This window comes from Agelaius phoeniceus, chromosome 35, assembly GCF_051311805.1.
Source record: "Agelaius phoeniceus isolate bAgePho1 chromosome 35, bAgePho1.hap1, whole genome shotgun sequence".
Lineage (NCBI taxonomy): Eukaryota > Metazoa > Chordata > Aves > Passeriformes > Icteridae > Agelaius > Agelaius phoeniceus.
Genome location: NC_135299.1, coordinates 2136104 through 2197051, shown reverse-complemented (window position 1 = coordinate 2197051; position 60948 = coordinate 2136104). Strand labels below are relative to the sequence as shown.

The following is a 60948-nucleotide window of genomic DNA, read 5'->3' as shown; positions in this document are numbered from 1 at the left end:
ACACACAAACCCTTGCACACACGGTTTCCATGCTGCACACAGATATTGCACATACACACCCTCCTTGCACACTTACACGCCCTTGCACACTCAGGCAGCCCCGTTATGCACTCACACATAAAACCCTCGATATGTGTGTGCAAACACGCGAATCCCCGTGCTCACACACCTGTGCAGCCCCTTAGGTACAGCAGGCGTGCATGCAGGTGTGGGTGCACACACGCAGCTTGCACACGCAGCCCTTGCACACGCAGCCCTTGCACACGCACCCTTTGCACACACACAGACGCTCACGGGGCACGCACTCCCCTCACCCACACCCCACACACTTCACACACACTGCCTTGCACACACACGTACACCCACCCCTTGCACATTCACCTTTACACATACACAGCCTTTACACACACTGCCCCCACCTTCACACACAGCCCTTGCACACCCCCGTTACACCCTCCTTACACACTCACAGCCCCTCTTACACGCACCCTCACCCTGACTCGTCCCTTACATTCTCACAGCCCCCCCTGTTTGCACACACACCCTGACACACCCCTTACACACTCACAGCCCTCCTTGCACACGTCCCTTACACACTCACAGCCCCCTTGTTTGCACACACACCCTGACACCCTCCTTACACACTCACAGCCCCCCTGTTTGCACACACACCCTGACACGCCCCTTACACACTCACAGCCCCCCCTATTTGCACACCCACACCCCCTTTGCAGACCCCCCCCATTTCCACGCACCCTCACGCCCACCCTGGCACAGGGGTCCCCCCTCACTGCGCTCCCCATCCCCGGTACCCCCACGCGTGTCCGTGGCACCGGCCCTGCCCTCCCCCCGTGGCAGAACCTCCGTGCCCCCCCTTCCCTTCCCTTCCCTTCCCTCCCCCGCCGCGGCGGCGGCGCCGGGCCCCGGGGAGCGCTGATTAATCATTAATTAGGAGCCGCCGGCGGGGCCGTGTCCCTGCGGCCCCACGCGGAAGTCCCGCCGCGCGGGGGGTGGGGGGGGCCCTGCTGGGGCTCCGTGGGGCTCCCGGTGCACCCCCGGTCCCGTTCTGCTCCTCCGGTCCGGTGATGCCGCAGCACCGGCACCGGCCAACACCGTGGGCACGGCGGGGACACGGGGCGTGGGGTGGGGGGGCTGCGAGCCCCCCACGGCCCCGCCCGCCCCACGCGGGAGTCTCTGGGGGCGTAACCCCGTGGGAGGGGTGGGGGGGAGATGCCCCGGTGTGGGGGTGGCAAAAGGCACCGTGGAAGGGGCACGGTGACAGCGGGAGCCGTCCCGGTGCGATGCGGGCGGAGGGGCTCCCGCATCCCCGCACACGCGTGGGCAGGGCTGCGGCGGCCCCGGGGGGGGCTCCCGTTGCCCGGTACGGCGGGGCCGGTCCCCGCAGCACTGCGGGTTGTGGGCAGGCTCCGCTACCGGTGCCTCCCGGTGACTGCCCAGCTGCGGGGGCGCGGAGCGGCCGCCGCGGGGATGGGCGCGGGGGCGGGCGGGCGGGGGCGGGGACGGCCGGGACGCCCCGGCGGCCCCGTGTGATGCGGAGCGCGGCGGTGGCGGCGGCGCGGCCCTTCCCCGCGGAGCGCCGCGGTCCGGTGTGGGGCTGCCCCGCCGGGATCCCCGCGGCTCCTCCGGTGGGCGCCGCCGGGGATGTCCGCCCCGGCGCAGCCTGACGCTTCCGGCTCCTTCCAGGTGAGCACACCGGAGCCTTCCCGGCCGTCGCGGGCCCCGTGCGGCCCGGTTCGGTTCTGCCCGCTGAGCCGGGAGCCGCCGGTGGTGGCTCCGCGGCGGGGCCGAGCCGCCCGGAGCCGCCCGGTGCTCACCGCCCGCTCTCGCCGCAGAGCCCCCGGAGGCTCCCGAAGCGCAAGAGCCGCTTCAAGCGCTCGGACGGCAGCACCTCGTCCGACACCACCTCCAGCATCCTCCGCAGGCAGGTGAGCGGCCGGCACCGGTACCTACACCGGCACCGAGACCGGCACCGGGGCGGGGCAGCCTCGGCAGCCCCGGGTCCGCCGCTGCTGCGGCTCCGCATTAAAGCGCGGAGCTACGGTGGGGAGCGAGCGTCTCCCACCCCAACCTCCGCACTGGAGGGAGCTCGGGGGCCGCCTCCGCCCCGCCGCTCCCCCGGGACCGAGGCTGGGCGCCGGCACCGGGCGCCGGTAGCATCGCAACAGCCGCTCCCCGCGGCTAAAAATAGCGAGTGCTGCGTCAGGGCCGGGCCGGCGGCGGGCACCGGCACTGCGGCGCGGGGGGCGGCCCCGGGAAACTGAGGCAGCGGAAGGGGAACGGGCCAGGCGGGGCCGTAGAAGGGGCCGCGGGGCTCCCCTGCCGCTCCCTCAACCGGCACCGGGCCGGCTCCTCGCGCTGCCCGGGAGAGGCACGGATCTCCCCGCCGCCCCTCCACCGGTGCTTCGGTTTCCTCCGGCCCCGAGCTGCGCCCCCTCCCCGGCCGCCGGCGGTGAGCGGGTACCGGGGAGGCTCCGCGGAGGGCGGGGGGTTCCTGTCGGGGCGGCCGCGGGAGGCGCAGGACGGCCGGAGCATCCCGTGTCCCTCGTGGGGTAGCACCTCCTGTTCCGGTACTCCCCGGTACCCCCGGGGACCCCGCGACCCGGCCCAGCACCCGGCGCGGCCCCTTCAGCACCTCGGAGAGGGCCCGGCTGGGCCCCGCCATGTGCCCGGTACCGGGGCCCGTTCTCCACGCCTGGTGCCCGGTGCCGGTGTCGGCGGGCGGTGCCGCCGCTGTCCGAAGCGCCCACCCCGCCGAGCGCTGCCCCGATGGCCCCGGGCCGGCCGTGAGCTGTCCCGGGCCGGTCCCGCCGGGGCCGGTAACGGGGCGGGCCGGGCCGGTCCCCCGGGGCCCGTGGCTGCCCCCCTCCTCGGGGGCGGGAGGGGGGGGGGCGCGGCGGGGGGGCGGGAGCGGCTCCGGCCCCGCCGCAGGGCTCGCCCTGCAGACGGGGCTGCTGCCGGCTCGGGGCAGGACCGGAGCCGCTGCACCGGAGCATGGAGGTACCCACCGGGACCCCCCCGCCGCCGCCCCGGAACCCGGAGCAGGCTGCACAGCCCCTCCGCCGCTGCCCCGGGACTCTCCTCTCACCCGGAGCTCTCTTAGCAAACTATCCCCCCCCACCGGGGCACCGGGAGCTGCTCCGGTGACCCGTCCGGGTGCTCCTCACCGGGACCGCTCCGGTCTCCCGGCTGCCAGCGCAGCCCCCCTCTCTGTGCCCACCGGAGAGGGGCCGGAACCCCCCGCCAGCACCGTGAACGGGGAACGGCGACCCCCAACCCGCACCCACCCACTCCCCCCCCGGGCTGAGCGGCGGGGGCGGCTCCGTGAGCCCCGGGGGGGGCGGTGGGAGGCGGGGGCGGGGAGGGGCGGGAAGGGGCGGTGGCGGCGGAGCGGGCAGGGCCAGCCGGAGCCCGAGCCGCAGCCGGAACCGGAGCCGGTGCCGGTGGAGCGGGGCGGGGGGGGGGCGCGGGCGGCTCGGCTCGGCTCGCCCCGTCTATGTCGTTTTCTGACTCCAGCGCTACCTTCCTGCTCAACGAGGTACCGGCTCCGGTACCGGCCGCGGTATCGGGGGGACCGTGCGCGGGGGGTCGCGGTGGGTTCGGGGGGGAGCTCTGCGCCCCCCGGGGTGGTGATGGCGCACGAGGGGGCTGCGCCTCGGGGGTGGGGGGGCCGTGCCCGGTGCGGGGCTCATGCCCGGTGCGGGGGGTGCTGCTGTGCCAGCCCCCGGCCCTTTGTTCCTCGCCGCCGCCACCGCTCTCGTCCCCCCCCTCGCCACCGCCAGGACCGGGACCGGGAGCAGGCGGGGAGAGAACCCCGATCCCCGCGGCCGGGGGCCCCCGGGGGGCGATGCTCCAGGCCGGGGGGGCTGCATGGGGAGGGGTCGCTGGAGATGCTGTACCGGGGGACTCCCTGGGGATAATGGGGGGCTCGTGCCGGGGGGGCAGCACCGGAACGCTGCGGAGCCATCCTGGCGATGCTGGGGGGTGGGGGATGCTCGGGGCGCGGTGACGATGCTGGGGGGGCCGTGCTGGGGAGGCCATGTTGGGGGGGGCTGTGCTGGGAATCCATTTTGCCCGGGGGGGGGCTGGAGGGGGTGTCCGGGCTCTCCCCGGTGTGAGCGGGGTGGGATGTGCAGGTTAACGGGGGGGGGGCGGCGCTGAGCTCAGCCCGGCAGGGCCCGGGGGGCCTCGGGGGGGGGGCTCAGCCACATTCAGGGACCTATAAATATTTCACCGCAGCTTCTGCGCCTGTTCCAGGCGCAGCGGGCGGTGGGTAAATACCGGCGCGGCGGGGAGGGGGAGCCGGGGGTGCTGGGCTGAGCACCCCAGGGTGGGTTGGGGGGGACAGGGGTAAGATCCACATCCCAGCGTGGGACGGGTCATCTCCCCATCCCTGAGCCTGTGGGGGCCTCACCCGCGACCCCCCCAGCACGTGGGGGCTGCACCCCAGGGCAGCTGTGCTGGGTGATGCCACCGGACACACCCGGCTCGATGCCAGCGTGGATCCCCAGAGCTGGACAGGGTCAGCAGGGTCCCCTCCCGAGGTTGGCACCGCCTCGGCACGAGGTCCCTCCTTGTGGGGGTTCCCCTCGCAGCCCCCCGGCACTGAGCCCCGCTCCCGCAGGGCTCGGCGGACTCCTACACCAGCCGCCCTTCCCTGGACTCCGACGTGTCCCTGGAAGAGGACCGTGAGGGCGCCCGGCGCGAGGTGGAGAGCCAGGCTCAGCAGCAGCTCGAGAGGGCCAAGGTATGGATGGGGAGACACCCAGGGCACGGCTCGGGGGTGCTGCCGGGGCCCAGGGGCGCTGATCGCCCCCAAAATCCCCAGCACAAGCCGGTCGCCTTCGCTGTGCGCACCAATGTCAGCTACTGCGGGGCGCTGGACGAGGAGTGCCCGGTGCAGGGAGCCGCCATCAACTTCGAAGCCAAAGATTTCCTGCACATCAAGGAGGTCAGCTGGGGTTTCTGGGGGGGTCTACTCAGGGCCAGGCACCTCCCCTGCTCTCACCTCTGCCCTGTCCTCGCTCAGAAATACAGCAATGATTGGTGGATCGGGCGCCTAGTGAAGGAGGGGGGGGACATCGCCTTCATCCCCAGCCCCCAGCGCCTGGAAGCCATGAGGCTGAAGCAGGAGCAGAAAGCCAGGTAGGGATGGGACCCCCGACCCCACTCTGGGACCCCCAACAGCCGCTCACCCCCGTGTTCCCCAGGAGAGCTGGCAATGCCTCGGGCCTCGGCGACAGCGGGAGCCGGCGATCGCCTCCCCCCTCCTTAGGTAAGGGCAGATCTCGGCCCAGGGGAATCGTGGGTGTCCTGAGGGAGTCCCCACTTGACTGTCACCAACCTCTGTCTCTTCTCTCCCCAAGCCAAGCAGAAGCAGAAGCAGGTGAGTCCCAGGTGCAGGGGGTGCTGGGGTGGGGGCTGCAGGCAGTGGCTGTTTCTGGGGTGGGCTGTGAGCAGAGACCCCCCCCTTTTTCCCCTGGTTATGGGGCTGGGAGGGCTCTGGGATTCTGTGCCTCTCTGGAATAGGCTCGTTGACCTCTCCCTGGCTGGGGGTGGGAGCACAGGGCACTGACACCCCCCGTGTACCCCTGCAGACGCAACACATCCCACCCTACGACGTGGTGCCCTCCATGCGGCCCGTGGTGCTGGTGGGGCCCTCGCTGAAGGGATACGAGGTATGGATGGATGGGGGGATGCAGGGTGGCCTCGTTGTGCCCTCAGGGTGGTGGCCCGTGCTCCTTGTCCCTTCCCTGCCCATGGCGTGCCGGCAGAGGGCAGATGGCACGGCCGAGGGCGGTGGCACGGTGCTGAGCGGCTGCCACCTCCCCGCCGGTGCCATCTGCCGTGGCTCACCGGGCTGGCGGCCCCACGGCAGGTCACCGACATGATGCAGAAAGCTCTCTTCGACTTCCTCAAGCACAGATTCGATGGCAGGTGAGAGCATCACCCCACCCAGAACCCCCCTCCTGCCACGGCCTGCGGGTCCCCAGGTGCCCACGGCGTCCCTGTGTCCCCTCAGGATCTCCATCACCCACATCACAGCCGACCTGTCCCTGGCCAAGCGCTCCATCCTCAACAACCTGGGCAAGCAGGCGATCCTGGAGCGCTCCACCACCCGCTCCAGCATTGGTGAGGGGCCAGGCTCCCCCCTTTGGGTGCAGGGACCCCCTCCCAGGGCCAGCCCAGCCTCACACGGCCCCCCCCGTGTCCCCCCAGCCGAGGTACAGAGTGAGATCGAGCGAATCTTCGAGCTGGCCAAGTCCCTGCAGCTGGTGGTGCTGGATGCTGACACCATCAACCACCCTGCCCAGCTGGCCAAGACCTCCCTGGCACCCATCATCGTCTACGTCAAGGTGTCCTCCCCCAAGGTGAGGGGTCACCACGGCTCTGGGGAGGGGTCCTGGCTGCCCCCCGCGGTGCTGTCACCCCCCTGTCCCCTCCCCAGGTCCTGCAGCGCCTCATCAAGTCCAGGGGAAAGTCCCAGGTGAAGCACCTGAACGTGCAGATGATGGCAGCTGACAAGCTGGTGCAGTGTCCCCCGGTGAGCCACCCGTCCCCCCACCCTGGGCATGCCTGGGGGGACCCCCGAGCCCTCCCTGAGCCCTCTCACCCACCCCTACAGGAGCTCTTTGATGTGATCCTGGATGAGAACCAGCTGGAGGACGCCTGCGAGCACCTGGCTGAGTACCTGGAGGTTTATTGGCGAGCCACGCACCACCCGCCACACGCCCCCCACGCCGTGCCCTCGCCCACCGGCCTGCCAGGCCTGCAGGTAACCCATGGCCCCCCCCCCCGGCAACTGGGGGGACACAGAGCCCCCCCACACTGTCCCCACGGCCCCCTCCCTGCTCCCCAGGGGCAACTGGGGGGACACACAGCCCCCACACTGTCCCCATGAGAACTCAACATAGGGGTGATGGGGCCACACAGCCCCCCCTCACTGTCCCCATGGCCCCCTCCCTGCTCCCCACTGGCAACTGGGGGGACACAGAGTCCCCCACACTGTCCCCACAGCCCCCCACACTGTCCCCATGGCCCTCCACACTGTCCCCATGCCCCCTCCCCTGCTCCCCACTGGCCACTGCCACACGGGGGGCACACACAGCCCCCCAACTGTCCCCACGGCCCCCTCCCTGCTCCCCAGGGGCAGCTGGTACAGGGGTCCACAGGTCAGAATTGGGGTCCCACTCTGTGCACAGGTCAGAATTGGGGTCCCACTCCGTGCTCCTTATGGGGGTGCCCAGGTTGGGGGGGCATGCAGCTCCCCAGCCCCGCCTCCCTGCTCCCTATGGACAGTTGGCACAGGGCTCCAAAGATGGGGATGGAGGGCACAGAGCCCCCTCCCTGCTTCCCATGGACACCCAGCCCAGGGTGCCAGGGCTGGAGGAGCACACAGAACCCCCTCCCTGCTTCCCATGGACACCCAGCCCAGGGTGCCAGGGCTGGAGGGAGCACACAGAGCCCCCTCCCTGCTTCCCATGGACACCCAGCCCAGGGTGCCAGGGCCGGGGGGCACACAGAGCTCCCTCCCTGTTTCCCATGGACACCCAGCCCAGGGTACCAGGGCTGGAGGGAGCACACAGAGCCCCCTCCCTGCTTCCCATGGACACCCAGCCCAGGGTGCCAGGGCTGGAGGGGGCACACAGAGCCCCCTCCCTCCTTCCCATGGACACCCAGCCCAGGGTGCCAGGGCCGGGGGGGCACACAGAGCCCCCTCCCTGCTTCCCATGGACACCCAGCCCAGGGTGCCAGGGTTGGAGGGGGCACACAGAGCCCCCTCCCTGCTTCCTTCCCATGGACACCCAGCCCAGGGTGCCAGGGCCGGGGGGGCACACAGAGCCCCCTCCCTGCTTCCCATGGACACCCAGCCCAGGGTGCCAGGGCCGGGGGGGCACACGCAGCCCCCACCTCTCCATGCCCTGCCCGCAGAGCCAGCAGCTGCTGGGGGAGCGGGGCGAGCACTCTCCGCTGGAGCACGACAGCCTGATGCCATCGGATGAGGCGGGGGACACCTCGCCCCAGCCTTGGGGGGCCACGTCCCAGCGCAGCTCGAGGCACCTGGAGGAGGAAGAGGAGTACGGGGACCCCTACCCCGACCTGTACCAGCCCCACCGGCACCACCACGGCAGCGGCCCCGGCACGCCCGAGCGCCCGAGCGAGCGCAACCACGACAGGAACTGGCAGCGCAGCCGGCCCTGGGCCAAGGACAGCTATTAGGGCTGGCAGAGGGGAGGGCACGGCTGGGAACCGGCCCCTCCCCAAACCCCGGGCGCTCCCCGCCTCGCCCCAGCCCCGCGCTGGGGGTGCTCAGACAATCGAACTCAGCACCGGCAGCTTCCTCTGGCCCGGCCCCACCCCGGGCACGATTTCAGCCATAAGCACAGCGAGGTTGAGGGGAGAGCCCGGCGGTCAGGATGCCCTGGGACTCCCCGGTGAAGTTTTGGGGAGCCTGGGGACAGACACACGCCTTGGCCCTGCCTCAGTGTCCTCCCCACCCATCACAGGTCGGCTCATTGTCCGCAGGGCAGCTGCCATGGGTGCCCCCCCCGATAAAAAGGGGAGGTAAGGAGGGGGGGGGGGGCGGTTGTGTAGCAGCATCCCCCAGCCCACACGGAGCCGAGGAAGGAAGGGAAGGTGCCTGCTCACCCCCCCCGGGACCTGGCCCGCCCCCTCCCCACCCCTGCATGGGACCCCCGGGAGGAGTGGCTCACACCACTCGCTTCGCTCTGCACCGATCCCCCCGCCCCCGGTCACCGCGGCCACCCCGGCCCTGCCCCCGCCATGGGGAGGGTCCCTCGGGGGCCGCCCGGGCTGCGGGGGCTGCTCCACCACGCTTGCACCACCCACTGCCCTGTCCCCAGCGTCCCCATGCTGTCACCGCACGTCACCACAGTCCTGTAAATACGGCGCCCACCGCCCTCGAATGGGGGTCCTGGCGTGGGCTGAGCCCCCCCCCGCGGCCATTATTGGTGGGAAGGGGGGGGAAATGGGGTGGGGGCCACAGATTTGTTATAATTTCTTTTGTAGAAAGCACTGATTTCCCTGTAATTGGTTTCAGAAACACACACGAGTGCTCAGAGGTGCTTGGTGTCCGTGTCTGTGGAGGGGACGTGGGGGAAGCTCGTTTGGGGAGGGGGTGCTGAGTACCTCAAAATGCCCCTTTAGGGCACTGCTGGCTTCTGTCCCCATGGGAGGTGGCACCCAGGGGCTGGGCAATGGCACCCGGGGAAGGGAGAGGACGAGGAGGTGACACCGGTAACGCCGCTGCCGGTTTATTCCTGCAGCCTGGAGCTTCAGCTACAAAAAATAAACCCCAAAAACCCAAAGGATGAGGTGCAGACAGTCCCCAGGACAGCCAAAAAAAAACCCCAAAAAACCCAGCCCCACCCTGGCAGCAGGGAGGGACCGGCCCCCAAACAGCCTCCAGCAGCTCCTCCGCTCCATGGGGAAACTGGGAAGGGAATGGGAGAACAGGGGGGATATTTTGGGATAATCCCAGCTCCAATCTCTGCTTGTGGGCAGTCCTGGGGTTGCACAAGGAGCTGGGAAAAAGAGCAGCCAGAGCAGTCCTGGCAGCCTTGCTGGTCCTGCTGTCCCCAGAGGGGTGACAAAGGGGGGGCCTCAGGCGAAGATGGTCTCCTCCCGCCGCTTCTTGGTGAGGATGGTGCCCGGCTTGTGCTGGGCATCGGGGTGGTTTGCCAGCTCGGGGGGGCACGAGGACACGGGGCTCTCCAGGATGGCCTGTTTGAGGTCGTAGAACACCGTGGAGTCCTCCTTGGTGAGGAAGGTGATGGCCACGCCGCTCTTCCCTGCTCGGCCCGTGCGCCCAATGCGGTGGATGTAATCTGGGAGGGGGGAAATGAAGGGTTCGGTGTGGGCAGTGCCAGGGCTGGGCACTCCCTGCAGCATCCCCTGCACTCCAGTGGCAGAGTTGGGCACCCCACAGACCCCTCAGTGTGGCAGCACTGGGGCTGGGCACCCCACACAGCACCAGAACCCAGGCTGGGCACCTACAGTGCCCCCAGTACCAGGCCCAGACACCCCCTGCCCTCCCAGCACCAGGGCTGGGCACTCCACAGACCCCTCAGTGTGGCAGCACCAGGGCTGGGCACCCCCCTACCCCCAAGAACCAATGCCAGGAATCCCCCCCAGCCCCCTGACAGAGGCAGCACCGGGGCTGGGCACACCCACACCGGGACTGGGCATCCCCCACAACCACAGCACTGGGGCTGGGCACACCTCACACCCTCAACAATGGGTGTGGGCATCCCCCACAACCACAGCACTGAGGCTGGGGATCCCCACACCCTCAGCACCAGGGCTGGGCACCCCCACACCCTCAGCACCAGGGCTGGGCATCCCCCCACACCCTCAGTACTGGGGCTGGGCACCCCCTATAACCTCAGCACCAGGGCTGGGCATCCCCCATAACCTCAGCACTGGGGCTGGGCACCCTCCACACCCTCAGCACCAGGGCTGGGCACCCCCACACCGGGGCTGGGCACCCCCCATACCCCAGCACTGGGGCTGGGCACACCTCACACCCTCAACAACAGGTGTGGGCATCCCCCACACCCTCAGCACCAGGGCTGGGCATCCCCCCACACCCTCAGTACTGGGGTTGGGCACCCTCATAACCTCAGCATTGGGGCTGGGCACCCTCCACACCTTCAGCACCAGGGCTGGGCACCCTCCACACCCTCAGCACCAGGGCTGGGCACCTCTGCTCCCCCCTTGGTGAGGGCAGGGGGTACCAGGGCCAGGCACCCCCTGCACAGCCAGTACCAAAGCTGGGCAACATCACAGCCTCTTCAGTGTAGCAGCACCAGGGCTGAGCAACCCCCCAAAGCCCCTCCAGTGCAGGGAACACCAGGATGAACCCCCCAGCATGGGCACACACCCCCCCAGTGCCCCCCTGATGCCCCCCAAGCCTCACCCTCGATGTTCTTGGCCATGTCGTAGTTGACCACCATGGAGACGTCGTGGATGTCGATGCCACGTCCAGCCACGTCCGTGGCCACCAGGATGTCCTTGGCTCCAGCCTTGAGGTTGGAGAGGGCGAATTCTCTCTGCTCCTGGCCCTTGCCACCGTGCAGGGTGCAGGCATTGTACTGTGGGAACAGGGGGGGCAATGGGGGCACATCTCTGTTACGGATATGTTTTATGGGAAATCCTTTTCATTAGGATTTTTTTCTCCTGAGAAGCTGAGAGGCCTCAGAGGAAAAGAAAACCAATAATTGTCTGCTGCTGTGGAATGCAACAGGTGCATCTGTGATTGGTCTCATGTGGTTGTTTTTAATTAATGGCCAATCACAGCCCAGCTGTCTTGGACTCTGGTCAGTCACAAGATTTTATTATCATTATTTTCTATTCCTTTCAAGCCTTCTGATGAAATCCTTTCTTCTATTCTTTTAGTGTAGTTTTAACATATCATTTTCTTTTAATATAAAAAAAAATCTTTAATTTAATATAAAATATACAATCTATTTAATAGAAAATATACAATCTATTTAATATAAAATATAAAATCTATTCTATAGATCTATATATAAATATATAAATATATATAATATATAAATGTATGTATTTTATATCTATATATAAATATATATTTATATATATAAATAAATTATAAAAATATATTAAAAATTATAAATATTTAAAATAAAATATTAATAAAATAAAATTTAAAATAAAATAAAATATAAATTTTAAAAATATATTAAAAATATATTAAAAATATATTATAAAATATATATAAATATAAAATAGATTAAAAATATATTTTATATTGTATATAAATGTATATATAATATAAAATCTATGTTTAATCTATTTTTTATATAAAATCTTTATTATCATAAAATAATAAATCAGCCTTATAAAACATGGAGTCAAGATTCTCTTCTCTTCCCTCGTCCTGGGACCCCTCTGAACACCACCACATTTGGTGACCCCAAGTGACAAAAAATTCCACACATCCCCATGGTGGGGACGAGGGGGCCAGGGCTCAGGGTGACCCCCTGTCACAGAAATCTTTTATGAAAAATCCTTTCCTTAGGATTTTTCCTCCTGAGGAGCTGAGAAGCCTCAGAAATGAAATGTAAATAATAATTATCTGCTGCTGTGGAATGCAACAGGTGGATCCATGATTGGGCTCATGTGGTTGTTTCTAATTAATGGCCAATCACAGCCCAGCTGGCTCGGACTTTCTGTCTGAGCCACAAGCCTTTGTTATCATTCCTTCTTTTTCTATTCTTAGCCAGCCTTCTGATGAAATCCTTTCTTCTGTTCTTTTAGTATAGTTTTAATATAATATATATGATAAAATAATAAATCAAGCCTTCTGAAACACAGAGTCAGATTTCATCTCTTCCCTCATCCTCAGACCCCTCTGAACATGGTCACAACCCCCTCCCAGCCCAGCCTCACCCCCATCTTCTCCAGGGACTTGGCCAGCACATCGCAGCCCTTCTTCTGGTTGACGAAGATGATGATGGGCGGGTCGAAGCCCTGCTCCAGGATGGCCAACAGCTTCTTCCTGTAAGAGCAGAAAGAGGAGGAGGAGGAGGAAGAGGAGACAGATGAGTAAAGAGATGCTGAAGGTCCAAGGCCAGCCCCAAATCCGTGCTCCTCACCTCTTCTCGGACTCGGACATGAGGAACACCTTCTGCTCCACCCTCTCGTGGGGTTTGCCCGCAGAGCCGATGTAAACCACGGCCGGGCGCCGCAGGTAACTGCGGGCCAGGCGCTCCACGGCGGGGGGCATGGTGGCTGTGAACATGACAGTCTGCAGGGCAAGGGGACAGGGACGTCCTGTCAGCTGGCAGTGCCCCCCCAGAGAGGCAGGAACATCACCCAGAGGGGCAGGAACATCACCCAGTGGGGCAGGAATGATCCCAGAGGGGCAGGAACATCACCCAGAGGGGCAGAAACATCACCCAGAGGGGCAGGAATGACCCCAGAGGGGCAGGAACATCACCCAGTGGGGCAGGAATGATCCCAGTGGGGCAGGAACATCACCCAGAGGGGCAGGAATGACCCCAGAGGGGCAGGAATGACCCAGAGGGGCAGGAATGATCCCAGTGGGGCAGGAACATCACCCAGAGGGGCAGGAATGATCCCAGTGGGGCAGGAACATCACCCAGAGGGGCAGGAACACCACCCAGAGGGGCAGGAATGACTCCCATGGAGCAGGAATGATCCAGAGGGGCAGAAACATCACCCAGTGGGGCAGGAATGACCCAGAGGGGCAGGAACATCCCCCATGGAGCAGGAATGATCCCAGTGGGGCAGGAACATCACCCAGAGGGGCAGGAATGATCCCCATGGAGCAGGAATGTTCCCAGTGGGGCAGGAACATCACCCAGTGGGGCAGGAATGATCCCAGTGGGGCAGGAATGATCCCAGAGGGGCAGGAACATCACCAAGTGGGGCAGGAACATCACCCAGAGGGGCAGGAATGACTCCCATGGAGCAGGAATGACCCAGAGGGGCAGAAACATCACCCAGTGGGGCAGGAATGACCCAGAGGGGCAGGAATGTTCCCCATGGAGCAGGAATGACCCCAGTGGGGCAGGAACATCACCCAGTGGGGCAGGAATGTTCCCCATGGAACAGGAATGATCCCAGAGGGACAGGAACATCACCCAGAGGGGCAGGAATGACCCCCATGGAGCAGGAATGACCCAGAGGGGCAGGAATGTCCCCCATGGAGCAGAAATGCCCCCACAGGGCAAAAATGTCCCCTTGTGGGGCAGGAATGACCCCTCATAGGGCAGGAAGCTCCACTGTGAGGCAGGAACATTCCTCCACCACAGAGCAGAAACGTGACTCCCACCCCCTCAACCCCTTCCCCAAAAACCCCAATTCTCCCTCCCCACCCCACAGGAACCCTCCTGGGCACCCCTTACCCACACCCACCTGTCTGTACTTGTGCTTCCCGGACTCAAAGTTGGCCAACATCTTCTCGGGGTCCTCAGCTTCATCAGTGTCAGGTTTCTGGTTGGTGACAGGCATGTGCTCCAGGATCTTCTGCACGTCAGGCTCGAAGCCCATGTCGATCATGCGGTCGGCCTCGTCCAGCACCACGTAGGTGCAGCGGCTCAGCACCAGGTACCGGTTCTCCAGCACGTCAATGAGCCGGCCCGGGGTGGCAATGACAATCTGGGGGGACAGGGGGGTTGGTGGGAGCAGCCCAAGGCTGAGCTGACCCTCCAAGATCCCCCCCACTTGTCAGGAAATTCCTCAGACTGCCCTAGAAGCAGAGACCTTCAGAGACATTGAAGGTCTCAGAAGAGCTTGGCTCAGAGTCAGACACCTCTGTGTGTGTTTGACAACCCCAGTAGGGCAGGAACTGATCTCATGGAGCAGGAACATCCCTCAATGAAAGCAGGAATGATCCCACAAAGACCCCTCTGTGTGTTTGACAACCCCAGTGGGGCAGGAACGTGATCCCATGGAACAGGAACATCCCTCAATGGAGCAGGAACATCCCTCAATGAAGCAGGAATGATCCCACAAAGACCCCTCTGTGTGTCTTTGAGAACCCCAGTAGGGCAGGAACCTGATCCCATGGAGCAGGAACATCCCTCAATGAAGCAGGAATGATCCCACAAAGACCCCTCTGGGTGTTTGACAACCCCAGTGGGGCAGGAACGTGATCCCATGGAGCAGGAACATCCCTCAGTGAAGCAGGAATGATCCCACAAAGACCCCTCTGTGTGTCTTTGAGAACCCCAGTGGGGCAGGAACGTGATCCCATGGAGCAGGAACATCCCTCAGTGAAGCAGGAATGATCCCACAAAAACACCTCTGTGTGTTTGACAACCCCAGTGGGGCAGGAACGTGATCCCATGGAACAGGAACATCCCTCAATGGAGCAGGAACATCCCTCAATGAAGCAGGAATGATCCCACAAAGACCCCTCTGGGTGTTTGACAACCCCAGTGGGGCAGGAACGTGATCCCATGGAGCAGGAACATCCCTCAGTGAAGCAGGAATGATCCCACAAAGACCCCTCTGTGTGTTTGACAACCCCAGTGGGGCAGGGGTTCATCCCTCAATGAAGCAGGAATGATCCCACATAGACCCCTCTGGGTGTTTGACAACCCCAGTAGGGCAGGGGTTCATCCCTCAATGAAGCAGGAATGATCCCACGAAAACCCCTCAGTGTGTTTGACAACCCCAGTAGGGCAGGAACTATTCCCATGGAGCAGGAACATCCCTCAATAAAGCAGGAATGATCCCACAAAGACCCCTCTGTGTGTTTGACAACCCCAGTGGGGCAGGGGTTCATCCCTCAATGAAGCAGGAATGATCCCACGAAAACCCCTCAGTGTGTTTGACAACCCCAGTGGGGCAGGAACTGATCCCATGGAGCAGGAACATCCCTCAGTGAAGCAGGAATGATCCCACAAAGACCCCTCTGTGTGTGTTTGACAACCCCAGTGGGGCAGGGGTTCATCCCTCAATGAAGCAGGAATGATCCCACAAAAACACCTCTGTGTGTTTGACAACCCCAGTGGGTCAGGAACGTGATCCCATGGAGCAGGAACATCCCTCAATGAAGCAGGAATGATCCCACAAAGACCCCTCTGTGTGTCTTGGACTCCATGTTTTCCATGGGTTAAAAATTTGTTTGTAACAATTTTTGTTTTTTTTTTTAACAATTTTGAAAAGTAAATTGGGAGTGGGAGATGGGATTAGGATTATTTTCCTGTCATTTTAGCTCCATTAATCATCCCATCATAAAGGCAGATGAGCACCCATGGAAACAATTATCAACTTTGTGGGAGGAGTTACAAGCCACAAGAGTTTGAGTAGAATGATTGTGAATTTATCACTGGGTGAAAATGTAGAATTTTGGGGTTTTTAGAATGGGGGTTCAAGAGGCAAGATGAAGGAATCTGGGTGTGTCCAGTCTCTCCTTCTTTTTCTTCTTGGCCTCCATTTTCTGCTGTGATGGTGGCACTTTGGGATTGGTTTAGAGTGGAGACAAACTGTCTAATATAGGTGATAGGGACTGGAAAACTACTGTAAATAAAGTACATGTAGTCCATAGTATAAAAAACTAACAGCACCCCCAGGGCTGGAAACAATTCCCAGCTCTGTGTGAGGAGTTACAAACTACAAGGGTTTGAATAGAATGGTAGTGAATTTATCACTGGGTGAAAATGTAGAATTTTGGGGTTTTTAGAATGGGGGTTCAGGAGGCAAGACAGGCTGGATATGCCCAGATTCCTCTTTCTCCTTCTTCTTCTTGGCCTCCATCTTCTGCTGTGATGGTGGCACTTTGGGATTGGTTTGGAGTAGAGACAAACTGTCTAACACAGGTGATAGGTGTTGGAAAATTATTGTAAATATTGTACATGTAGTTTTTAGTATAAAAAGATAACTCCAGCCTAAGGTGGTCAGTGTGCCATTGTTCCTGATTGCAAGGCAAGATGTATTCTCTTATCACCTGTATGGCAGCTGTCTTTTGTCAACTGGGCAGTTTTGCAGTTTGCCTTATCTCTTCCACAATCACTCCTCCCTCTGTGGGGACATCAGCTGATAACAGCTATGGAATGTCCCTGCATGGCTGATAAGAACTGCAGCATCCCATTGGGAGATGAGAGCCCAGAGGGAGGAGCCAAGCATTCCTACCTGGATAGAATCTGAGATTTCAAACATTCCTACCTGGATATAATCTGAGATTTCAAACATTCCTACCTGGATACAATCTGAGATTTCAAACATTCCTACCTGGATATAATCTGAGATTTCAAACATTCCTACCTGGATATAATCTGAGATTTCAAACATTCCTACCCAGATAGAATCTGAGATTTCAAACATTCCTACCTGGATATAATCTGAGATTTCAAACATTCCTACCTCGATGGAATCTGAGATTTCAAACATTCCTACCTGGATACAATCAGATATTCTGGAACACCAGCACAGCTTCTCCACTGGATTTCCCAGAGGAACAGCAGCTGCCTCTTCCACTGGATCTTCAGAGGAAGATTCCACCCTTTCCTACAGGATCCCTGCTCCAGCAGAACCACCCCTGACACTGCAGGAGGGCTGAGCCACAATTCCAATGGGACTGACACCAACACCCTGACCCACAGGGTGTCAGGTTGGGTTCTGACTCTGGCAGTGTTATTTTAGTTTACTGCATTGTTTATTTTACCCTTTTATTTTCTTCCCTAGTAAAGAACTGTTATTTCCTGCTCCCTTATTTTTTTGCCTGAGAGCCCCTAAATTTCAAATTTATAACAATTGGGAGGGGTGGGGAGTTTCACATTCTCCATTTCAGGGGAGGCTCCTGCCTTCCTTAGCACACTCCTTTCTTTCCAAACCAAAACAGCCATGAACCAATGTGCTGGACAGATCTCAGCAGGTCAGAGAAAGAATATTAAAAAAATAAACAACCTTGAGAAGGAGAGCCAAGGAACCCTGGCTGCTTCTTCAGTCTCAGGGCTGGGAAAAAGAGATTTTCCAACACCTGGGGGTGATCTCAACACCAGAGACCCTTTGAGCACTCACCTCGCAGCCCATGCGCAGCCGGAAGCCCTGGTCCTCGCGGGAGATGCCGCCGATCACGGCCACGGTGCGGATGCCCAGGGGTTTCCCAAATTTGATGGTTTCCTCCTCAATCTGCTGGGCCAGCTCACGGGTGGGGGCCAGGATGATGGCGTAGGGCCCCTGGTCTGACTCCTCGATGCTGCAGCATGGCAGGAGATGGGTGTGTCACTCACAGTGCCACATGTGTGCCCTCCAGTGTCACCCCATCCCCTCCAGCATGTCACCCTGGAACCCTGCCTCAATCCCCTGACAGTGTCACCCTGTCACCCCATCCTGTCACCCTGGAACCCTGCCTCAATCCCCTGACAGTGTCACCCTGTCACCCCATCCTGTCACCCTGTAACCCTGCCTTAATACCCTGACAGTGTCACCCTGTCACCCCATCCTGTCACCCCATAACCCTGCCTTAATACCCTGACAGTGTCACCCTGTCACCCCATCCTGTCACCCTGGAACCCTGCCTTAATACCCTGACAGTGTCACCCTGTCACACCATCCTGTCACTCTAACTTTGCCTCAATCCCCTGACAGTGTCACCCTGTCACCCCATTTGTCACCTGCACAGTGCCACTCTGTCCTACCCCTCTGCAGCATCACCCTGTCACACCATCCTGTCACTCTGTAACTCTGCCTCAATCCCCTGACAGTGTCACCCTGTCACCTCCACAGTGCCACCATATTTCAACCCCTCTGCAGTGTCACCATGTCACCCCATCCTGTCACCTCCACAGTGCCACCCTGTCCTGACCCCTGTGCAGCCTCACCCTGCCACTCCCCCTGTCCCACGGGCAGTGTCCCCCTGCCACTCCCCCCATCCCACAGGCAGTGTCCCCCTGCCACTCCCCCTGTTCCACAGACAGTGTCTCCCTGCCACTCCCCCTGTTCCACAGACAGTGTCCCCCTGCCACTCCCCCTGTCCCACAGGCAGTGTCCCCCTGCCACTCCCCCATCCCACAGGCAGTTTCCCTCTGCCACTCCCCCCATCCCACAGGCAGTGTCCCCCTGCCACTCCCCCTGTCCCACGGGCAGTGTCCCCCTGCCACTCCCCCATCCCACAGGCAGTGTCCCTGTCCCCACCGGTCGATTTTGGGCAGGGTGGTGATCCACACGAGCAGCGGGATCAGGAACGCCGCCGTTTTGCCGCTGCCGGTCTCGGCCACGCCGATGATGTCGCGGTTCTGCAGCCCGATGGGGATGGCCTGGCGCTGGATCGGGGTCGGCTCCTGCCGAGGGGAGCAGGTTGGGAGCAGAACTTCCCCTGTTCCCCCTCTCTGAACCCCTGACCACCCCTTTTTCCCCCTCCCCAGCTCCCCCCTCTCCATGCCCACCTTGTATCCACACTTGTCAATGACCTCCAGGATGTGGGGGGGCAGGGAGGAGTCCTTCCAGGAGCGGATGGGATTTGGGATCTTGCCCCCCTTGGTGGTGATGCTGTAATCCTCACGGAAGATGCGCCAGTCCCTGTCTGTCATCTCATCCAGCTTCTTCTGGGACCAGTGCCGGTCATCCCAGCGCTGCTTGGCCTCCTTCTTCCGCAGCTTCCGCAGCCGCGCCCTGGGGAGGGAGGGAGGGATGGGGAAAAGGGGAGAGGGATGGGGAAAAGGGGATAGGGAAAGGGGGAAAGGGAGAGGGAAAAGGGAATGGGGGAAAGGGGAGAGGGACAGGGAAAGAGGGATGGGGAAAAGGGAGAGGGAAGGGGAAAAGGGGATAGGAAAAGGGGGATGAGGGGAAAAGGAATAGGGGAAAGGGAGAGGGAAAAGGGAATGGGGAAAGGGAGAGGGATGGGGAAAATGGAATGGAGGAAAGGGGAGAGGGACAGGGAAAGAGGGATGGGGAAAAGGGAGAGGGAAGGGGAAAAGGGGATAGGAAAAGGGGGATGAGGGAAAAAGGAATAGGGGAAAGGGAGAGGGAAAAGGGAATGGGGAAAGGGAAAAGGAAATGGGGGAAAGGGAAAGGGAGAGGGGGAAGGGAGAGGGGGAAAGGGGAGAGGGGGAAAGGGGGATGAGGGAAAAGGGGAGAAGGACAGAAAGCAGGATGGGGAAAAGACAATGAGGGAAAAGGGAGAGGGAAAGGGGAATGGGGAAGGGGAAAGGAGAATAAAGGAAAAGGGAATGGGGAAATGGGAGAGGGAAAAGGGATGGGAGAAACGGGGATGAAGACAGGCAGACAAAGGAAGGGAATGAGGGCAGGGCGAGGAAAGGAATAACAAAAGGGAGTGAGGAAGGGGAAGGAGAAAGTGGATAAGGCTCACCCTGTGCCTCTAGGACACTTCTGCCAATTTCCTGCAGGATCTGCTGCAGCCCAGCTCCACATCCCAACCAAGCTAAGCCAGCCATGACCCCACACACCCCTCAGCATCCTCCCAGCTTCCCCAAAACCTCACTCCTCTTGCTCCTTCTCCTCCAGTGTCCTCCTCTTCTCCATCAGGTCCCCGTAGAACCGCGACTGCTCCCGTTTCTGCTGCTTCAGGTCGATGCCGGCGATGAAGCCACGGCCCAGCAGCTGCACCTGGTGCCTCTCCTTGTACCTGGAGCAGGGTATGAGCATCAGGAGCAGGCCCTGCACCCTGCAGGGCCACTCCCAGCCCTAGGGGCACCCAGCACTCACAGGGGGTTGTAGTCGATGGAGGTGTCCTCTGATGCGTCCCACTCGAACACGAACTTGCGGTCGTTGAGGTGCCGCGTGCGCCGCCGCTTCTTCACCCCCCCCAGGTACCGCTCCTGCAGGACCCCAGGCTCAGTGGGACCCCCCATATCTTCCCCCCAGCCCCCCTGGACCAGTCCCCAGCCCCACCTTGATGGCGTGGAGCTCTTTGCTTTTGTCCTTCTCCTCCCGGATCTTCTGCCTGCCCTCCTCATCCTCGGTGCCGTTGGTCTCCCGCTCCATGCGCTCGCGGCGCTCCCGGCGCTCGCGCTCCTGGGGGTCTTCTGGGGAGCAGGGGAAGGGGCTCAGAGCCAGCACCCACCCCCAGGGCTGGCTAGGGGGCTACAGGGATGAGTCCTTACCCAGCATCTTCCTGCCCATCTCCTGGAATTGTTTCCTCTTCTTCCTCTCCTCCTCCAGCAGCCGCTGTCGCTCCTCCACCTCCTGCTGCCGCCGCCGCAGGGCCTCGGCCTCCCGCTCCGCCTTGGACAGGAACTTGGGCTGGGATGGCAGAGAGGAAAGGTCACACTGGGCCTGCCTGCCACCCCCTGTGCTGCTTGGGGTCCCCTCAGCCTTCTCTGCTCCCTCCTGAGCCCCGCCAGGCCTCCCATTTCCCTCCTGTCTCTCTCTGGATCCTTCAGACATCTCCACTCCCTGCCAGGGCTCTCCCTGTGTCCCCCAAACCTCCTTTCCGTCCTAGGGCCCTTCTGTGCCCCTCACCCTTCCCTGTTCCCTCCCAAGGTCTTTCTGCTCCCTCCTGGGGGTCCACCAGGCCTCCCCTGTCTCCAGAGCCCCCCATGTGCCCTCCCTGCTCCATCCCATGATCCCTCCTGGGGTCCCTCTGCATCCCCAAGTTTCTCAGCCCTCCCTGTTCCCTCCTGGGGTCCCCACAAACATCCACACCCCCAGCAGAGGGAAAAGGCTCCTGTTCCTTCTCCCACCTTGGCTTCTGCCTCCTCTTCTGCCTTCTTCTTTGCCAGGAGCTCCTCCAAGGACAGCGGCTGTGCCTGCAAGTGAGGTCAGATGTCAGCACCACATCTGGGGACCTGAATCCCCTGGAACCACTCCTGGGGACCTGGATCCCTTGGAACCACTCCTGGGGACCTGGATCCCTTGGAATCACTCCCCAGGGACCTGGATCCCCTGGAGCCACTCCTGGGTATCTGAATCCCCTGGAGCCACTCCCCAGGGATCTGGAGCCCCTTCCATCCAAGCCCCATCTGCCCCCTCCTCACCTTCTCCTTCTTCAGGGCATTTTCCTCCTCTTCCTCTGCTTTCCGTGCCTCCCGATCCTTCCGAGACTTGGAGTCTTTCCCCCTGCCCGGGGACAAACTTCCAAAGAAAACAGCACCAGGAATAAGACACCAAGCACAGCCCTGGGGGATCCCCAGCCTCCAGGGGATTCAGGGGAGAGCAGGAACCCCACAAAAAAGGGACAGGACCCACCTGGACCGCTTACGGTCCTTGTCCCTCCGGTGCCCATCCTTGTCCCTGTCCCGCTCCTTCTTGCTGCGCTCCCGGTCCCGCTCCTTGTGCCGCCGATCCCTGGGGGACAGGGGGGTCACAGCTCCACAGGGGGGTCCCAGCACGGCCCCACAGCCCTCACCCACCCTCTGCACTGGTTTTGGTTTGTCAGCTCGAGATTTGGATAGTTTTGATATTTCCTGGCCAACGAAGCAGTGAGTGTGGTGGGCTCAGTGCTGCCCAATCCCCAGTGCATCCAATCCTGCTGTGAGGCAGGGTGAGGAAAAAGGCAGAGCAGGCTCAAAACTTTAAAAGAGAGCCTCTTTATGCCCTCTTTAAAATAAAAAAATACTGTTAATATTTTTTTCTTTATACCCTTTTAAAATAAATAAACACTGTTAAAAATTTTTTCTTTATACCCTTTTAAAAGAGTATAAAGAATAATATATTAACCGTAACTAAAATAAAGAGTAACAAGAATCATAACAAAATCTTTACAATACTTCTTCTCCTCCCACAACCTTTTCTTTCCCGCTGACAAAGCCATCAAAGCTCTTCCCAAAACACAGGGATAAATTTGAGATTTGGCTGTTTTGATATTTCCTAGCCAATGAAGCAGTGAGTGTGGTGGGCTCAGTGCTGCCCAATCCCCAGTGTATTCAATCCTGCTGTGAGGCAGGGTGAGGAGGAAGACAGAGCAGGCTCAAAACTTTAAAAGAGAGCCTCTTTATACCCTCTTTAAAATAAATAAATACTGTTAATACATTTTTCTTTATAATAAATAAATACTGTTAATACATTTTTCTTTATAACCTCTTTAAAATAAATAAGTACTGTTAACAATTTTTTATACCCTTTTAAAAGAGTATAAAGAAAAATATATTAACAGTAATATATTTATGAATATAATAATTTTATAATTATAATATATTTTGAATATAATAATTTTATAAAATTTTTATAATAAATACAATTGTATTTACTAATATAATAATATAGATTTATTAATTATCAATACAAAACCTTCACAACACTTCTCCTCCCCTCACAACTTTTTATTTCCCACTGACAAACCCATCAAAGCTCTTCCCAAACCCCAAGAAGCCCCGGAGCTGCCTCACCTCTCTGTGGACTTGGAGCGGGACCGGGATCGGGAGCGGCTCCTCCGGCGCTCCCGGGATCGGTGCCGCTTCCGCTCCTTGGCCGGGGGGGAGCCCTTGCGCTCCCGGTCCCGTTCCCGGTCCCGTTCCGGGGAGCGGGAACGTTTCCTCTCCTCCTTCACCGGGGATGCGTCCCGATCCTTCTTGTCCGCCACTTCTCCGGCCATCTGTGGGGAGGTGGACACCGGGAGGGTCAGGGGGGGACCGGGAGGGAAACTGGGGTGCAGGGGAGAGACCCAGGAGGGAGAGAGAGGGGTTGTGATGGAAGAGAGGGACCCCAAGAAGGAGTGGGGAGGTCGAAGAGACCGCCAGGAGGGATGGGGAGATGTCAAAGGACCCGGGGAGAGAACAGAGAGATGCTGAAAAGAAGCAGGGAGAGCTGGGGGACACCGGGATGAGCGAAAAGGGACCCTCAGGAGGGAGGGGGGGACCCGGGGAGAGCAAAAAGGGACCCTCAGGAGGGAGAGGGGAACGCGGGGTGAATGAAAAGGGACCCTCAGGAGGGAGGGGGGGACCCGGGGAGAGCAAAAAGGGACCCTCAGGAGGCAGAGGGGGAACCCAGGGTGAACAAAAAGGGACCCTGAGGAGAGAGAGGGGGACCCGGGGAGAGCGCAAAGGGACTCTTAGGAGGGAGTGGGGAACCCGGGATGGGAGAAAAGGGACCCTCGGGAAAGAGAAGTGAACGCGGGAGAGCGCAAAGGAACCCTCAGGAGGGAAAGGGGATCCTGGGAAGGCGCAAAGGGACCCTCAGGTGGGAGAGAGAGAAAAGGGACCCTCAGAAGGGAGAGGAAAACGCGGGATGAGCTCAAAGGGACCCTCAGAAGGGAGGGGGGGACCTGGGGGACCCCCGAGAGGGCACAGAGGGACCCCAACAAGGAGCGGGAAGGGCTGGAAGGCCCCGAGGAGAGAACGTAGAGGGAAGGGAGGACCCTGAGAAGGCACAGGGAGCCTCGGGGAATGGGCGCGGAGAGCCCTGAGGGACCCCGGAAAGGCTCCGTGAGGCCCGGGGGACGCGGCGCAACGGCGCTCCAGGCCCTGCCGCTGCTACCCAGTACCGGGGCTCTGCCCGGTGCCGCGGCACCGGGGCTCTGCAGTCCCTGGGCCCCTCTCTCGCTCCCTGCAGTGCCCCCCGCTCGCTCCCACCGGTTTCCGCTCACCGCCGCAGCCCCGCGTTCAGCGCCGCCGCTCCACCGCCATGTCTGCCGGGCCCGCGGGGCTTACCGGGACGGCGCGGGACTACAGCTCCCGGCAGCCTTCGCGCCATTGGACTACAGCTCCCGGCGTCCCCCGCGCGCTCCCGGCGCCCCTGCGCGGTCGCAGAACCGCCGCGCCCCGTGATCCTTCCGCCGCGCGGCAGCTCCCCCCTCCCCACGGCAAAGAGTCCCCCGGGACGGTGTCCCCGTGGCCCTGAGCCCCCCCAAAGCCCGCAGGCAGCACCTCCTGCTTACCCAAATGAGGTCCCCAAGGCCTAGAGCACCCCAAAGCCTGGAGGAACCCTCCCGAGTCAGTGTCCCCCATGTCCCCGCACCCCCCCCAATCCCACGGGGACCCCCCCCAGATCAGCAGCCCCACGCACCCCAAACTCACCAGGGACCCCCAGATCAGTGTCCCTGCAGGACCTCCACCCCCCCATGCACAAGATAGGGGGGTCCCAAGCAGAGTTTGGGGGCAGAAGAGGTGAGGGGACCCTTTTGGCACCCCCCTCCCCAAAAGACACCCCCGATCACATCAGTGTCACCATCAGCAGTGTCACCAAAACATTCCAAAAGCTTCCAAAACCCACGATCCCTCCCCAAAGCACAGGGCCAGGCAGGGCTGCACATAGGTAGGTGTTATATTTCTGATAATAAATAAGCTTTTTTAATAACACTGACATGGAACAGAGACACCCCCCCCTATCCCCACCCCCCCCAAAATATAGTCCATAAAACAGCCCCCCCTCCCCCCTCCCCAACCCACAGGGTCCCCCAGGGCCAAGCAGCAGATGAGGGATGGGGGGAAGGGGGAGAGAACAGGATGAGTCCATGGATGAGTCCCATGATGTGCACCCCAAACCCCACAGGGATCCCTGGCACGGCGTCCCTGTGTCCCCCAAACCCCACAGGGACCCCCCTGGGTTGGTGTCCTTGAGGCTCTGAGCACCCCAAACCCCCCAGGGATCCCCAGGACGGCGTCCCTGTGTCCCCCAAACCCACAGGGACCATCTCAGGTGATGTCCCTGAGGGTCTGAGCACCCCAAAGCCCTCTGGGTTGATGTCCCCAGGATCCTGTGCACCCCAAACCTCCCAGGAACCATCCCAGGTGATGTCCTTGAGGGTCTGAGCACCCCAAACCCCTCAGGGACCCTTCTGGATTGGCATCCTCAGGGTTCTGAGCACCCCAAACCCCTGAGGAACCCCTCTGGGTTGATGTCCTTGAGGGTCTCAGCACCCCAAACCCTGCAGGGACCCCTCTTGATTGGTGTCCCCAGGGTCCTGAGCACCCCAAACCCCACAGGGTTGATGTCCCCAGGGTCCTGTGCACCCCAAACCTCCCAGGGCCCCCCCCGGGTTGGTGTCCATAGGGTCCTGTGCACCCCAAATGCCATAGGGATCCCCAGGACGGCATCCCTGTGTCCCCCAAAACCCACAGGGACCATCCCAGGCCATGTCTCTGAAGGTCAGAGCACCCCAAACCCCCCAGGGACCCCTCTGGGTTGGTGTCCCCAGGGTCCTGAGCACCCCAAACCCCACAAGAACCATCCCAGGTGATGTCCCTGAGGGTCTGAGCACCCCAAACCCCGCAGGGACCCCTTTGGGTTGATGTCCCTCAAGGTCTGAGTACCCCAAATCCCCCAGGGACCCCCCTGGATTGGTGTCCCCAGGGTCCTGTGCACCCCAAACCCCCCTGGGTTAACGTCCCCAGGGTCCTGTGTGCCCCAAATCCCCCAAGGACCCCTCTGGATTGATATCCCCGAGGGTCTGAGCACCCCAAACCCTGCAGGGACCCCTCTGGGTTCGTGTCCCTGGGGGTCTGAGCACCCCAAACCCCACAGGGTTGATGTCCCCAGGGTCCTGTGCACCCCAAACCTCACAGGATCGACGTCCTTGAGGTTCTGTGCACCCCAAACCCCACAGGGTTGATGGATTGATGTCCTTGAGGTTCTGTGCACCCCAAACCCCACAGGGTTGATGTCCTTGAGGTTCTGTGCACCCCAAACCCCCCAGGGACCCCCCTGGGTTGGTGTCCCTGAGGGTCTGAGTACCCCAAACCCCCCAGGGACCCCCTCAGGGTTGGGAACCGGGTGAAGCCCTCCCCAAACCCCCCTCCCAGGGCAAGGGCAGCACCCCAAACCCTCCTTTAGAGCAGGGGGGGGACCTCCCAAACGCTACCCAGCCCCTCCACACCCCATTCCCTGCTCTTGGGGGGGTGGGGGGGTTCCCAAATTTGGGGTGGGGAGGAAGGAGCTCTGTGTGTGTGTGTGTGTGTGTGTGATTCCCTTCCCCCCTTCACATGACGGAGCAGCTTTTTGCTTTTTCCTTCTTGAAGGTGGAGGAGATGAGCTCGGAGCGGCTGGGGAGGTGCAGGAGGCGCTTGGAGAGGCTGCGGCCGGGGCTGCGCGGCGGCTGCGGGGCGGCGCTGCTCAGGCACAGCCCGGACACGGCCCGGAAGATGCTGTGCACGCTCTTCTCCGAGGTGAACGCCGAGCACTCCAGGTAACCCTCGGCTCCCAACTGCCGGGCGGCCGCGCAGCCCTGGCGGAGAGCGGAGTCAGGCGGCGGGGTACCCCAAAGCCACAGGGACAGCCCCAAATCCATTGGGACAGCCCCAAATCCATTGGGGTACCCCAAAGCCACAGGGACAGCCCCAAACCCATTGGGGTACCCCAAAGCCACCGGGACAGCACCAAATCCACTGGGGTACCCCAAATCCACCGGGACAGCCCCAAATCCACTGGGGTACCCCAAAGCCACAGGGACAGCACCAAATCCATTGGGACAGCCCCAAATCCATTGGGGTACCCCAAAGCCACCGGGACAGCCCCAAACTGAGCCCCAAATCCACCGGGACAGCCCCAAACTGAGCCCCAAAGCCACCGGGACAGCCCCAAATCCATTGGGGTACCCCAAAGCCACAGGGACAGCCCCAAATCCACTGGGGTACCCCAAAGCTACCGGGACAGCACCAAACTGAGCCCCAAACCCATCGGGACAGCCCCAAACCTATTGGGGTACCCCAAAGCCACTGGGACAGCACCAAATCCACTGGGGTACCCCAAAGCCACAGGGACAGCCCCAAAGCCATTGGGGTACCCCAAAGCCACAGGGACAGCACCAAATCCACCGGGACAGCACCAAACTGAACCCCAAACCCATCGGGACAGCCCCAAAGCCATTGGGGTACCCCAAAGCCACCGGGACAGCCCCAAACCCATTGGGGTACCCCAAAGCCACAGGGACAGCCCCAAACCCATTGGGACAGCCCCAAAGCCACCGGGACAGCACCAAACCCCCATTGGGGTACCCCAAAGCCACAGGGACAGCCCCAAATCCATTGGGGTACCCCAAAGCCACAGGGACAGCCCCAAAGCCATTGGGGTATCCCAAAGCCACAGGGACAGCACCAAATCCACCGGGACAGCCCCAAATCCATTGGGGTACCCCAAAGCCACCGGGACAGCACCAAACTGAACCCCAAACCCACCGGGACAGCCCCAAAGCCACCGGGACAGCACCAAATCCACCAGGACAGCCCCAAACCCATCGGGACAGCCCCAAACCCATTGGGACAGCCCCAAAGCCACCGGGACAGCACCAAACTGAGCCCCAAACCCATTGGGACAGCCCCAAACCCATTGGGGTACCCCAAAGCCACCGGGACAGCACCAAACTGAACCCCAAACCCACCGGGACAGCCCCAAAGCCACCGGGACAGCCCCAAACTGAGCTCCAGAAACACCAGGACAGCCCAAAACCACTGGGACAGCCCCAAACCCATTGGGGTACCCCAAAGCCACCGGGACAGCCCCAAATCCATTGGGGTACCCCAAAGCCACCGGGACAGCACCAAACTGAGCTCCAAAGCCACCGGGACAGCACCAAAACCACCAGGACAGCCCCAAAGCCACCGGGACAGCCCCAAAGCCATTGGGGTATCCCAAACTGAGCCCCAAAGCCACTGGGACAGCACCAAACCCATTGGGATATCCCAAACTGAGCCCCAAACCCATTGGGGTGCCCCAAAGCCACCGGGACAGCACCAAACCCATTGGGATATCCCAAACTGAGCCCCAAAGCCATTGGGGTATCCCAAATCCACTGGGACAGCCCCAAACTGAGCTCCAGAAACACCAGGAGAGCCCAAAACCACCAGGATATCCCAAATTCACCCGGACAGCCCCAAATTCACCCCTACAAACACCAGGAGAGCCCAAATCCACCGGGACAGCTCCAAATCCACCGGGACAGCCCAAACTGAGCCCCACAAACACCACAGGGACAGCCCCAAAGTCATTGGGATATCCCAAACTGAGCCCCAAACCCATCAGGACAGCCCCAAACCCATTGGGATATCCCAAACCCACCAGGACAGCCCAAAGCGAGCCCCACAAACACCGGGATACCTCCAAATCCACCGGGACATCCGAAAAACACCGGGATGTCCTAAATCCACCGGGACACCCCAAAGTGAGCCCCACAAACACCAGGAGAACCCAAACTGAGCTCTGTGCAAGCACAGGGACACCTCAAACCCACCAGGATATCCCAAACCCACCCCCACAAACACCAGGACACCCCCAAACATCGGGATATTCCAAACTGAGCCCCAAATCCACCGGGACACCCTAAAGTGAGTCCCACAAAGACCAGGACAACCCAAACCCACCGGGACAGCCCAAAGTCATTGGGATATCCCAAATCCATCAAGACAGCCCAAAACCACTGGGACAGCTCAAAGTGAGCCCCACAAACACCAGGACGCCCCCAAACCCACTGGGATATCCCAAACATTGGGACAGCCCAAACTGAGCCCCACAAACCCATGGGGACAGCCCAAAGTCATTGGGATATCCTAAACTGAGCCCCAAACCCATCGGGACACCCCAAACCGAGCCCCGTGCAAACACCAGGATCCCCCAAAACCCACCCCATAATCAGACCACTGGGACACCCCAAAAATCACCCCCAAAAATACCAGGATCACACAAAATCATATCAGACCACTGGAACACCCCAAATCCACCTCGACAAACATCAGAACACCCCAAATCCACTCCCAAAACCACTGGGACACCTCAAATTGACCCCTGTGCAAACACCGGGATCCCCTAAAACCCACTCCCACATTAAGCCACCGGGACACCCCAAAAATCACCCCTAAAAACCACTGGGATCCCCCAAAACCATATCAGGCCACTGGGACATCCCAAAAATCACCCCCACAAACACCAGGAAACCCCAAAACCATATCAGACCACTGGGACACCCCAAAAATCACCCCAAAACCATATCAGACCACCGAGACACCCCAAAAATCACCCCCACAAACACCAGGACACCCCAAAACAATATCAGACCACCGAGACACCCCAAAGCCATCCCCCAAAACCATCAGAGTCCCCCCAAACCCACCCCCATATCAAACCACTGGGACACCCCAAAAATCACCCCAAAACCGTATCAGACCACCGAGACACCCCAAAAATCATCCCAAAACCATATCAGACCACCAAAACACCCCAAAAATCACACCTAAACCATATCAGACCACTGGGACACCCCAAAAATTACCCCTAAACCATATCAGACCACCGAGACACCCCAAAAATCACCCCAAAACCATATCAGACCACCGAGACACCCCAAAAAATCACCCCTCTGCAAACACTGGGATCCCACCAAACCCCCCCCATAATCAGAGCACCAGGACACCCCAATCCCACCCCCCCAGACCCTCCGGGCCCCCCCAGACCTGCTCGTAGGAGATGGGCGCCTGTTTCTGGTGCGAGAGCTCCAGCAGCGTGCTCAGGTCTGTCCTCAGGTCCGTCTTGCAGCCGATGAGCAGCACCCGGGTGTTGGGGCAATAATCCAGGATTTCTGTCTTCCACTGAGGGGTCAGGGCACCTCTCAGAGGGACAGGGGACACCCAAAAGCCTCCCCCTGTCACCCCACGGCGGGGTGGTGTCTCCATGTGCCAGCCTTGACCCCACGGAGATACCCCCAGGAATCCCCCAGGTCCCACAGAAATGTGCCCAGGGCAGTGTCCTCACATCCCTGAATGCCCCAGATCCCACAAAATGTCCCCAGGGCAGTGTCCTCACATCCATGAGTCCCCAAACCCCACAGAAATGTCCTCAGGGCAGTGTCCTCACATCCCTGAACCCTCCAGATCCCACAGAAATACCCTCAGGACAGTGCCCCCGCATCCATGAGCCCCCAAACCCCACAGAGATACCCCCAGGGCAGTGTCCTCACATCCCTGAATGCCCCAGACCCCCCAGAAATACCCTCAGGACAGTGTCCCCACATCCCTGAGCCCCCAAACCCCACAGAGATACCCCCAGGGCAGTGTCCTCACATCCCTGAATCCCCCAGATCCCACAGAAATGTCCCCAGGGCAGTGCCCCCACATCCCTGAGCCCCCAAACCCCACAGAAACACCCCCAGGGCAGTGTCCCCATGTCCCTGAGCCCCTCAGACCCCATAGATACCCCTTCAACCCCCCAAATCCCACAGAAATACCCCCAGGAACCCCCTAAATCCCACAGAGATACCTGCAGGACAGAGTCCCCACATCCCTGAATGCCCCCAAATCCTCCAGAGATACCCCCAGGAACCCCCCCAGACCCCACAGGAGCCCCCCAAACCCCACAGAAACACCCCCAGGACAGAGTCCCCACATCCCTGAACCCCTCAGACCCCACAGAGATACCCCCCCAAATCCCACAGAGATACCTCCAGGAGAGTGTCCCCATGTCCCTGAATGCCCCCAAATCCTACAGAGATATCCCCAGGAACCCCCCAGACCCCACAGGAACCGCCCAAACCCCACAGAAATACCCCCAGGACGGATCCTCACACCCCTGAACCCCCTAAACCCCACAGAAATACCCCCAGGACAGATCCTCACACCCCTGAACCCCCTGAACCCCACAGAAATATCCCCAGGACGGATCCTCACATTCCTGAACCCCCTAAACCCCACTGAAATATCCCCAAGACGGTGTCCCCACATCTCTGAGCCTCCCAAACCCCACAGAAATACCCCCAGGACAGATCCCCACATCCCTAAACCCCACAGAAATACCCCCAGGATGGTGTCCCCACACCCCTGAACCCCCCAAACCCCACAGAAATACCCCCAGGACAGATCCCCACATCCCTAAACCCCACAGAGATACCCCCAGGACAGCATCCCCACATCCCCGAGCCCCCCAAACCCCACGGGGACCCCCCCAAGCTGGCATCCCCACATCCCTGACCCCCCCAACCACCCCGGGGGCACCGTCCCGGGCTCTGAGCCCCCTCCCCACCTTCTTGGTGGCGCTGTCGAGGGTCTCGGGCCGGCTGACATCGAAGCAGAGCAGGACGGCGTCCGAGTCGCTGTAGCACAGGGGCCGCACGTTGTCATAGTAGGGGGAGCCTGGGGGAAACGGGGGGGTCAAGGCTGAGCCCCCCCACCCCCGGGACACGGGAAAGGGGGGCTGGGAAAGGGACACGGCCCCCCCGGGAGAAATGGGGTGGGGGCATGGGTAATAGAGAGCCCAAAAGGGACAGAGCACCCCCCTAAAGGGACAGAGCACCCCCCAAAAAGGGACCCCAAAAGGGGCAGAGCACCCCCCTAAAAGGGACAGAGCAGCCCCCAAAAAGGGACAGAGCACCCCCCCCTAAAGGGACAGAGCCCCCCCCTAAAAGGGACCCCAAAAGGGACAGAGCACCTCCGAAAAGGGACAGAGCACCCCCCCCAAAAGGGACAGAGCCCCTCCCCTAAAAGGGACCCCAAAAGGGGCAGAGCACCCCCCTAAAAGGGACCCCAAAAGGGGCAGAGCACCCCCCTAAAAGGGACCCCAAAAGGGACAGAGCACCCCCCTAAAAGGGACAGAGCACCCCCCCCCAAAAGGGACAGAGCACCCCCCCCAAAAGGGACAGAGCCCCATGCCTGTTCCAAGTGGGGACACAGCTCTAGAGACCCCCAAAAGAGACAGAGACCCCCAAAAAGGGACAAAGGCCTATTCCTGCTTGGGGTGGGGGTAAAGCTCTAGAGACCCCCAAAAGGCACAGAGCCCCCCCGTCCCGACTGGGGTGGGGGCACAGCTCTAGAGACCCCAAAAGAGACAGAGCACCCCAAAAGGGACAAAGGCCTATTCCTGCTTGGGGTGGGGGTAAGGCTCTAGAGACCCCCCAAAAGGGACAGAGCCCCCCAAAGCAGACACAGCCCCACTCCTGTCCCGAGTGGGCGCACAGCTCTAGAGATCCCAAAAGGGACAGGGCTCCCCAAAATGGACACAAACCCTAAAACAGACACAGCCCCATTCCTGCTAAGGGTGGGGACACAGCTCTAGGGACCCCAAAAGGGACAGAGCCCCTAAAACAGACACAGCCCCCCATCCTGACTGGGGTGGGGGTAAGGCTCTAGAGATCCCCAAAAGGCACAGAGCCCCCCCGTCCTGACTGAGGTGGGGGCACAGCTCTAGAGACCCCCCAAAAGGGACAGAGCTCCCCCAAATGGACACAAACCCTAAAACAGACACAGCCCCACTCCTGCCAAGGGTGGGGACACGGCTCTAGAGACCCCAAAAGGGACAGAGCCCCCCAAAAAGGCACAGAGCCCCTAAAAGGGACAGAGTCCCATTCCTGCTCAGGGTGGGGACACAGCTCTAGAGACACCTAAAGGGACAGAGCCCCCCCAAAATGGACAGAGCCCCTAAAGCAGACACAGCTTTAGGGGCTCTGTCCTGACGGGGATGGGGACATGGCTCTAGAGACCCCAAACGGGACAGAACACCCCAAAAGGGACACAGCTCCCCAAAAGGGACAGAGCCCCATTCCTGCTCAGGGTGGAGGCACAGCTCTAGAGACCCCAAAAGGGACAAGGCCCCACAAAACAGACACAGCTCCCCAAAAGGCACAAAGCCCCCCAAAGAAGACACAGCTCCCCAAAAGGGACAGACGGACACACAGCTCTAGAGATCCCCAAAAGGGACACAGCCCCTAAAACAGACACAGCCCCATTCCTGCCCAGGGTGAGGACATGCCTCTAGAGACCCCCAAAAGGCACAGAGCCCCCCAAAACAGACACAGTTCCCCTCCTGCTCAGGGTGGTGGCTCACAGCTCTAGAGAACCCCAGGAAGGACACAGGGACATGGCTCTAGAGCCCCCCAAAAGGGACACAACCCCCCCAAAACAGACACAGCCTGATTCATACCCACGGTGAGGACACAGCTCTAGAGACCCCCCAAAAGGGACAGAGCCCCATTCCTGCCTGGAGAGAGAGGCACAGCTCTGGAACCCCCTGAAAAGGGACAGAGCCCCCCAAAACAGACAGAGCCCCATTCCTACCTGCTGTGGAAACACAGCTCTAGAGACCCCAAAAGCGACAGAGCCCTCCAAAACAGACACAGTTCCTCAAAAGGGACAGACGGACACACAGCTCTAGAGACCCCAAAAGCGACAGAGCCCCCCAGAACGGACAGAGCCCCATTCCTGCCTGGGGTAGGGACACAGCTCTAAAGATCCCCAAAAGGGACAGACGGACACACAGCTCCAGAGCCCCCCAAAAGGGACAGAGCCCCCCCAAAACGGGCACAGCCCTATTCCTGCCCGGGGTGGGGACACAGCTCTAGAGCCCCCCAAAAGGCACAGAGTCCCCCCAAAATAGGCACAGCCCCATTCCTGCCCGGGGTGGGGACACAGCTCTAGAGATCCCCAAAAGGGACAGACGGACACACAGCCCTAGAGCCCCCCAAAAGGCACAGAGTCCCCCAAAACGGGCACAGCCCTATTCCTGCTTGGGGTAGGGACACAGCTCTAGAGCCCCCCAAAAGGGACAGACGGACACACAGCTCTAGAGCCCCCCAAAAGCGACAGAGCCCCCCAAAACGGGCACAGCCCTATTCCTGCTTGGGGTAGGGACACAGCTCTAGAGCCCCCCAAAAGGGACAGACGGACACACAGCCCTAGAGCCCCCCAAAAGGGACAGAGCCCCGCTGGGGCCGGGGAGAGGGGCACAGCTCCGGAACCCCCCCAAAAACGCCACCTCCGTCCCCGCAGCCCATGAGCGTCGCATCGCGCCTTCGCCAGGCAGCGGGAAATGGAGCCCGCGGTGTTTATGTAACAACCCCCCCGCCCCCCCTCCCATTTTGGGGAGCCCCGGCAGCACCGAGGGGGGCTCGGGATGGGGGGGGAACCGGAGGAGGGGGTGCCACACGCTGCCACCCCGCCAGGGTCCCCGGGGACACGGAGCCGCCAGCACCGCACCCGGGACTGCGGGGGACGTGGCGCGGGGAGGGGGTGCGGGAGGTTGGGGGGGGTCAATGGGGTTGGGGGCGTCCCCCCCCAGACCCCCCCGGCCCCCCCAAAAGGCCTCGGAGGGGTTTCGCAGCCCAGACGCTCCGTGCACGGAATAGCAAAGAGGCTGCGCCAGCGCATCGCCATGGCAACCGGGGACCGGCGGGGACCCCCCCTCCACACCGGGGGGGACACTGCAGCACCGGGCAGGGCTGCCCCGACCCCCCCCCACCCCCAAAATATTCGGGGTGCCCGAGGAAGGAGAAGAGCGGGGTGTCCCATAATGCGCCCCATTCTGGGAGGGGGGGCTCAGCGGTGTGGGGACCCCCCCCAAGGAAGGGGTTCAGCCTCCTGTGACCCCCCCAGTCCCCGACCCCCCCTGTGACTGTGGGGTCGGTCCCTGGGGAGTGCCTGTGCCCCCCCCACACCCACGGCTATGACCCTAAACCTGAACCCCCCCTCAGCGTGGTCACCGAGCTCCCTGCGCCGCCGCAGGGACCCCAAAACACGCCCGGCCCCCAAAAACACCCCCGAGACCCCAACAGGGCCACCAAGGACCCTTCCCCCCGGCGCTGCAGGTCCCCAAAACACCCTCGGGATGCCAAAACACCCCCACTGCAGGGACCCCCCGCTCACTGCAGCATCCCAACCACGACCGCCCAAAAACCCCAAAGCACCTTCCCCGATCAGGCCCGGGGCAGCCCCCGCCCCACTCCCCCGGTACCGGAGCCCCCGCCAACCCCCCAAACATGCACCGTGCGTGTCTCCCCCCGGTACCGGAGGTGTCCCAGAGGCTCAGTTCCACCCGCTGCTCCTCGCTGGCCAGACACGCCGTGTAGTTCTCAAACACGGTGGGCACGTACGTCTGCAACGGCACCGAGAGCGTCAGCGCCCGGTCGGTCCCGCTTTACCGGCGCCCGCTGCCGGTTGCCCGGAGCCGGTCAGGGCTCACCTCGGGGTAGCAATCCTTGGCCAGCACCTGCAGCATGGCCGTCTTGCCGCACTGCACGTCACCCACCAGCACCAGCTTGCACCGGGCCGGGGCGGCCGGTGCCGGCCTCCGCTCCCGCATGGCGGCGGCGCGCACGGGTCCCCCGTGCTCGCACCCACCCACCGCCCTGCGCCCCGCCGCCGCAGCGCCCTTATATACCCCGCCGGCTGCAGGGCCCGCCCACGGCGGCGCCCGCTCGCCAATCAGCGCGGGGAATCCCGGAGCGCCGGCCAATAGCAGAAAGGCAGAACCGCCGGGACACGCCCCGTGAGGGGGGGTTGCGAGCGCGCTCTTGACCGCCAGGGGGCGCCCGTGCGGGTCAGGGCGGAAGTGCCGCGGAGGCCCTGCCCCCTCAGCGGCCGTTGCCGGGAGACCGGAGGGACGCGCGAGCCGGGCCAGGACCGGGACCGGAGCCGGTACCGGGGACGGGACCCCAAACTGGGGGGAGGGAGACCCCATTGGAAGGGGCGGTGGGTGCTGGGGGAGCGTAGGAGGGAGGGGGGTGAGCTAGGAGGGCTCTGGAGGTGGGGATGGACAGCGGGAAATGGGCCCTGGGGCCTGGGGAGGGAGGTGGGACAGGTCTGGGGGGGTCCCTGGAAGGGACAAGAAGGGGTTGGTGGGGTCTGGGGGTGCTCTGAAGTGGAGGGGCAAGGAAACGGGCCTGGGGGAGCCTGGGGACGGAGGCAGAAGGTTATGGAGTGTGGGGTACCCCATAATGTGGGGAGCTGGGCAGGTGGAACGGGCCTTGGGGGGGACATGGAGGGGTCACCATGCACACCCTGACCCCTCCTGCCGTGTCCCCTCCCCCAGCCATGGCGAGATCCCATCTCACTGCCCCCACATCAGCCGAGGCTGAGCTGCTGCTGCTGCAGAGACAAGCGCTGGTTGAGGAGGAGGAGGCCAAAATCAAGAGGGCGCTGCTCACCCGCTTCATGCAGGTCTGGGACCCCTCTGCAGCCTCCCCTGATCCCCTCCCAACTCCACCCCACTTTTCCCCAGCAAATTTCCTTAGCACTTTCTCCATCACCCCCACCAGGGTGGGGCTGCCCCCGTTCTGCTGCACCCCCAGACAGCAGAGGCACCCCAAACCCACTCCTGCCCCTTTCCCACCTCCCATGGCCCCTCCACAGGAGAAGCTGAAACGGGAGGAGCAGAGCAGCACGTGGGGTCTCCACAAGGTCCGCACCCTCTGGCGCTCGGCCCAACGCAAGGCCAAGGACCAAGAGCTGCGCCAGGACATCGAGATCCTCAGCCAGACCTTCTCAAGGGTCATGGACTGCAAGGATGGCACCATTGAGGTGACTCTGTGTGGTGCTCACGTGCCCTCTGAACAGAGAGAAGCTGTGAGAGTGTTCATGGTTTCAAATCCAAAGAGCTGAGTTTCAGGAGAAGGTCTGTTCCCTGGAGATGCTGCTCTGTGACATCCCTGGTTGTCCAGATTTGGAAAGGGAGGTGTGTGCTAAGGAAGGCAGGACCCACCCCTAAATGGAGAATGGAAACCCCCTCTCTCCAAGTTGTTATAACTTTGAAATTAAGGGCTATCAGGCAAAAATTATGGGAGCAGGAAATAACAGTTCTTTCATAGGGAGGAAAATAAAAGGATAAAATAAACAATGCAGCAAATCAAAACAACACTGCCAGAGTCAGAACCCAACCTGACACCCTGTGGGTCAGGCTGTTGGTATCAGTCCCATTGGAATTGTGGCTGCAGCCCTCCTGCAGTGTCAGGGGTGGTTCTGCTGGAGCAGGGATCTGTAGAGAAGGATGGATTCTTCCTCTGGAGATCCAGGGGAAGGAGAGGCAGCTGCTGTTCCTCTGGGGAATCCAGTGGAGAAGCTGTGCTGGTGTTCCAGAATCTCCAGATTATATCCAGGTAGGAATGTTTGAAATCTCAGATTGTACCCAGGTAGGAATGTTTGAAATCTCAGATTCCATCGAGGTAGGAATGTTTGAAATCTCAGATTGTGTCCAGGTAGAAATGTTTGAAATCTCAGATTCTAGCCGGGTAGGAATGTTTGAAATCTCAGATTGTATCTGGGTAGGAATGTTTGAAATCTCAGATTGTATCTGGGTAGGAATGTTTGAAATCTCAGATTGTATCCAGGTAGGAATGTTTGAAATCTCAGATTATATCTGGGTAGGAATGTTTGAAACCTCAGATTGTGTCCAGGTAGGAATGCTTGGCTCCTCCCTCTGGGCTCACATCTCCCAATGGGATGCTGTAGTTCTTATCAGCCATGCAGGGACATTCAATAGCTGTTATCAGCAGATGTCCTCTCCTGAGGGAGGAGTGATTGTGGAAGAGATAAGGCAAACTGCCCACTTGATAAAAGACAGCTGCCATACAGATGGTGATAAATACATCTTGCCTTGCAATCTGGAACACTGCTGGTCCCTCCTGGTTCTGAAACAGACCTGCAGAGTCCTGAAACAGAGAACTGCCAAAGAAAATCATTAATAACTATTTAGAAATCCACCCAGCCAGTAGCTCTTTACCTTCTCCTGAAACTCAGCTGTTTGGACTTGAAGCAATGAACATCCTTTGCTTGTCTCACAGTTTCTCTCTCTTCAGAGGGCAGGTGAATACCACAACTCTGGGGCTGGCAGGGTGGGGAGGGGTGCCAGGAGGAGGGAAGAGACGGGAATCTTGACTCCATGTTTCAGAAGGCTGATTTATTATTATATTATATTATATTATATTATATTATAGTATATTATAGTATAGTATAGCATAGTATATTATAGTATATTATAGTATATTAAAATATATTATAGTATATTAGTATAATATATATTAAAAATATAAGAAATATATAAAAAGATATGATATATGTATTGTGAGATATATATGCTATATATATCTTATATTTATCATATATTTTATATATATTTTATATAAGATATATTTAAAATATATGATAAATATCAGATATATATTAAAATATATTCCATATATTATACTAAAAGAATAGAAGGAAGGATTTCATCAGAAGGCTATCAAGGAAAGGAAAAATGGAATTATAATAAAATCTTGTGACTGACCAGATAGTCCGAGACAGCTGGACTGTGATTGGCCATTAATTAAAAACAACCAACATAAGACCAATCTCAGATTCACCTGTTGCATTCTACAGCAGCAGATAATTATTGTTTAAATTTCATTTTTGAGGCCTCTCAGCTTCTCAGGAGAAAAACATCCTAACGAAATGATTTTCCATAAAATATATCTGTGACAGAGGGAGATGTCAGGGAGCTCTTATAACCCCCAAAAAAACTCCCCAGGCGCTGGTGACGGAGCTGAAGGAAGCAGAGGAGCAGCAGAACCGAGCCCTGAGCAGCCACCTGGACCTCACAGACCAACTGCTGCACCTCCAGCGCTGCCGCCTGGGCTACCTGGAGCAGGGCTTTAGTGCCCAGGTGGGCGCCCTGAAGGCCGAGTTTGAGGCTGAGAGGTGTGGAATTTCATGGGGTATTGGAATAATTACCAATATTGCCGTGCCTGAGCTTGTCTGGCCCTCGGTGCTGAACCAAATAGCAGCAACTGTGGTGTTTTCACCCCAGAGACACTTTTGGCCAGCTGGATGTGTGGTGTTTTCACCCCAGAGACATTTTTGGCCAGCTGGATGTGTGGTGTTTTCACCTCAGAGACACTTTTGGCCAGCTGGATGTGTGGTGTTTTCACCCCAGAGACACTTTTGGCCAGCTGGATGTGTGGTGTTTTCACCTCAGAGACACTTTTGGCCAGCTGGATGTGTGGTGTTTTCACCTCAGAGACACTTTTGACCAGCTGGATGTGTGGTGTTTTCACCTCAGAGACACTTTTGGCCAGCTGGATGTTGCATCTGGGTGTGGTGATGTTCACAGGGGTCCCAGGACAAGGGAAGAGATGAGAATCTTTGGGCCCCTTCTGCCAAGCCAGCAGGGTCTGCTCTGCCCCTTGGGCCTGTCTGCAAGCAGAGGGTGTTGTTCCATCAAAAGGGGATCACCTTCAGCAGCCACACCATTGTTTTCCAGTTGTTCAGTGACTGAGGGATCTCAAAGCTGCTTTCATTTCAATCTCACTTATAGTTCCTATATTCTCGACATCTTTTGCCAGACAATCATATTTACAAGGCTTTCCTGTTTCATCTTCCCCAACAATGGAGGAAACCCCTTTTCCCTGCCTTGTGTCCCCACAGGAGGGCCATGCTGGAGCAGCAGGACTGGGAAAGCTGGGTCCTGCAGGAAATGGAGCTGGCCACGGAGCAGGAGCACGCCAGGAACGAGCAGGAGGCCTTGCTGAACTTCCAGAGTGCCCGGGACGACATCAAAAACAAGGCAAGGGGGCACAAGGGGGCATGGAGAGGCTGGCAGGGATGCCAGGGGAGGTTTGGGGGTAACCTGTTGTCTTGGTTTGGAAAGACAGGAGTCTGCTAAGGAAAGCAGGAGCCTCCCCTGAAATGGAGAATGTAAACCCTCCCCACCCCTCCAAATTGTTATAAATTTGAAATTAAGGGACTCTCAGGCAAAAAAAATATGGGAGCAGGAAAAAGAAAGAAAGGATAAAATAAACAATGCAGTGCACTAGAGCAACACTGCCAGAGTCAGAACCTGACCCACCCTGTGGGTCAGGGTGTTGGTGTCAGTCCCATTGGAATTGTGGCTCAGCCCTCCTGCAGTGCCAGGGGTGGTTCTGCAGGAGCAAGGGGGATCTGTAGAGAAGGATGGATTCTGCCTCTGGAGATCCAAGGGAAGGAGAGGCAGCTGCTGTTCCTCTGGGGAATCCAGTGCAGAAGCTGTGCTGGTATCTCAAAACCTCTGGATTAATCTGGGTAGGAATGTTTGAAATCTCAGATTGTATCCAGGTAGGAATGTTTGAAATTTCAGATTCTATCCGGGTAGGAATGTTTGAAATCTCAGATTAGATCCAGGTAGGAATGTTTGAAATCTCAGATTGTACCCAGGTAGGAATGTTTGAAATCTCAGATTGCATCCAGGTAGGAATGTTTGAAATCTCAGATTGCATCCAGGTAGGAATGTTTGAAATCTCAGATTGTATCCAGGCAGGAATGTTTGAAATCTCAGATTGTATCCAGGTAGGAATGCTTGGCTCCTCCCTCTGGGCTCTCATCTCCCAATGGGATGCTGCAGTTCTTATCAGCCATGCAGGGACATTCCGTAGCTGTTATCAGCAATGTCCCCTCCCAAGGGAGGTGTGAATGTGGTCACTCAAAGAGACAGATAAGGCAAACTGCCCACTTGACAAAGGATAATCAGCCCTACAGATGGTAATGGAAAACATCTTGCCTTGCAATCCTCAACCCCCGTGTGTCCCCGCAGTGCTGGCAGGATCAGCAGTACAGCCGGCTGCAGCTGGGGGCCAGGCTGGAGGGGCTGTGGGAGCAGATCCAGACAGCACGCAGGAACTACGCCCAGGCCACGGAGAAGAAGAAGGTGGAGTTTGAGGAGCTGAAGAGGAAGTGTGAGAAGACTTCCTGCGAGATTAACGCCCAGGCCAAGAGGCTGGAGAAGCTGCAGGTTTCGGCGCGGGTGCTGGGTGGTTGTGGGAGTGGGGTCACTCTTCATTCCCCACTCGTTTTTTCCATGGAATCGTGGAATTGTTGAGGTTGGAAAGCCTCTGAGACCCATCAAGCCCAAGCTGGCACTGGCAAGGAGGTGACAACAGGCCAGGCTAAGCAGGGGCCTCCCAAGAGTTTGTGGAGCAGTGCCTGAGTCATGGAATCATGGAATTATTGAGGCTGGAAAAGTCTCTACGACCATCAAGTCCAACTGTTCTCTCAGCACTGCCAGGGCCACCACTAAACCACATCCACGTGGTTTTTGAGCACTTCCAGGGACGTTGCCTCGACCAGTGCCCTGAACAGCCCTTCCCAAAGCTGGGCCACCCTTTCCAAGAAGGAATTTTCCCCCATCCCAAAGCTGGGCCATTGTTTCCAAGAAGGAATTTCCCCCATCCCAAAGCTGGGCCACCCTTTCCAAGAAGGAATTTTCCCCCATCCTAAAACTGGGGGAAATTCCTCCTTTCCAAGAAGGAATTCCTCCTTTCCAAGAAGGAATTTTCCCCCAACCCAAAGCTGGGGGAAATTCCTCCTTTCCAAGAAGGAATTCCTCCTTTCCAAGAAGGAATTTTCCCCCGTCCCAAAGCTGGGCCACCCTTTCCAAGAAGGAATTTTCCCCCATCCTAAAGCTGAGGGAAATTCCTCCTTTCCAAGAAGGAATTTTCCCCCAACCCAAAGCTGGGCCACCATTTCCAAGAAGGAATTCCTTCTTTCCAAGAAGGAATTTTCCCCCATCCCAAAGCTGGGCCACCCTTTCCAAGAAGGAATTCCTCCTTTCCAAAAGGAATTTTCCCCCATCCCAAAGTTGGGGGAAATTCCACCTTTCCCAGCAGGAATTTTCCCCCATTCCAAACCTGGGCCTTTGTTTCCAAGAAGGAATTTCCCCCAAGGGACTTTCCCTGCTGTTTTTCACCAGGACATGGTGACGGCCACCAGGGCCCAGATCGCCGCTCACCTGCGCAAGAGCGAGGAGCAAACTCAGCGCATCCGGGGCGATCGGGAGGACGCCCACCAGAAACTCCAAAAGCTCCGTGCCCAGGTCACCCAGGCCAGCGCCACGGCTCACACCCACCTGGTGACACTCAGCTCTCAGTGCAGTGCCACCCTCAAGGCGCTGCAGCAGCTGCTGGAGAAGGTGAGTTGGGCACTGTCCCCGTGTCCCGCGTCCTGCTGTCCCCACCTGCCCTTCCTGATGTCCCCATCAGGCTCAGCGCCTCCTCCGCCTGGCTGAGCTGTGCCGCAGGCTGGAGACGGAAGAGGAGAAGGTGCTGCCCTTCTACCCCTCCTCACTGGGCGAGTTGGAGCAGCAAAAAGTCCGCAAGGTCCTGGAGGAGACGGCCAGCGAGCCCCTGGCACGGGTGAGGAGGCACCACCACGACCCTCAGGCTGTGATTCAGCCCTGGGGATGCCCCAGCTGGTGCTTGGGGCAGGATGGGGACCCCAAAGTCTCTCTGCTGCCTCCCCACAGGTCATGAAGGACTACATGGGGCTGGAGAGGTTCTGGCAGAGGTTCAACAAGGCCAAGCTGGAGGAGAAGGGGCTGGAGAGGGCACGGGCAGCCCTGGCAGACAGGAACCAGGAGCTAAGGAGGCTCCTCCAGCAGTACCTGGCAGGGGCTACAATCAACCAGAAGGTGCCCAAAGATCCCCATCCCCTCCTTACCACCAAGCAAAAGCCTCATCCCCAGAAATGAGGGGGGGAACCATGCTCAGGGACACTGGGCATGGTGCACCCCAAGGGCTTCTGGGGAGGGGTCAACCTCCAGGACCCCTTTCCTGGCTCCACCAGCTCCAGCTGAGGTTCCCTGGCAGACCTGCCTGGTGTTTGGGGACTCAGGGACTTCCTGGATATGCCTTAAAAGAGCAAAACTGCCTGAAAATGTGCTGCAGGGTGTTATTTCTGGGATTCATTGAGTCTGTCACCTCCTGCTCAGGTCTGACATGACCCATCACAGCCCTGGGCCCTCCTTGCCACCAAGCAAAAGCCACATCCCCAGAAATGAGAGGGGAGCCACACTCAGGGACACTGGGCATGGTGCACCCCAAGGGCTTCTGGGGAGGGGTCAACCAACCACCAGGACCCCTTTCCCAGCTGAGGTTCCCTGGCAGACCTGCCTGGTGTTTGGGGACTCAGGGGCTTCCTGGATATGCCTTAAAAGAGCAAAACTGCCTGAAAACGTGCTGCAGGGTGTTATTTCTGGGATTCATTGAGTCTGTCACCTGACAGGACCCATCAAGGCCCTGGGGCAGGCAGGGAGCTGAGGGGTGCACAGCCCCTTCCCACTGCCCTGTGCCCATCACTCTCTCAGGAAGAGCAACCACAGATGCCAAAAGGGGAAGGTTTTATTTCTTTTTAGCTTTGTTCCTCTTCTCCTCCTTCTGCTTTTTCTTGGAGAGCTTGGGGCTGCTGGCCTTGCGGTACAGGTGGAAGCCAATGAGGCCCAGCAGTGCTGGCACCAGCCCCAGGCACAGCAGTGGCACCACCTCATTCAGCACCTTCTGCCAGTAACTGGCCCGGGCCAACGCCACCAGCTCCACCTCGAAGCGCAGCACAGCATCACCTGCAAGGGGGGCACAGCCTGAGCAAGGACCCCACAGAGACCCCACAGAGACCCCACAGGGACCCCCCTGAGGGCTGCACTCACCTGGGATGGTTGGGGGGGAGCCCCTTTTGCCGTAGGCTAAGTGAGGGGGGATGATGGCTCTGCGCTTCTCCCTGCCACGGTGACAGCGTTGGTGCCACAAATTGTGGTGGGGACACTGGGGAGGGGACACTGCCCACCCCCGTGTCCCCAGTGTGCACTTACCCCACACACATGTCCAGCAGACTCTGCTCCAGGCCTGTGACAGAGTGGGATGAGGGTGAGTGGGGCCGGTTGGGGTTACCCTGGTGACCCCCCAGCCCTGCTCCCCCTGGCCCCTCACTCACCAGGGATCACCTGGTGCTTGCCCAGCTCCACCTGCAGGGGGTCCCGGCTCAGCGAGGAGTCGATGATCCTGCCATCCTCCAGGGTGCCCTGTGTGGGGCATGGCCAGGGTCACTGCCACGGTCACCCCTGTGTGGCTGCCAGTGTGTTCCCAGCGCTGCTCTGGGGTTGATCCCAGTCCCTGTGCCATCCCTGTGCCATCCCTGTGCTGATGCCAGTCCCTGTGCCACCCCTGTGGTGATCCCAGTCCCTGCAGCCCCCCCAGTGCCATCCCAGTGCCATCCCAGTCACGGTACACTCTGGATCACTCTGTGCCAGGGCTATCCCAAGGTAATCCCTGGGTTGATCCCAGTGCCAGCCGTGCCCATGCCAGCCCCAGTGTCACCCCCATGCCACTCCAGGTGCCACCAGAGCCCATCCTGTCCCAGCCCGTGTCACCCCCGTGCCGCCCCAGGTGCCACCAGAGCCCATCCTGGCACTGTCCCCATGCCATTCCCAGTGACACCATGGCACCATCCCCTCGTCCAGCCCTCATGCCCTCCCCGCCACCACCCCTACGCTCACTCCGGTTCCACCCCGGTACCACCCCGGTACCGCCCCATTTCCCACCCCGGTACCACCCCGGTACCACCCCCGGTACCGCCCCGGTGCCGTTGCCGGTGCCGGTGCCGGTGCCCCCCGCCCCGCCCGCCGGGAGCGCAGTGCTGACGTGTTCCTCCCGCCCGTCCCCACCGTGTAGTGGATGTGCACCGTGTCCCCCGGCGCCGACAGCTCCGTGCAGCCCTCGGGAGGGGCCACCTGCAACGGGGAGGTCACGGAGAACCGGGACGGAGCCCCCTCCCCTCGGGATCCCCGCAGCCCCCGCGCCCGCAGCCCCCCGAGCACCCCGAAGTCCCAGCCGGGCCCCCGGTTCTCGGTGCGCCGCCTTCCTCCGCCACAGCCCGGTGCTCCCGGTGTCCTCCCATGGCAGCCCGGTGCTCCCGGTGCCCCGTGGCTCCCTCCCGCCGCAGCCCGGGCCTCCCGGTGCCTCCTCCCCCGCCCCGTGCGCAGGCCGGGCTCCCCGGTGCCCCCCGAGCGGCACCGTCCCGCCGGTGCTCGGCGTCCCGCCGGTGCCGCCGGTGCCACCGGTCCCTCTCGGTGCCTGCCGGTCCCGCCCCGGTCCCAGCCTGTCCAACGGGGCCGCGTGGATCCCCGGTGCCCGGTCCCCGGTTCCCCCGTTCCCTCCCGGGCTCACGATCGTTTCCAGCCGTAGCTCCCGGGAGCCGCTTTCGGTTTCGCTCTCGGCGGCGCGGGAGAGCGGCGGCGGCGGCAGCAGCAGAGCCAAGAGCAGCAGCGCGGCGGGGAACGGCATGGCCGGGCTGGCGGCGGAGGAACGGGCACCGGCACCGGGACCGCCCCCACACCCCGGCCCCGCCCCCGGGACCGCCCCCACACCGAGACCGGCCCCGGGACGGGCACCGGCACCTCCCCACCGGAGCGGAAGGACGGAAGGATGCTCAGGACCGGCCCTGCCCCGGTGCCCGGTGCTCCGTGGGGACCCCGGCGGGCACCGGAGTCCGCCCCAGCCCGGGGACCGTCCCGGCGGCTTCGGCCCACACCGAGCGGGGGCTCCGGGTGAGGGTCAGAGACCGAGGGGATCAAACCGGAGGGTCCGGGCCGGGGAACGCGTCCCGAGCACCGGTTGGGTGCAGCCCCCGGTGTCCTGGCGGCGCCGGTGCCAGCAGGCGGCAGCACAGCCCGGGGAAACCGGCACCCACCGGGGCCCAGGACCCCTCCCCGGGTCCAGACCCCTTCTGCAGCACCCCACGGCTCCAGGCCATTCCTTCTCCTTCTCCTGACACTTGTGCAGCTCTTCCAAGGGAAACCGAGCCCGCGGGCCGGCTGGAGCCCGGTGGAACGGAACCGGCCCCAGGAGCCCCGTCCTTGGGGACACCCGGCCCTTTTAGGACACCCCCTCGGTCCGTGGGGCACACGGTGGGCAGCCGGGATCTCCCGCCCCGTGTCCACGGGGACGGTCTCATCGGTGTCACCGGCCCCGGTGCCGCTCCGGTGACGATGCTGACGCCCGGTGCAGCTCCCGGACGACGGCATCGGCACGCCGGCCCCACCGGCGCACCCACATACCAGGCTCGGTTGCCGAGAGGTGGGGAAGCCGGGCTGGCGGCGGGGCCCGGGGCGTTAATGGGATTAGGGCCGCCGGGTCAGCCCTCGCCACACAAAGCCGTCGGTGCAGCCGGTGGGAACGCGTCGGTGCCGGCTCCGCTGCTCCCGCCCACCGGGGAGCCCCGGTGATCCGCACCGAGCCCCCCGGTGGAGCTCCCAGAGCCCCGGTTATCCCCAGTGCGGCTCCCTGGTATCATCCCCATGGTCCCCAGGGCAGTGTGGGGCACGGGTCACCTGCACTGGAGCACCCCCATGTCACCTCCATGGCCCCCAACCCACTGGGGAGTCCTGGTCACCCCCATTCTGGGCCCTGGTGCTGGCTCTGGTCACCCCATTCTGGGGCACTGGGCCCTGGTCACCCGATTCCGGGGTGCTGGGTCCTGGCCACCCCATTCTGGGCCCTGGTGCCAGCTCTGGTCACCCCATTCTGGGGTGCTGGACCCTGGTCACCCCATTCTGGGCCCTGGTCACCCCATTCTGGGCTCTGGTGCTGGTTCTGGTCACCCCATTCTGGGCCCTGGTGCCAGCTCTGGTCAGCCCATTCCAGGGTGCTGGACCCTGGTCATCCCATTCTGGGCCCTGGTGCTGGTTCTGGTCACCCCATTCTGGGCCCTGGTCACCCCATTCTGGGCCCTGGCTCTGTCTCTGCAGCTCTCCCAGCCACCCCGGACCCCCCACCACAGCCCCCAATGACACAGACATGGCCAAAAGCCCCTCCAGCCACCAGCCCAGAGGGGACACGGGGATGGGATGGCAGTGCCGGCCCCAAATGCCACTCAGCCCCCCCTTAACCCATGCTGGGGGGGGGCGTGACACAGGGAAGAGGTGGCAGGAGGGGGGGGCCAAGCCCCACTCGCGCCCATCCCAGCGCTGGCACCGTCCCCACGCCCCAGCTGGGATTAGCACTAATGGGATTTACCATTTCATCCAATATTCCCCTAAAGATGAGCCTGGGAAGTGGGGGGGGGGGGCCCTCACCCCCTGCCAGCCCCACCTCACCCCCCCCCCTCCCCGTTAAGCTCTTTCTAATTAAAGCCAGCCCAGGGCTGTCCATCACCGTCCCCTCGGCGGGACCCCCACGGAAGAAGAGACGAGGGGCAGAGCTACATAAAACATGTTTAATATCCAAGGGGGGGGGTCAGGGGGGGTCAGGGGAGGTCACCCACCGTCTCAGGCTCAGGGGGGGGCTGGGGGGCTGAGAACACACGTCCCTGGACAGGGCAGAGCCGCAGCGACACGTCACACCAAGCACAGACCAGGGGTATAAATACGGTGCTGGGGAGGGGTGGGGGGCACAGAACGGGCTTGGGGGGGGCAAGGGGGGGGACACTGTCCGTCCGTGAGGGGCAGGGACATACAATCACTATGCTGGCATGGGGGGGGAGAGGATGGGCAGGTGGCCAGGGTGAGGTGGGGGCCATGGCCAAAGGGACCGAAGAGGTCCTGGCAGCTCTGTGTCACTCCCACCTCTCTGTGAGGGTCACGCTGCGGGAAGCAGACCTGCCTCGAAGTGACATGGGGTGGGGGGGGGCCGGGGACGTGTGGAATGCCCAGGGGGGGCAAACAGGGCTGGGAGGGGGTGCTGGGAGGGTGGGGGAGGTGTATAATCCCAAATCCCCCCCCTCCCATGGCCCTGCTGCCCCCACATTTGGTCCAGAGGAAGGCGAGGGGTGCAGGAGGGACATGCATGGGGATGGGGTGTCCCCGGCCCCCCCAGGGCAGGGCAGTGCTGAGGTGGCCCCCCCACCCTCCCCCAGCCCCCATCCCACCCTGCCAGGGCTCTGCCCCTGCCCCCCTGGGCGTTATATAGAGCTCTAATTCCACGCACGCACACACGAGATCCGAGGGGAACCAGGGGGACCCCAAAAAAAGGCGAAAAACCCCACAGCAACCGGTGCCAGAAGAAAGCAAAACCCAACCGGGGCAGGGAGGGGGCGGCCGGGGGGGGCCCTGGCATGGCCCAGGGGGGGCACAGGGGGATCCCCCCTTCACTTCTTGTTCTTGAGCTGGTTGGCAAGCCAGTCGAGGCCCTCGTAGAGCCCGTCCCCGCTGGTGGCACAGGTGGCCTGGATGTACCAGTTACGGTGGCGCAGGGAGTGCAGCCCCAGCTTGTCCGTGATCTCCGCTGCGTTCATGGCGTTGGGCAGGTCCTGCAGCACACAAGGGAGGTCACAGGAATGGAGAGCAGCCCTCCCTGCCCCTTCACGGGGGCTGGCACCAGCCCTGATGCCATGGGAGTGGGCACAACTCTGCCACAGGGGAGCATCATCAGCCCTGATGCTGCAGGGAGGAGGGGGAATGTGCCAGGGGGATGTGAGACGCCAGCCCTGGCACCACAGGCATGGCCAGGGCTGTGTTAAAGACCAGCCCTGGTGTTGTGGGGATGGCTCTGAGGGCTGCCACCATCCCTGGTGCCACAGGAATGCCCTGGGAGCCACCACCATCCCTGGTGCCACAGGAATGCCCTGGGAGCCACCAGGTGCCAGGGGATGGCTCTGGAGGCCACCACCATCCCTGGTGACACGGAGATAGCTCCAAGGGCCACCACCATCCCTGATGACACAGGGAGGGCCACCACCATCCCTGGTGCCACAGGAATGCCCTGGGAGCCACCAGGTGCCAGGGGATGGCTCTGGAGGCCACCACCATCCCTGGTGATACAGAGATAGCTCCAAGGGTCACCACCATCCCTGGTGCCACCGGAATGCTCTGGGGGCCACCACCATCCCTGGTGCCATAGGGAGGGCCACTATCATCCCTTAATGTCACGGGCATGGCTCCAAGGGCCACCACCATCGCTTGGGGGCCACCACCATCCCTGGTGCCACAGGGAGGGCCACTATCATCCCTTAATGTCACGAGTACGGCTCCAAGGGCCACCACCATTGCTTGGGGGCCACCACCATCCCTGGTGCCACAGGCATGGACGTGGCTCTGTCCCACAACCTCTTTGAGGCCAGCCTTGATGCCACAGCACGTCCCACCCCAGCCAGCTGCCCTGACATCCCGGGGATGTCTCAGCCCCAGCACCAGGCTCTCCCCACCCCCAGGCCCACCTGCTTGTTGGCAAAGACGAGGAGGACGGCGTCCCTGAGCTCATCCTCCGCCAGCATCCGCATCAGCTCCTCCCGCGCCTCGTTCACCCGCTCCCGGTCGTTGCTGTCCACCACGAAGATCAGCCCTGGCCAGAGCAGAGGGCACCATCAGGGCTTCCTGTGGTGCTCCCCGAGTGCCCCCCACGCTGTCCCCTGAGACACCTACCCTGGGTGTTTTGGAAGTAATGCCTCCAGAGGGGCCGGATCTTGTCCTGCCCACCCACATCCCACACGGTGAAGCTGATGTTCTTGTACTCCACTGTCTCCACGTTGAACCCTGCAGGGAGCGACAGCGGAGGGAAACTGAGGCACGGGGCAGCCACCAGCCCCTTCAAAGGAGCCCCCCTCAAGCCCACCCACCGATGGTGGGGATGGTGGTGACGATCTCCCCCAGTTTGAGCTTGTAGAGGATGGTGGCCCTGGTCACCCCATTCTGGGCCCTGGTGCTGGCTCTGGTCACCCCATTCTGGGATGCTGGGCCCTGGTCACCCCATTCTGGCCCTGGCACTGGCCCTGGTCACCCCATTCTGTGTCCTGGTCCTGCCCACCCACATCCCACACGGTGAAGCTGATGTTCTTGTACTCCACTGTCTCCACGTTGAACCCTGCAGGGAGCGACAGCGGAGGGAAACTGAGGCACGGGGCAGCCACCAGCCCCTTCAAAGGAGCCCAGATGGGGAGAAATCTCTGCTCAGTGCCCCCCCTCAAGCCCACCCACCGATGGTGGGGATGGTGGTGACGATCTCGCCCAGTTTGAGCTTGTAGAGGATGGTGGTCTTCCCGGCAGCGTCCAGCCCCACCATCAGGATCCGCATCTCCTTCTTCCCAATCAGGCTCTTCAGCAGGTTCCCGAAGATGTTGCCCATGGTGACGGCGGCGCTGGCTCCGAGGCCGGATCCTGCGGGGGCATGGGGCAGGCTGGGGGAGGCCCTGAAATCTGCAGGGGTGGAGCTGAGGGGTCCCCCGCGCTTGGAGTGGGAGAGGGGGGGGCTGCAGGAATTGGGGATCCTCATGTCCTGGGGGGATGCAGGGTTTGGGGGATGCCAGGATGCAAGGAGGTGGGGAGGGGGCTGTGCACTCTATGGGGGTGTCTGTGTGTGCAGCTCGGGGGATGCTGAGCCGGCCCCCCCGCTGCACCTTGCAGAAGGACAGCCCAGAACGCTGCACTGAGGGAAACTGAGGCAGGGCTGTCGCCCTCCTCCTGGACCCGACCCCTCCTCTGCACCCCCGACCTCCGCACGATGCCCTCATCACCGCAGCCTCGCCGGAGGGGGAGGCCCCCATCACCCCCCCCCACCAAACCGCAGCGCGCCCCTTCCCCCGCAGCGTGCGCAGCCCCCGCGCCCCCGGGACCCCCGAATCCACCGCTCCCCCGAATTCACCCCCCCCCCACGACAGCGCGCCCCCAAACCCCCGCCTCCCCCCCCCGCACTGCGCCGCCCCCCCTTGCGCATCGCCCCCCGCCCCCGCCGCCCCGCACGGCACCGCATCCCCCCCGCGCCCCCCGGTACGACCCCAACCCACGGGAGCTCCGCGCCCCCGCCGCACCGGGCACCCGGCACTGCCTGCAGCCCCCCCCGCTCCGGTGCGGTGCCGACCCCCCCCCTCCCCGCGTATCCCCGCGCACCCCCCGGCGATGCCCGCGCCCCGCATCCCCGAGCGGCGCGGCCCCCCGCACCTGGTGCCGGTGCCGGTGCCGGTTCCGCCCCCGCCGCCGCTGACTCTGCACCGCTCCCGCCGCCGGAAGCGGAGGCCCCGATCGCGCCGATCTCGCGAGAGCGCCCGGTTAACCCCCCCCCCCTCACCCCCCCCCTCCCGCCGCCCCGCACCGCTCCCCGCAACCTCCCCCTCCCCTCCGGGACCGGGGGCGCGCACGGGAAGCGGCGGAGCGGGGGGGGAGCGGGGGGTGCAATCGCGAGAGGCACCGGGCGTTACCATGGCAACGGCTGCAGCAGTGAGGGGGGGGACACTGAGGGGGGGTCCCCCTGTGTCGTCGTCGTCCCCCCCCTCCGCCATCAGCCCGGTCCTGGGGGCACCGGGACCCGCACCGGGAGGGCGGGGTGGGGATACGGGGAGAGCGGGGTCCCGGCTCTTCCGCCCCCGCCATGAGCACCGGGGACGCAGAGTCCCGACCGGGGGGGGGTCCCTGTGCTTCACGGGGGACGGGGACCCCCACACCGTCCCGGGGGGACAGGCTGAGCACCCCCGCACCGTGCCGGTATGGTCGGTACGGAGGCTGCCCCGGTGCTCGCAGGCTGGGCAGGGCACGGGACGGGGCGCGGGGAACCCGCGGGTGCTTTCCCACGTCCGTCTGTCCCCGTTGTCCGCTTGTCCGTCGCTGCTCGGCGCCACGGGACAGGACGGATGCCCCCCGCTCCCAGGCAGGTACCGGCGGCCATCCCGGGGGTGCCGGGCAGCACCGGGCGCCCCGACGGCTGCGGGAACTGTTCCAGCGGCACCCCAGGACTGGGGGGATCCAGAGCACCGGGCCACCGGACCGCCCTGGACTGCAGCAGAGAGGAGATGGAGGGAACTGGGGGGCTTGGGGCAGCGGACAGGGAGTGCGAGGAGCGGAGAGCCCCGGGATGGAGCGGGGGAGGCGAGGGCCGTGGTTGCGCCCCGCCGCTGGTGGCACAGCCCCGGGCAGGGCCCTCCCAGCCGCGCCCCGGGGCCTCCCCGCGGCCGCTGACCTCAGCCCCGGGAGCCCCGACGGGGCGGAGGCCCGAGGGCGTGGACACGGCCCGGCCCGGCCGGGAACCGGGGCGGGGGAGTCGGGAGCGCCGTGCTGGAGCAGACCCCGGCTCGGCCCTGGGTTCCTCCCGGGCCGGGGGAAGGGGTGCGGGTGGGTGCCGGTGCGAGCCCCCCACCCCCGCCGCCGTCCCGGGGCTTTGTCCGTTCTTGAATTAAACTGGAGAGCGGCGGCCCCGGGCCGTGACGGGCCAGCGGGGCTAATCCGGCCCCGCATGACTGGTCCGGGGAAACCGCGGCGGGGGGATTACCCCCCCCGGTTCCCGCCCCAACGGGGGACTCAGCTCAGGGCCCCCGGCCCGTCGGGCCCCGCACTGGGGGCTTCACACCCACCCACAACCGGCCCGGGCGGGGGATGACGGGGACAGTCTTGTCCCAAGCGAGACCGGGCCAGCACCAGCCCTGCGTGCCCGTGTTCCGGCCGTGGGCACGTCCGGCCGCCACCATCCGAGCACCCCCTGCCCTTCCTTCTGTCCCCCGTCCCTCAATCCCTCCGCCCCCCGGTCCATCCCTACCTCCGACACCGGGTACCGGCCCAGACTGGGCTCTCCGGGGCAGCGGGAGCCGTGCGGGGCCGTGCCGCGCCCACGCGCGTTGTAGGCACCGTTCACGGGGGTCCGGGGTGCCACCGGCACAGCCCGGGACAACCTGGGCTCCAGCGGCTGGAAGAGGCTGTAGCCCCGTTCCACCGGGCACGGACTGGGACGGGACAGCGCTCCGTGGGCTCCGGAGGGGCGCCCAGCAGCCTCGACCGTCCCCGTCCCTGGGGACCGCACGTCGCGTCCCCCGGAAAGCCCCAGGACGGTGTCCCCGTGCGCCCTGGGTTGTCACGGAGCTCTGCCTCCCCCGTGCGCCCGGGACTGTCCCGGGAGATCCCGTCACTCCTTGCCCCTGTGCACCCCGGGCTGTCCCGGGACATCCCGGGCTATCCCCGCTCCCTCCGTGCACCCGGGGCCGTCCGGGGCCGTCCCAGGTTATTCCGGGACCAGCTCCTCCTCGCACCGGGAGCTGTCGCGGGCCGTGCCGGGCTCCCCCCGCCGGTGCCGGTGCCGGTGCCTGTAGAACGAGTGCGCGGGACGGCGGGGAAGGCGGGGGGCGGCAGCCGGGAGCTCTGGGCACGGGGCCGGGGCGCAGCCACCCCGCCGGGCTAATCCGGGCCGTGACGGACAGCCCCGGCGCCGCCGCTCCCGCCGCCCCGTAAGAGATGCCGCAGCTCCGCCGCTCCCCATTGTTAGGGCGAGGACGCGGGGAGGCCCCGCGCGGCGGGACCGGCCCACGGGGACCCTCCGCGCCGCCCCTATAAGAGGGAAGGGGCTGGAAGATGCTCCCGGGTGCTGAGCGCTGTGCACCCGCCGCGCCGAGCCGAGTCCAGCCGTGCCGGCTCCCCGGGGAGCTGCCGGTACCGACTACCCGCACCGGGTACCGCGCACGCATCGCCGAGAGCCAACAGCGGTACCGACACCGAGTACCGCGCACAGAGTGCCGAGCGGCGGCTCCCCAGAACCGGCACCGCCAACGGAGCGCCCGACGCCGCGCTCCAGGGCCCGGTCAGCGTGCGCTGGGCACCGCACCCCCGACGCCGCGCCCCGGCCACCGGCTGCAGCCCGGTGGCGGCGGCGGTGCCGGCCCGCCCGCCCGCCCGGCGCTCCCCGCGTCCCCCCGCGGCCGTCCTCATCTCGGAGCCGCCCCGCGCGTCCGGAAACACGCGTGGATGTAGCGGCCGGGCCGGGGGCTCTGCGGCACCATAAATACCGGGACGGCCGCTCGCCCGCGCACTCTGCCGGGGCTCCCGGGGCCGGAGCCATGCGCGCCGCCGCGCTGGGGCTGGCGCTCCGGGCACTCTGGGCTCTGGCCCTCTCCTCCCTCTCCAACACGCTGGCAGTGAACAACAGCGGGCGGTGGTGGTGAGTCGGACAGCACCGGCACCGGCACCGGTACCGGCACCGGGGTGGTGAGGCGGGAGGGCGGGGCTGGCACAGGCACGGCGGGGACTGCCCTGTAGGCAGGAATGGGGCGTGTGGGGGGACACGGGGCTGCGACCCCCGTTTGGGATCCCTCCAGGGGATGCTGCGGTCGCACCCAGGAGCCTGCAGGGAGGTTGAGGTGAGGAGGGAGGCGCTGGGGACGCCCCGCTAGTGGTCACCATCCCCACCTGTGCCACAGGGGCATCATCAACGTGGCCTCGTCTACCAACCTGCTGACAGACTCCAAGAACGTGCAGCTGGTGCTGGACCCCAGCCTGCAGCTGCTGAGCCGAAAGCAGCGCAAGCTGATCCGGCAGAACCCCGGCATCCTGCACAGCGTCAGCTCCGGCCTCCAGACCGCCATCAAGGAGTGCAAGTGGCAGTTCCGCAACCGCCGCTGGAACTGCCCCACCTCCCAGGGCCCCAACATCTTTGGCAAAATCGTCAACAGGGGTGAGGCTGGGGGGCAGCACGGGGGTGCCCCAGACCTCCTCCACGCACCCCCAAGTTGGGATGCTCATCAAAGCGGCCCTGGTTTGCTATGGGGCATCACCAGCCCGTCGTGATGGAGGGTTGGGGGTGCCAGGGGGTACCCCCTCCCCATCCTGGCAGCATCCTGAGGCCCCGCTCCCTCCACAGGCTGCCGGGAGACAGCGTTCATCTTTGCCATCACCAGTGCTGGCGTGACACACTCGGTGGCCCGGTCGTGCTCGGAGGGGTCCATCGAGTCCTGCACCTGTGACTACCGGCGCCGCGGCCCTGGGGGCCCTGACTGGCACTGGGGGGGCTGCAGTGACAACATCGACTTCGGTCGCCTCTTTGGGAGGGAGTTTGTGGACTCCAGCGAGAAGGGCCGGGACCTGCGTTTCCTCATGAACCTGCACAACAACGAGGCCGGGCGCATGGTGAGGGTGCTGGGGGCTTGGTGAGGGCACTGGGGTGGGCACAGAGATGAGCACGGCCACCAAGACCTTCAGCCTGTTCTGGGGACAGTTGGAAATGGGTTTCATTCTTGTCTTTGGGATAAATGATGTCTGAGGGATGTGACACTACAGAAATGAGGGGTGTAGGAGCACAGTGGTCCCCAAGGGGGTCTCAGGCTGCTCACAAAACCCCAAATCCCCCTTTCCTTCCAGGCACAGAGATGAGCACAACCACCAAGACCTTCAGCCTGTTCTGGGAACAGTTGGAGATGGGTTTTGCACTTGTCTTTGGGACAAGTGATGTCTGAGTGATGTGACACCCTGCAGAGGGGTGTAGAAGCACAGTGGTCCCCAAGGGGGTCCCCAGGCTGCTCACAAAGCCCCAAATTCCCCTTTCCTTCCAAGCACAGAGATGAGCACAACCACCAAGACCTTCAGCCCGTTCTGGGAACAGTTGGAGATGGGTTTTGCGCTTGTCTTTGGGACGAGTGATGTCTGAGTGATGTGACAGCCTGCAGAGGGGTGCAGGAGCACAGTGGTCCCCAGGGGGGTCTCAGGCTGCTCACAAAACCCCAAATCCCCCTTTCCTTCCAGGCACAGAGATGAGCACAACCACCAAGACCTTCAGCCTGTTCTGGGAACAGTTGGAGATGGGTTTTGCGCTTGTCTTTGGGACGAGTGATGTCTGAGTGATGTGACACTACAGAAATGAGGGGTGTAGAAGCACGGTGGTCCCCAAGGGGGTTCCCAGGCTGCTCACAAAGCCCCAAATTCCCCTTTCCTTCCAGACTGTCTTCTCAGAGATGCGCCAGGAGTGCAAGTGCCACGGCATGTCGGGCTCCTGCACCGTCCGCACCTGCTGGATGCGGCTGCCCACCTTCCGTGCCGTGGGCGACGTCCTCAAGGATCGCTTCGACGGCGCTTCCCGCGTCATCTACGGCAACAAGGGCAGCAACCGGGCATCGCGGGTGGAGCTGCACCACCTGGAGCCCGAGAACCCGGCCCACAAACCCCCCTCGCCCCACGACCTCGTCTACTTCGAGAAATCGCCCAATTTCTGCACCTACAGCGGGAAGATGGGCACGGCAGGCACGGCCGGGAGGTTCTGCAACAGCTCCTCACCGGGGCTGGACGGGTGCGAGCTGCTGTGCTGCGGGCGCGGGTACCGCACGCGCACCCAGCGCGTCACCGAGCGCTGCAACTGCACCTTCCACTGGTGCTGCCACGTCAGCTGCCTCAACTGCACCAACACCCAGGTGCTGCACGAGTGCCTGTGAGCTGCCCCAGGACCGCCCTGCCCGGCCCCGGAGGGGGTCAGCGCCACCCACCCCCCATGACGGGTGCCCGGCTGGATTGAAGGCACCCATGGGTGGGGGTGTGGATGTGTCCCAGGGACCCCCATCCTGCCATGGGTGGGCTCAGTGCCAAGCACCTTGCCGGCCACTCCCCGGCTCCACGGGGTCACTTCTTGCTGTAAATAAAATATTTATTGTGGACGGTTCGGTGCTGCCGCCCCCACCCTGCTTCGCTGGCCCCAGGCCCTGTTTTTTGTAATTAAAGATAATATTAATTAATAATAATTAATAATGATGATGCTTTGTTACAGGTGTCATTGATAGCCTTTAGAAAAGAATAAAGAATATATTTTTATCAGTCCTGCCCTGATTCGTGTCTGAGGGGGGACTGGGGGAAGGAGGGGGGACACCAATACATCCCAAACTGTGGGATGTGCTGTCCATCTGTCCATCCATCACTTCTCCATCCCCTCACCTCCCCATTCCACGTCCATCAGCCTCTCTGTCTGCTGTCTGTCCATCTCTCTCCTCCTTCCCTCCACTGTCTGCCATCCCCTCCCCGCAGACCCCCTTCCTTCTCCCGCTGTGCCCGTCTCCATCGCAGCCGCTCCCGCCGCCGCCGCTCCCGGCCGGGCCCGTCCAATCCCCACGGCTGCGGCGCCCATCACCATGGCACCTTGACTGCAGCATCTCCGATGCTGGAATTTGCCGGGGCGGTCGGGCTGGTGCCGCCGAGGCCGGGAGTTGGGAGCGGCCCCGGGAGGTACAAGACGACAGACAGGGAATGAGCATCGTCCATCACCGCTACCGGCCGGGGCTGACGGCTCCCCTCGGCTCCGAGGGAAAAGCAGGGCCGGGGGAGGGCACTGGGGTTACCGGGGCAGGGGCCAGAGGGGACAGAGATGGCCACTGGCCCCACAAACAGCCCTACATCCATGTGTGACCACAAGAGAAATGATGTGGCAAAGGGGGGGGGTGGGTGCAGCTCTGTGGTTGGCAGGTGCTCTGCTGGCATGGGATGGGCACCTCTCTGGGACAGGCTTCCCTCTGGATGGGCATCCCTCTGGAATGGGCATCCCGTCAGAATGGGCATCCTCTGGGACAGTCCTCCCACTGCAGTGGGCACCCCACCAGGATGGGAATTCAGCAAGCAGGACATGCCCTGAGATGGGTTTTTCCCTGGGCTAAGCATCCCAAAGGGGTGGGCATATCCCCAGAAGGGGGATCCTTGGGAAGGGCATCCTTTTGGGACAGGCATCCCACGGGGATGGGCACAGGGTCCCACACATTCCCCCTGCATCGTGACTTCACACTTGGGGATATCAAAAACTCCCTTCCTGTGTCTGGGGGACACCCAGCCCGGTGCCCCGGGGGTCCCCAGAGCCTGGGCTCCCCCCCCAGAGCCGGGAACCTCTCGGGGCCCCTGAGGCTGCACCGCATCAAAGGCTGCGGGATGACGCTGCCACCACCCGAAATATCCCGCGGAGCCGATAGTGGAAAAGTTGATGTTTAGACTCAAAGGAGGGGGGGGAAAAACACCCTGGGGGCCCCCGCCAAGGTCAAAACACAGCCCAGCGTGGAGAATAAAATACCAAAAGGCAAGGAAAACGCCTGGAAAGGAACACAGCCCGAAATAACCCTCCGAGCATCTCCCGCCTGCCGGGTTATCTGCCTGCTAAATTCTGCTCCTGCTTCAGCATGAAAATAGCCTGTTTTCCTGCGGTAGGAGTCAGGAATATAGATAATGACATTCTTATAAGTCACCTCTGTTACTCAGCTTTTCCTGTGTGTCCTGCTGGGCACCTCGGGCAGCCGCGACCCCCAGGTGGGCAGGGGCACCCTGGGCACGGGGCACAGACGTCCCCGGCTTGGACAAATATTCCTGGGTGCTGGAAATAGCTGCTGTGGGACAGAGGAGGGACAGGGCCGGCAGCAGGGCCAGGGAGGGGGCGGTGCCATCCTGCAGCAGGCTGTCACATCTGGGAAGCTGGGTAACAGCTGGATGGTGGCCACAAGCTGGGCCTGATGAGGGATGGGACAGCCCCGTTCAGGGATGGGGTGCAGGGGGGCCCTGCCTGGGGCTGTGGGACAGGATGACACACAGAAGTGCAGGACAGAGGGACAGGGGTGCTTCCAAGACAGAGGAAAGATGTCATTCCCAGAAATGTGGGACACTGGGACAGGACAGTGCCCAGTGGTGCAGGACAGAGGGACACAGCCATGCCCAGGGGTGCAGGACACTGGAATGGTGACATTCCACAAAGTGCAGGACAGAAAGACAGGACAATGCCCAAAGTTTCTGGACAGAGGGACAGGAAGACACAGAGAGATGCAGAACAGAGCCGTGCCTAGAGGTGTGGGACAGAGGGATGGTGTCACTCCCAGAGGTGCGGGACAGAAGGACAGGACAGTGCCCAGAGGTGTAGGACAAAGGAATTGTGTCATTCCCAGAGGAGCAGGACAGGACAGGACAGTGCCCAGAAGTGTGGGGCAGGAGGACCCTGTCATTTCCAGAAATGCAGGACAGAAGGACAGGACAGCATCCAGAGCTGCAGGACAGACAGACAGAGCTGTGCCCACCTGGCCCCATCCCACCTGCGGGACCGTCCCCATCCCCTCCCATCCCCTCCCATCCCCTGTCACCATCACCAGCGGCACAGCCCCGTCCCGGCTCCCCTCGCCTCCGGTCGATGCGGACCCGCGTCCCGCCAGCTCCCGGCTGGTCCGGCCGCCCCCTCCCATCCGCCGCATTCCTCCGGCGCGGGGCCAACGCGCCCAGCAACGGTGGCAGCGCTGGCCTCTAATCCCCGGGCATGCCAGCCCCGGGGGGACCGTCGCCGTCACCCACTCCCTGATAGGTGACCAATGCCCGAGACGAACAATTAGGGACAAAGCGGAGCCGCCGGGGGCTAACGCCGGCCTTCACGGGTGCCTTGTGCGGCATTCGGCGGGTTTAATGAATTGTCCATCAATCCTTTCAGCTCCGCTCGCCCGGGCTGGATTAATCTGAGAAGCCGCAGTGGGGAAGGAGCCGCTAAGCCTGTATTTATTACTCTGCCATTGTAACTAATTGAGGTAATTATCTGTGACTCCAACCCCGCGCAACAATGCCGCATTCACCGGACCCTTCCCACCGGCTCCTCGCACGGCCTGGGAGAGCCGGCACCGCGGGCAGGGACACGGGGACACTCTGGGGACGGTGGGATGGGGAGCGGGGTGTAACCAGGTGACACCGCGCTGCGGGGACACGGACAGTGCTGCTGGCACGCGTGGGATGTGGCACGGCCGGTGCCAGCTGCATGTGAGGGTCACGGCTCTGCGGGGACCAACAGCAGCACACACATGGACACAGATCTCTGGGGACATCATTGTCACACGAGGGTCACAGCTCGCTGCACTGGCACATACATGGACGTGGTTCCTTTGGGACATGGCATGGCCGGTGCCAGCTGCACGTGTGGGTGACAGCTCTGCGGGGACACTGCCAATGGCAGCGCACACATGGACACAGATCTCTGGGGACACCGTTGTCACCAGAGTGTCACCAGTGACACATGAAGGTCACAGCTGGCTGGGAACACTGCCAGCACTGGCACATACATGGATGTGGTTCCTTTGGGACATGGCATGGCCGGTGCCAGCTGCACGTGTGGGTTACAGCTCTGTGGGGACAATGCCAACAGCAGTGCACACATGGACACAGATCTCTGGGGACATCATTGTCACCAATGACACATAAATGTCACAGCTTGTTGGGGACACCACCAGTGCTGGCACATACATGGACAGGGCTCCTCTGGGACATGGCATGGCTGGTGCCAGCTGCATGTGAGGGTCACGGCTCTGTGGGGACAATGCCAATGGCAGCACACACATGGACACAGATCTCTGGGGACATCATTGTCACACGAGGGTCACAGCTCGCTGCACTGGCACATACATGGATGTGGTTCCTTTGGGACATGGCATGGCCAGTGCCAGCTGCATGTGAGGGTCACAGCTCTGCAGGGGCACTGCCAATGGCAGCACACATGGACACAGATCTCTGGGGACATCATTGTCACCAATGACACATAAATGTCACAGCTTGTTGGGGACACCACCAGTGCTGGCACATACATGGACAGGGCTCCTCTGGGACATGGCATGGCCAGTGCCAGCTGCACGTGTGGGTCACAGCTTTGTGGGGACACTGCCAATGGCAGCACACATGGACGCAGATCTCTGGGGACACCGTTGTCACACGAAGATCACTGCGCTGGCACATACATGGACGTAGTTCCTTAGGGATGTTGCCAACACCAGTGCCAGCTGCACGTGGGGGTGACAGCTCTGCGGGGACAATGCCAAAACAGTGACACACGAAGGTCACAGCTGGCTGGGGACACCACTAGCACTGGCTCATACATGGAAAGGGCTCCTTTGGGACGTGGCATGGCCAGGGCCAGCTGCATGTGAGGGTCACAGCTCTGTGGGGACACTGCCAATGGCAGCACACACATGGACAAAGATCTCTGGGGACATCGTTGTCACACGAAGGTCACAGCTCGCTGCACTGGCACATACATGGACGTGGTTCCTTTGGGACATGGCATGGCCGGTACCAGCTGCATGTGAGGGTTACAGCTCTGTGGAGGCACTGCCAATGGCAGCACACACATGGACGCAGATCTCTGGTGACACCGTTGTCACCAGAGTGTCACCAGTGACACACGAAGTTCACAGCTGGCTGGGGACACCGCCAGCACTGGCACATACATGGATGTGGCTCTTTTGGGACGTGGCATGGCCAGTGCCAGCTGCATGGGAGGGTCACAGCTCTGTGGGGGCACTGCCAATGGCAGCACACACATGGACACAGATCTTTTGGGACACCGTTGTCACCAATGACACATAAATGTCACAGCTTGCTGGGGACACCACCAGCACTGGCACA

The 60948-nt window shown here is 61.7% G+C and overlaps 7 protein-coding genes across 8 annotated transcripts; 3 read left to right on the top strand and 4 right to left on the bottom strand.

Annotated features, from left to right (window-relative positions):
• Nucleotides 1–1286: 1286 nt before the first annotated feature.
• CACNB3 (calcium voltage-gated channel auxiliary subunit beta 3) lies at nucleotides 1287–9100 on the top strand. Its single transcript, XM_077192597.1, is given in 16 exon segments — nucleotides 1287–1530; nucleotides 1533–1610; nucleotides 1613–1704; nucleotides 1854–1946; nucleotides 4643–4765; nucleotides 4847–4969; nucleotides 5048–5163; nucleotides 5229–5293; nucleotides 5385–5404; nucleotides 5616–5696; nucleotides 5897–5955; nucleotides 6041–6150; nucleotides 6238–6389; nucleotides 6467–6562; nucleotides 6644–6793; nucleotides 7951–9100. Coding segments are annotated over 16 exon segments (1875 nt in total). The 5' UTR covers nucleotides 1287–1301; the 3' UTR covers nucleotides 8239–9100.
• Nucleotides 9101–9277: 177 nt separating this feature from the next.
• On the bottom strand, nucleotides 9278–24172 carry DDX23 (DEAD-box helicase 23). Of its 2 annotated transcripts, none has more exons than XM_054649320.2 (17): nucleotides 24020–24172; nucleotides 22824–23029; nucleotides 21685–21783; nucleotides 21474–21570; nucleotides 21180–21245; nucleotides 20601–20739; nucleotides 20389–20522; nucleotides 20203–20315; nucleotides 19979–20122; nucleotides 18924–19149; nucleotides 18673–18818; nucleotides 17557–17734; nucleotides 13945–14187; nucleotides 12660–12811; nucleotides 12454–12562; nucleotides 10958–11132; nucleotides 9278–9866 (listed from the first exon to the last, which is right to left on the bottom strand). In XM_054649320.2, the coding sequence occupies exons 2-17, from the start codon at nucleotides 23027–23029 to the stop codon at nucleotides 9643–9645; spliced, it is 2451 nt and encodes an 816-aa protein (XP_054505295.2). In that variant the 5' UTR covers nucleotides 24020–24172; the 3' UTR covers nucleotides 9278–9642. The 2 variants fall into 2 exon arrangements, with proteins under 2 accessions (XP_054505295.2, XP_077048710.1); XM_077192595.1 differs by having other exon boundaries at nucleotides 20389–20519.
• Nucleotides 24173–26184: 2012 nt separating this feature from the next.
• Nucleotides 26185–35458, bottom strand: RND1 (Rho family GTPase 1). The gene is made up of 5 exons (XM_054649358.2): nucleotides 35302–35458; nucleotides 35127–35214; nucleotides 31375–31484; nucleotides 29814–29948; nucleotides 26185–26596 (listed from the first exon to the last, which is right to left on the bottom strand). The coding sequence occupies exons 1-5, from the start codon at nucleotides 35419–35421 to the stop codon at nucleotides 26351–26353; spliced, it is 699 nt and encodes a 232-aa protein (XP_054505333.1). The 5' UTR covers nucleotides 35422–35458; the 3' UTR covers nucleotides 26185–26350.
• Nucleotides 35459–35678: 220 nt separating this feature from the next.
• DRC2 (dynein regulatory complex subunit 2) lies at nucleotides 35679–43070 on the top strand. The gene is made up of 9 exons (XM_077192626.1): nucleotides 35679–35756; nucleotides 36151–36278; nucleotides 36471–36638; nucleotides 38623–38792; nucleotides 39519–39657; nucleotides 40660–40857; nucleotides 41815–42033; nucleotides 42104–42256; nucleotides 42367–43070. Exons 2-9 carry the CDS (start codon nucleotides 36153–36155, stop codon nucleotides 42589–42591), a joined length of 1398 nt encoding a protein of 465 aa, XP_077048741.1. The 5' UTR covers nucleotides 35679–35756; nucleotides 36151–36152; the 3' UTR covers nucleotides 42592–43070.
• Nucleotides 43071–43222: 152 nt separating this feature from the next.
• Nucleotides 43223–45244, bottom strand: FKBP11 (FKBP prolyl isomerase 11). The gene is made up of 6 exons (XM_054649359.2): nucleotides 45059–45244; nucleotides 44557–44622; nucleotides 43827–43914; nucleotides 43705–43738; nucleotides 43543–43613; nucleotides 43223–43458 (listed from the first exon to the last, which is right to left on the bottom strand). The coding sequence occupies exons 1-6, from the start codon at nucleotides 45173–45175 to the stop codon at nucleotides 43241–43243; spliced, it is 594 nt and encodes a 197-aa protein (XP_054505334.1). The 5' UTR covers nucleotides 45176–45244; the 3' UTR covers nucleotides 43223–43240.
• Nucleotides 45245–47091: 1847 nt separating this feature from the next.
• ARF3 (ARF GTPase 3) lies at nucleotides 47092–50910 on the bottom strand. Its single transcript, XM_077192646.1, has 5 exons — nucleotides 50761–50910; nucleotides 49801–49980; nucleotides 49249–49359; nucleotides 49044–49168; nucleotides 47092–48137 (listed from the first exon to the last, which is right to left on the bottom strand). Exons 2-5 carry the CDS (start codon nucleotides 49946–49948, stop codon nucleotides 47976–47978), a joined length of 546 nt encoding a protein of 181 aa, XP_077048761.1. The 5' UTR covers nucleotides 49949–49980; nucleotides 50761–50910; the 3' UTR covers nucleotides 47092–47975.
• Nucleotides 50911–51073: 163 nt separating this feature from the next.
• WNT1 (Wnt family member 1) lies at nucleotides 51074–56367 on the top strand. The gene is made up of 4 exons (XM_054649343.2): nucleotides 51074–53734; nucleotides 53994–54247; nucleotides 54434–54699; nucleotides 55506–56367. Exons 1-4 carry the CDS (start codon nucleotides 53634–53636, stop codon nucleotides 55992–55994), a joined length of 1110 nt encoding a protein of 369 aa, XP_054505318.1. The 5' UTR covers nucleotides 51074–53633; the 3' UTR covers nucleotides 55995–56367.
• The last annotated feature ends 4581 nt before the right edge of the window (nucleotides 56368–60948 follow it).

Bases quoted from the DNA above. Each gene is read 5' to 3' on its own strand.
- DDX23 (XM_054649320.2), bottom strand. From the start codon at position 23,029: ATGGCCGGAGAAGTGGCGGACAAGAAGGATCGGGACGCATCCCCGGTG. The intron at 19,150-19,978 runs GTGAGGTTTTGG...CTCCCTCCCCAG, and splicing joins GAGGAGAAGGAGCAAGAGGA to GGCGCGGCTGCGGAAGCTGC. The intron at 18,819-18,923 runs GTGGGCATGGAG...TCCCCTCGGCAG, and splicing joins TTGACAAGTGTGGATACAAG to GAGCCGACCCCGATCCAGCG.
- DRC2 (XM_077192626.1), top strand. From the start codon at position 36,153: ATGGCGAGATCCCATCTCACTGCCCCCACATCAGCCGAGGCTGAGCTG. The intron at 39,658-40,659 runs GCAAGGGGGCAC...GTGTCCCCGCAG, and splicing joins GGGACGACATCAAAAACAAG to TGCTGGCAGGATCAGCAGTA. The intron at 42,257-42,366 runs GTGAGGAGGCAC...GCCTCCCCACAG, and splicing joins CCAGCGAGCCCCTGGCACGG to GTCATGAAGGACTACATGGG.
- FKBP11 (XM_054649359.2), bottom strand. From the start codon at position 45,175: ATGCCGTTCCCCGCCGCGCTGCTGCTCTTGGCTCTGCTGCTGCCGCCG. The intron at 44,623-45,058 runs GTGAGCCCGGGA...TCCCCGTTGCAG, and splicing joins AGCTACGGCTGGAAACGATC to GTGGCCCCTCCCGAGGGCTG. The intron at 43,739-43,826 runs GTGAGTGAGGGG...ACTCTGTCACAG, and splicing joins CAAGCACCAGGTGATCCCTG to GCCTGGAGCAGAGTCTGCTG.
- RND1 (XM_054649358.2), bottom strand. From the start codon at position 35,421: ATGCGGGAGCGGAGGCCGGCACCGGCCGCCCCGGCCCGGTGCAAGCTG. The intron at 29,949-31,374 runs GTGGGGAGGGGG...CTGACCCCTCAG, and splicing joins TCGACAGCGCCACCAAGAAG to TGGAAGACAGAAATCCTGGA. The intron at 26,597-29,813 runs GTCTGGGGGGGC...GCTCTCCGCCAG, and splicing joins CGCCCATCTCCTACGAGCAG to GGCTGCGCGGCCGCCCGGCA.
- ARF3 (XM_077192646.1), bottom strand. From the start codon at position 49,948: ATGGGCAACATCTTCGGGAACCTGCTGAAGAGCCTGATTGGGAAGAAG. The intron at 49,169-49,248 runs GTAGGTGTCTCA...TGCTCTGGCCAG, and splicing joins TTACTTCCAAAACACCCAGG to GGCTGATCTTCGTGGTGGAC. The intron at 48,138-49,043 runs GTGGGCCTGGGG...TGTGTGCTGCAG, and splicing joins TCGTCTTTGCCAACAAGCAG to GACCTGCCCAACGCCATGAA.
- WNT1 (XM_054649343.2), top strand. From the start codon at position 53,634: ATGCGCGCCGCCGCGCTGGGGCTGGCGCTCCGGGCACTCTGGGCTCTG. The intron at 53,735-53,993 runs GTGAGTCGGACA...CCTGTGCCACAG, and splicing joins AACAACAGCGGGCGGTGGTG to GGGCATCATCAACGTGGCCT. The intron at 54,248-54,433 runs GTGAGGCTGGGG...CTCCCTCCACAG, and splicing joins TGGCAAAATCGTCAACAGGG to GCTGCCGGGAGACAGCGTTC.